Source organism: Chiloscyllium punctatum, chromosome 19, assembly GCF_047496795.1.
Source record: "Chiloscyllium punctatum isolate Juve2018m chromosome 19, sChiPun1.3, whole genome shotgun sequence".
Classification (NCBI taxonomy): Eukaryota; Metazoa; Chordata; class Chondrichthyes; order Orectolobiformes; family Hemiscylliidae; genus Chiloscyllium; species Chiloscyllium punctatum.
This window is the reverse complement of record NC_092757.1, coordinates 22687758-22759846: the sequence shown is the minus strand read 5'-3', so window position 1 is coordinate 22759846 and position 72089 is coordinate 22687758.

Here is a 72089-nt window from a genome sequence, read left to right as displayed (position 1 = left end):
AATCGATTGTGAATTCTCCAATGCTCGGAGTTATTCACAGCACAAGGGAAGGGGATTATTATCGGTGGGCATCAATCAAATCACCGTGGGTATCTCTGCAGGAGATTCTCAGGGTATCTTCTTCAGCCCAGGCATATGCAGTTGGTCAGCGGGAAACCCTTGCAGTGTGGAAGCAGGCCATTCTGCTCATTGAGTTCACAGCGATCCGAATGGGGATATTCACTGAAGACTACACGATGTTCAGAAGTTTTTTTTCAGCCCTCAGCTTCTGAAGCCATCGGTGTCCATGTGCGCCAAGACCTAGACAACATTCAAACTCGTGCTGCTAAAGTCTGGGTAACGTTCATGTAACAGCACTGCCAGACAATGTGCATTTCCCCAGAAAAAGGAAAAGCTCATTCAGTACCTCAATCTGGGTTCACAAGTATTTGGGGAAGTTATCCAGCCCATCAAACGTACTGGGCAAGAAGATGGATACTGCATTCAGTCCCTCCTGCATATGCCATAGGAAGACAAGGGGTCTGCTCGCTGCCATGCATCATTTACACGGGATCAGAAAGAGACCATTTCACATCTGGAGCTAAATGCAAAGGAACAAGAAGTGGTCATTAAGCTTCTCAGGTCACTGACACAGGAAGAGGAAGGTGTCAAAGATGCTCCAATATCACAAACAAATGGTGCATTGGCTGCACAGATGGACTGCTCTAACTTGTTCCACATTGGTTCATTACTCATAGTACGTATGTGTTACTTTAACATAGTTTTCTGACAGTGAGAAAGAAGACAACATTTTTACTCATTCACCAAAGTGTTGTCCATTCCAAGAAGTTAGACTCATGGTCTCTATGTCGGCCAGAAGCTGGTGGGGAATGGCCAACTGTTTCAGAATGAAGGCATTGTAGCTGCTGACAATGTAACATTCTGTGCGGGGTCACACAACAACTGTACATTGAAGTTAATTCAGAGTCTGTACTTCTCTGTCAATAGACATGGGGCTCTGCATAGGCATGGAAACTACCAGGAAAGAAGCATCCAATGAGAAGGATGGAATCTTCACCCTATTCAGTTGCTTTAAACATAATGAGTGTCCAACGATAAACATCAAGTTTCAAGTTATTATTCTCTCACAGTCGTACATATTAAACACAAGTTTCTTAACTTATTCCTCATGGTAACATCATGCCAGGGTTTAGTCTGGTGAAACCCCTTTGGACTGAATCGCTGACAAGATCATTACTTATAAAGCAGATTCAGCATGTACACAATATCCCAAATAGTGTATCAACAAAACACTACCATTCAGAAAGATACATTTACTCTGGTACTTTAATCATTTTGTAGGAAGCGCTACCTGTCATTTGCTTCCTGCTGCGTAAAAAATTCTTTCACTGATTTATGACCAGGCGCATTCAATAATAGCACTTAACAACCTCTTACTATTTCATGAACGTAAATGTGAATGAGGTTATTTGTTGTTCCCGTCTGAAACATTTTCTGTCTTGTGAAGAGCTATTGCCCAAACACTGACCCTTCTGATAACACAAAACCTTCACTCCAGATAAAAATACTACTCCCTTCATTCTCTCATTATCCAACGTTTAATACATTCGGTGTATGCCACCCCTACCTACCCATGGACTCTAAAATTCTTTACTCATCTGTATTCAACCATGTCAAACGTCTGCAGAAAATTCAAAAACTCCTCTCCCATTGTCGATGTCACAACAGACAACCTCCACAAAATCCAACAGGTTTATCAAAGATCAAAGATGATTTCCCGTTCCAGAATCTCGGTCGAATCTTCCAAATCAGGTAATTATTTTCCAAGTGTCTAGTTATCACATTCCTCATAAAAGGTTCCAATGTTTTTCTCACAGCTTACATCAAGCTAACCATTGTTTAGTTTGCTGTTTGCTCTCTCCGTCCTGTTTTAAATATTTAGGTTTACAATAGCTGCTTTCCAGTCTGCAGGATCCTTTCCAGAATCTAACCAGCTTTGAAGAATAATCTGTAGTTCTTTCACTAGCTCTACTGCCACCTCCTCAATACTCTGGGATGTAGCTCATCAGATGCAGCAATATACCAACCTTCAATTCAATGCGATTTTCAAAGATAAACCTTTTATTAATTCAAATTTCCTGTTGTTCTTCATTTTCATCAGTCTCTATGTTCCCTTGTATTTCTATAAGTTTGTTTCTGTACCTTCCTAAGTGTGATGGGCTCAATATATTGCTCTCAGCAGACAGGTGGCTTTTGTCAGCCAGTGAATACATCGGAGGACTGTACTTCGGTGATGATGGATATATTACTCACGCCTGCCTAGAAAGTTCTAGAATTAATTCAGTGACTGGTCACTGGTGTGAGGCTAATTGGTACACTGAACAAGGGGACACAGTTCAGTGAACACATCAAATTTGAAACAAACTGGTTTCATACCTTACACCTTGTCCAGCTTAGAAAAGTGTCCCGGGAAATCCCAGGGACGATAGTGCACTGTCCAACTCCTTCTTATTTATTGAGCTTCCCTTCTATGGAGCCTAATCTCCATTTGTCTGCCAAGAACCCAGACACTCTGTAAATGCACTGTATAGAGTCGGGTCACCAGACCCAGCAGCTGACAATACAAACCCGAGATAATCATCCATAGAAACTCCACTGATTTTCCAATGACAGAGGCAAGTCAATTCCACACACAGAACGTGCAACCGCTCAGTGTTGAAAACTATTTCCACTGCTGAGTTTCTCTTCTTGGCTGAGATAGGCGTTGCACCTCTGCACAGTCCATAGTAACAGTTTCTCTCCTCAAAGACGCAGTTGACAATGTGACATTATGTTTCTCTGTGTCTCAACAACTATAAGGGCAGCACCAGTATTGCTAATGGATTTGATCATAACACTCCGAGAAGAGAGATAGAGGGAACCTAACTCACTTTAAACACGGACATATCTAAACGGACGTGATATTCAGGAATATGGGAAATGAGGAAATGTGAGGATAACTTGACATTTTGTGTTCCTTTCAGTTCATCATCAGCAATCCCTTTGCTCACTTTTCATTTCTTTTCCTCTCTTTTTTCGCCATTTCTGCATCCATTTTAATCAAAACTGCCCCCCCACCTCTCTCTCCAACCCAACCATCCCTGTTTCCAGGATAAAAAATATTATTTCCCAGTTTGCTTTCAGTTGTGAAGCAGGGTCAGCGGACTTAAACTGTTATCTGCATTGCTCCTGACAGAGACTGCCATAAATGCTGAAATTCTCCTACACTTTCAGACGGTGGAGATTTTTTTTTCGATCTCTAGCACCCACCGTTCCTTGGTCTATTTCACCTTTAATGCTGTTGTTTCACGGGATGCAGCATCATGGGCAAAGGCAGCATTTATTGCCCAACACGAATTGTCCTTGACCACGCCGCCATTTGTCAAGAAAAAGTGGAGCCAACAATTTTGTTTTTGGTCTGAAGTCACATTGAGTTCAGACTGGACAATAACGTTAAGTTTCTTCACCAAAGACAATCCGTGAAATAATAAGAATCAATCCTGATGGTTTCTGGTTTCCATGATTGAAATTAGGTTTCAGTCCAATTTTGTCATTCGAATTTAATCTCTGACATCGGCTGTGGTAGAATTTTAAACACTGACTTGGAGTCACAACCCATGCCTATCAATTATTCGTCTAGTTACATTATCACTCTGATACAGAGTCCTCATTCCCTAGACGGTATTCCCTAGTACCTGCCAGAGAGAGATAGCGGGGAAATCAATTAAACTACCAATAAAAAGGATTTGGGTAAAACAGTGAAAGGGAGATTGAGAGACAATTTCATGTAATGCGATAGGTTTCAGAATGCTGAAATGAAGACAGTTCGACAGCATTCTGCAACATGAGCTAGTATACCCATGAATGGTAGGTGAAGGGTATATTGGGGTCAGTACAGATGATGGAGAGTTTTGGATGAGCATTTGCTTTACAACCTTGTAACTGGGTGTGGGGTCAGCAGAGTCTTCGACTTATTCGTCTGAATCTAACAATAAATAATGTTTGAGTGTGACAAAGGGATTATCTGTACGAGGCTGAGCTAGTTTCCTGGTGCTCTCTTATCGAACTCACCTCATTAACTACTCACTCAATGTTATATTGTTCCTCTCGTTCAATGTCAGCCCGATTCTTCAACCCATCATGGCTGGAGGTTCTCACCATCGGACTGCTGCCCCTGATACTCAGTGAGCAATGGCATTACTGCCATCTTTCAATGGTCAATGTTCACACTATTGAACTTTCTCAGTTTGGAGCGACACTGCACAGTTGACCACGATCATAGCAGATAAAGGGAACTAACACGACGATTTTTCATCTCTCTATCTCTCTTTCTCTCTGTCTGTCTCTCTGTCTCTCTCTCTCTGTCTCTCTCTCTGTCTCTCTCTCTCTCTCTCTCTCTCTCTCTCTCTCTCTCTCTCTCTCTCTCTCTCTCTCTCTCCATATGCACCTATTCTATATCTAATCATAATTAGAAGTTCTGGCCATTTCACTTTGTCTCACTTTATTGTATCCAGCCAAACGCTGCTTCTAAACACTTGCCCAGTTATGAAATACAATTTCAAGAATAGAACGTTTTATCCTCAGTTGTTGTCTTGACCATTACCTGAATTGTGCCACTTTCCTTGTAATGAACGTTTCTTTTGCCATTTGTCTGTGTCTGATGCTGTGTGTAGCAGTTACACTGTCTCCCACTCAGTTGGCTGGACGGCTGGTTTGTGATGCAGAGGGATGCCAGCAGCGCAGGTTCAATTCCTCACACTGACACAGGTTACTATGAAGGGGGCCATCTCTCAACAATGCGCAATCTAGCATGATCAATCCACTCTAAGCTGCACATCTTTGTACTCTGGTGGGTAACTGGAGCATTTGGGGGAACCCACATAGATACATGAAGAATGTTCAATCTCCGCATAGAGGGTCACCTGAGGTTGGAATTGAACCAAGCTCTTTGGTGATGTGAGGCTGCAGTGCGAAACACATATCCATCATATTCCTCAGGTAGTTCTATTAATTACTTGTAGCTAACTAATGAAATCTAACTGACTTAGTCTGATAACTGAACCTGACCCAGTCTTAGATCTTTATCATCAGCCATATCTGGTTTCTTTTCAAATGTGTTGTGAGGAATGAAGGAGTGGGACTAGAGAAGGAAACAGTCAGACCCTCCAACCTGTCAGAACCGGAGTGAAGAGAAATTCACAAAGTGGGAATTCATTCAAATGGGAATTCTTTTTCCCCGAAGTTTGGGATGGCTGAATCTTTATATTATATCAAGGCTGACTTTGTCTGTATTTCTATAGATCGGTGAATCAGGGATAATGGTGCAATGAGAGAGAAGTGCAGCTGGGAACACAATGAGATGAGACATGACCTTACTGACTGGTGGAGTAGTGCCAAAGGGCCGAATGGCCTACTAGTGTCCCTCAGCCCTTTGTTCTGATTTTCCATTCAGCCTTTCGCTCCTGCTGCACAGGAGCCTATCAAGGCCACTCCGATGGTTGGGTGTAGTTTGGAAAATATAATTGGAAAATCCAGGTTGGTTCAGGATGTGACCCCGACCCAATACCTCTTTCCAGGCGTCCCTTCTCTCTAACATCTGCTCCAGATGTAGGTCATGTTAGAGACCCAGGTTCGCTGTGAATACAGCCCCCATATCCCACACAAAGTCAACTCCGAAAAATCATCTGCACTCCCTGAATGCAAAATTTTACATCACGACTTCCAGGATAATAACCAGTTACTTACCAAAAACATTAATAAGAACGTAATAAATAGGAACAGGGGCCGGCTATTCGGCCCCTCAAACTTGCACTGTCATTCAATAAGAACATGGCTGATCTACTCCAGTGGTCAACTCCACTTCCCTGCTAACCCCTGACATCCCTCAACTCGCTGATATGTCAAAAGCCAATCCACACCCTCTGTAAATACAATTAGTAACCCAGTCACCACAACTCTCTGGGTTAGGGAATTCCAGCCATTCAATATCTTCTGAAAGAAGACATTCTTTGCACTTCAGTTTGAAATCGATATTCCTGATACTGTGTCTATGTCCCGGAGTGAGACACTCTGCACATGCGTGGAACCACATTCTCAACATTTACTTTGTCAAGCCTCCTCTTTATTTTGTCCGTTTCAGTAATGCCACCCTCATTCATTTCAACCACAATGAATACTGGCCGCAGTATTTTTGATGTATTCAATAAATCAGCATTTTCATCCCAGGAACCAGTCTAATGAACCAACATTTCTGCATCAGCATACTGACGTTTTGTTTCATGCAGATGAACACTCCAATCCGTTGTACTTCTCTTTTATTGGAAGTCCTCTCCGTTCAATAACAGCCTGCCTTTTGGTTCTCAGTGTCATCCACAAACTCGGATGTACATTGCACTCAGCCCCCGCCGTCAGACTATCAGTATAGATTGTAAGCAGCTCTTGCCAACGGACTGATATTTGTGGTACTCCAGTAGGAACATTTTTTTCATAAAGATCGACGATTCCTGACTCTCCGATTTCTAAGTGTTTACCAATTGTCATCCCATGCTAATGAATTATCCATCATACTATGAGCTTCTATCCTGTGTTAAAACCTTTTTATATTGTGATAACTTGTGGAAAATCTCTGGAAAGCCTCATGTCTACCAGTCCCCCTTTGTCAAGGCCACTTGATACATTCTCAAGGAACTCCAGAAAAAAACTTTGCATAATTTTACAGACAAAATATAGTTTACCTTTAACAAGACTATGCTGACTCTGTGTGATATTTTTCTGTATGCCCTGCAGTTCCATCTTTAAGAACAGACTCTCACAGATTCCCAGCAATAATGTTGAGGCTAAATGGTTCCTGCTTTCAGTCTCGCTCCTTTCTTGAAGACAGGCGCCACATTGAAGGGTCTCCAGTTTCACTGGAACACCAGTGCGTTATGGAATATTTCACAATTAGCCACCAGCCACTCTGTGACCACTTATTTCAAAACCAGCTATGAATTACTTATGATCTGTTTACCCTTGGTCTTATCTGTTTAAAGAAATGCGTTGTTCCTTTTGTTAGATACAGCTCAAGAACTTACCTCCTATTATTATTTTGTTTACATCATTGAAATATTTACAGCACCTTCACCTGTGAGGAACGATGTAAAATACTGGTGTAAATTACCTGTATGTGCCCTATTGCCAGTTCCCCAGTCACACCCTCTAAATGTCCTCAATTAAACTTTCCTGACTTTCTTTCTACCAAATATCACACACACGTCATGAACTGTTCTTATATAAATGGAAAAGCTCATGCTGCTTGTTTTTATATTTCTTGCCAATTTGTTTACATCACATCTTTTCTTTCCTTTTCTTTGCTTTCTATATTCATAAAGTCATATCACTAACAAACACAGTCTTTGGTACAACTTGTCCATGCCAGCCAGGTTTACCATCTGCTTGCATTTGGCCCATATGCCTCTGAACGGTTCACATTCATATGTTTGTCCATATGTCTTTCAAATGCTGGAGCTATACTTGCATCTGCCAGTCTTCCTCTGGCAGCTCATTCCATAAACATCACCCTCTGTAAAAAGAATTCTCTCTTCCTCCATTTTAAATCTTCCCTCTTAAAGCTATGCACTCGATGATTTAATTTTCCTATCCTGTTAAAAGATCTTTGCTTTTCATCTTACCCATTCCTCCCATGGTTTTATAAATTTCTACAATGTCACCCCTCAACCTCCTAAACCCCATCAGATACTAACTTCAAGAACATGCATTTAAAAAGAAGCACTGCAAATTTGAAACAATATTAAAAGCGACTGGTAAACAGTACTCAGTTCAAACTTCATTCTGTTATTTGTTTTGTCTTTATGTTCCAATACGAAGGCAGCATGAAAATTTTACTCGTTCCAATAAGACGTCAAGCACCTGTGTTCCTTTGTCTGATGGCGGTGATGATCTCTACAGTGAAAATGTATCTGTTGCCAGATCTATATAATACCACATGCTATATATTCTCCCTCCTGGCCTCCCTATGAGCTTGTGTGGTTGTGTCTTCTTTATCTTTCTCAATAGAGAAAACCCATTTCCCCGAGTCACATCTTAATTTTAATTCATTTTATATCATCTTCTGGTTCACCACTGCTAAAAGCCTGTTTGTCTGTTCTCACACCCTCTTTTCCCTGTCACCTACCCCCCTCCCCCTCACCCTTCCCCCCACCTCTGCCAAGGGACTAAAATGCCTATTTTCCCATCGTGTTCAGTTCTGACGAAATGTTACACTGGACTTGAAACGCTAACTCTTTTTCTCGATCTCTGCAAATGCTGCCAGACCTGCAGAGTTTCTCTAGAAATGAATAGGTGGAGAACAAATTTTCAATTAAACAAATAACTATGGATACTGGAAACAAAAACATAAATATTTCTGGAGAAACTGGGAAAGGACATGGGGTGCGAAAGTTGAAATCTCCTTTCATGCCACAAGATGCAGCCAAACCTGCGTAGTTTCTCCTGCAATTTCTGTTTTTGAACAAGTTCCAAAGACGTACGTCAAATCTGCTCAAATGCCCTGTCCAGCACGGAGCGGGGTACATTGGGAAGTGAACGAGAATGCAAAGTGCACACGTTCATTGGCTTTGAAACGACATAAGGCTGGCATCACTGCCACGACACACCTCTTAATCATCGTCAGGGAGAAAATCAGAGGACAAAACATTCACCTCAAACACAGAAAATGGTATTACTGGAAAGAAAATGATTCAGATGAATATGTTAAGTATCTGAGTTTTGTTACAAATTGGAGGTATGGCATCAGGGAGAGGCCCTCAGCAGAATGAAAACATGAAACTGGATGTGTTCGCACATCAGAAGCTAGGTTAGGTCACTGAGGTTTGAATGGGTCTCGGTGTGAAATGGGGGAAAGTCAGTAGAATTGAATTGCAGATATTGCAGCTCACACTGAGTTATCATGTGATGCTGTAGATCTCAGCAGCAGAATTGCATTCAATCACAATCCAGAACTTTTTCCCCAGGATAATCCATCACTGTACCATTATCATCAAGCCATGTGATGGTCCAGTGACGAGTGTAGGTGAACACCAGCAACAGCTCTCCTTCAAGATCCTCCCCTGCACACTTGCAGCAATGCGCTGGCACCTAACCTCTCTCCAGTCAGCCCTGCCTCAGCTGAGGGCCACACTCTCTCAGAGTTGCAAAGGACCCACTCTGTACTACATCCTCAGGAGAATTCATACTCTCAACAAACAGTATTTCAATTCCATTTCAAACATTAAAAACTGTAAGTACAACAAACCTTTATCCACCCACCTCCATAACCAGCGCTCCTCAAACATTCCAGAAGATTCCCCTGGCCTCGGAAGCTATTCCACCATTCGCCAAGCGGCTGATGCAGCGAACACACACGCTGATTGATGATGTCACTTCCGCCCCCATCATGGCCACTCCCACAACCACTTCTACCCCTCAAAATTCCTCATGCATCGCACCTGACATCACTTCTGCCCTTCACATCATCGCTGATGCCACATGCTCAGTGACTTCCACCACCCCTACTGCCGTGGTCACCACGACTTCCGCCCCCACCAGCGCCACTCAACTGCATTCTGCTGACATGCACCCCACAGACCCCACTGTCACTATCCCCACCCCCAGAACACCAAGGGGAACACTACTCCTGCTCATGACTCCACCTCCATTCGCCCAACATCACACCCCCTCCAGTTACAGGTTCTGCCCCCACTCCCAGCTCTACACCCACACCAGATCCCAGCTCCCAGCCCTGCCGAGTTTTCACTATCCCCCCAGACCTCCCCCTCACTGAGGATGAACGATCAGTCCTCAGCAAAAGACTCACCTTCATCCCCCTCCATCCACGCATCAATGAATTTAATACACGACGTGACATCGAACAATTCTTCCGTCGCCTCCGCCTCCGAGCTTAATTTCACAATCGGAACTCCCGCCACCTTCCGAGGACCCCTTCGCCCACCTCCAACACACTGCATCCACCTGGACACCCCGTGCTGGCCTATTTCCTGCCCTCGAACTCTTCATTTCCAACTGCCGCCGGGACATTAACTGCCTCAACCTGTCTACCTCCCTCCCCAACTCCAACCTCTCAACCTCACAATGCGCAGCCCTCCAATCCCTCTGCTCCAATCCCAACCTCACCGTCAAGCCAGCGGATAAAGGGCGCACAGTGGTCGTCTGACGCACTGACCTCGACACCGCTGAAGCCAAACGTCAACTCGAGGACACCTCTTCCTACTGCCCTCTCGACCATGACCCCACCCCCCATCACCAAACCATCATCTCCCAGACCATACAGAACCTCATCACCTCAGGAGATCTCCCACCCACAGCTTCCAACCTCATAGTCCGGGAACCCCGCACTGCCCAGTTCTACCTCCTTCCCAAGATCCACAAGCTTGATCACCCTGGTTGACCCATTGTCTCAGCATGCTCCTGCCCCATTGAACTCATCTCTACCTACTTCGACACTGTCCTAGCCCCCGAGCCCAGGAACTCCCCACATACATTCGAGACACCACCCACGCCTTCCACCTCCTCCAAGACTTACTTTTTCCTTGCCCCCAACGCCTCATCTTCACCAGGGATATCCAATGCATCTACACCTCCATCCGCCATGACCAGTGACTCCAAGCCCTCAGTTTTTTCCTCTCCAGACGTCCCCAACAGTACCCTTCCACCGACACTCTCATTCGTTTGGCCGAACTGGTCCTCAGCCTTAACAATTTCTCCCTTGAATTCGCCCACTTCCTCCAGACCAAAGGGGTAGCCATGGGCACACGTATGGGCCCCAGCTATGCCTGTCTCTTTGTTGGCTACGTAGAGCAGTTGATCTTCCGTAATTACACCGGCACCACTCCCCACCTCTTTCTCCGCTACATTGATGACTGCATTGGCGCCACCTCGTGCTCCCGCGAGGAGGTTGAGCAATTCATCAACTTCACCAACACATTCCACCCTGACCATAAATTTACCTGGACCATCTCTGACACCTCCCTCCCATTCCCGGACCTCACCATCTCCATTAATGACGACCGACATGACACTGACATTTTTTTACAAACCCACAGACTCCCACAGCTACCTGGATTACACCTCTTGCCACCGAACCTCTTGCCAAAATGTCATCCCGTATTCCCAATTCCTCCGCCTCCGCCGGATCTGCTCCCAGGAGAACCAGTTCCACCACAGAACACACCAGATGGCCTCCTTCTTTAGAGACCGCAATTTCCCTTCCCACGTGGTTAAAGATGCCCTCCAACACATCTCGTCTACACCCCACACCTCCGCTCTCAGACCCCACTCCTCCAACCGTAACAAGGACAGAACGCCCCTGGTGCACACCTTCCACCCTACCAACCTTCGCATAAACCAAATCATCCGCCGACATTTCTGCCACCTCCAAACAGACCCCACTACCTGGGATATATTTCCCTCCCCACCCCTTTCCACCTTACTCAAAGACCGTTCCCTCCGCGACTACCTGGTCAGGTCCACGTCCCCAAACAATCCACCCTCCAATCCTGGCACTTTCCCCTGCCACGGCAGGAACGGTAAAACCTGCGCCCACACCTCCTCCCTCACCTCTATCCAAGGCCCTAAACGAGTCTTCCACATCCATCAAAGTTTTACTTGCACATCCACTAATATCATTTATTGTATCCGTTGCTCCTGATGCGGTCTCCTCTACATTGGGGAGACTGGGCGCCTCCTAGCAGAACGCTTTAGGGAACTTCTCCGGGACACCCGCACCAATCAACCACACCTTCCATTTCAATTCCCCCTCCCACTCTGCCGAGGACATGAAGGTCCTGGGACTCCTTCACCGCCGCTCCCTCACCACCAGATGTCTAGAAGAAGAACGCCTCATCTTCTGCCTCGGAATACTTCAACCCCCAGGCATCAATGTGGACTTTAACAATTTCCTCATTTCCCCTTCTCCCACTTCACCCTAGTTCTAAACTTGCAGCTCAGTAACTGTCCCCATGACTTGTCCAGACTTGTCCTACCTGCCTATCTTCTTTTCCACCTATCCACTCCACCCTCTCCTCTTTGACCTATCACCTTCATCCCCTCCCCCACTCACCCATTGTACTCAATGCTACTTTCTCCCCACGTCCACCCTCCTCTAGCTTATCTCTCCACACTTCAGGCTCACTGCCTTTATCTCTGACGAAGGGCTTTTGCCCGAAACATCGATTTCGAAGCTACTTGGATGCTGCCTGAACTGCTGTGCTCTTCCAGCACCACTTATCCAGAATGCCAGAGTCAGAACCATGTGTATCTAAACCTGTTGACACCCCATTAAAGCTACTGCACTTGACTGGTTACATTCCAAAAAGCAGAACTACCATCTGATGGAGAATGGGGAAGTCAGCCCCAAGACTAACAGATAAGATTGAAGGTCTGCATTCTTCCCTCATTCAGTCATCACTGTCGATGGACTCTTATACAACTTACTGGAGGAGAGGACTCCACAAATATCCCCATCCTAAATAACATAACAGACTGAACATCAGTGTAACAGACAAGAATGTGGTATCTTCACCATCCTCACCCTCCTCATGAAGCTCACAGTTTCACAGATGCCAGTCTTCAACCAATTTGATTCGCTGCATGTGACATGAAGAAACAACAAAGGCAATGGGCCCTGACCCCATTCCTGTAATAGGACTGAAGACTTGTGTTGCACAACAAGCCTTGTCCATGGGGAAGCTGTTTCATTCCAGTTCCAACGCTGACATCTCCCTAGCAAGGTGGAAAATTACTTAACTATATCCATTGAGTCATAGAGTCATTGAGATGTACAGCATGGAAACAGACCCTTCGGTCAAACCTGTCCATGCCAGCCAGATATCCCAACCCAATCTAGTCCCACCTGACATCACCCGGTCCATATCCCTCCAAACCCTTCCTATTCATATACCCATCCAAATGCCTCTTAAATTTGCAACTGTACCAGCCTCCACCACATCATCTGGCAGCACATTCCATACACGTACCATCCTCTGCATTAAAAAGTTGCCCTTCAGGACTCTTTTATATCTTTGCCCTCCACCCTTCAGGTTCTCGGGCTGTATTCCTGATGAAGGGCTTTTGCCCGAAATGTCGGTTTTACTTGTCCTCGGATGCTGCGTAAACTGCTGTGTTTTTCCAACTGGATGAGGGAAGAATGCAGGGATTCAATCTTATCTGTTAGTCTTGGGATGACTTCCTGCTTCTCCACCAGATGGTGGTTCTGCTTTTTGGAATGTAACCAGTCAAGTGCAGTAGCTTTAATGGCACTCTAATCTAGACTCAGGTTTCCAGCATCTGCAGTCCGTGTTTTTAACCTCTCACCCTAAGCTTATGCCCTCCAGTTCTGGACTCCCCGAACACAGGGAAAATACTTTGTCCATTTATCCTATCCGTGCCCCTCATAATTTTGTGAACCTCTATAAGGTCTGCACTCACCCTCTGACACTCCAGGGAAAACAGCCCAAGCCTGTTCAGCCTCAACCTATAGCTCAAATCCTCCAACCCTGGCAGCATCCTTGTGAATCTTTCCTGAACCCTTTCAAGTTTCACAACATCTTTCCGATAGGAAGGAGACCAGAATTGCACGCAATATTCCAACAGTGGCCTAACCAATGTCCTGTACAGCCGCATACTCAGTCCCATAACAGGCGAATGACTACAGTCTGATCATTTACTACACCCTCAGTGTCGTTGCGATAGTCACATTGTCAAGCATCACAGAAATAACCTGCTCAGTGTGGTTTCCAATAGGTCCCCAAGTGGAGATGGTGCTATTGTAGAAATGTCACTGGATTACTAATCCAGACCAGACTAATGGTCTGGCAGCTGGTGGAGGTTAATAATAATTAATGAAATATCAAGATGTAAAATCTGCCGTCAGTAACAGTGACCTTGAAGCCAATGTCGATTGCAAGCACTAATTTGCTTCCCCGATGTACTTTCAAGAAGTGAATCTCCCGTGCTTTTCTGGTCTGGGCTAAAAGTGACTCCAGACACACAGACATGTGATAAACTCTTCAATGGTCTCGGAAACACCAGGCACTCCAGTATATCAAACTGCTCCGAGGTCTTAAAGGCTAAACCCGGACAGAACACCCAGCACCAGTCTCGGCATTGGAAAAGGGAATTGGAAACACAGTTCCGTCACCATGCAGAGATCATGTGGGCTAACGTTTGAGGGCTTGTGACAACATTTACAGAGCTTTCCCACAGACTGAACAGAAACATCGTGAAACGCAGAGGTCTTTAAACACATTGAACCTTCTCCATTCTAATTCATCGAGAAAACCTCCTCAATGCAGTTTTCCCCACGCAAGGTTCATATCCCTCAGTATGTCTAAACATTGGGACATATAAAATAAAAATTAGTGTAGTCCCTTCGGGCCCATCAATTTTGCTCTTCCATTGAATATACAGGCAGTTCTCCAATAATGTGTGCTTATTAAACACGATTTAGCTGCAACACGATTCATGAATTGTGCACCTTTCTTTATAAAGTGAGCTCCTGTTCACTGTTACATGATTCAATCCTCGGCACCAGCTGAACAGCAAAACCCACCCTCAGGGTCCTCTGTCTGAAATATGCACCCTCAATGTGTTCAGCTAAACCAGGAATGTAATCCACTCTGTACGTCTTGAAACTGAACCTGAAACTGGGAATTGTTAGCGAGGTTTGAGAAGATTTGTAGCTCAGGTTGAGATTATGGATGTATGAACCTTCCAACTCAGCGAGCAAACCTACATCCAGAACTGGGAATTGTAGTCGACATTTATAAGGAACTTTCTTGTAAACCAGGGGAAGAATCTTGGGGAGAAATCTTGGGACGGCAGAGAGGCTCAGTGGTTAGCACCAGAGACCCGGGTTCAAATTCCACATTGGGTTAACTTATGCGTGGAGTTTGCACATTCTCCCTGTGTCTGCATGGGTTTCCTCCAGGTGCTCCAGTTTCCTCCCACAGTCCAAAAATGTGCTGGTCAGGTGAATTGGCCATGCTAAATTGGCCATTGTGTGAGGTGTGTTAGTCAGGGGTAAATATAGGATTGGGGAATGGGTCTGGGTGGGTTACTCTTCGGAGGATGATTTGGACTTGTTTTATTGAAGGGCATCTTTCCTTAATGTCGGGAATCTACTGTCACTGGAATCCCGCAGTAACGTCATGTTCGTCAGTCCGTTCGCGTGCTTTCTGGTGAAGAGCTTGGTGAAAGATAGAGTGCTGTATTCAGTAACTGTAGTGTGAAAGTGGTACATCTCCAGCACTATTACATTACAATATATGGTTTAAAGATTTGCATAGACTGTGCTGTTGTTTGTGTTAGGCTGACTAATTTTTATATTTTTATTTTTCCGAACATTATTGGGTCTTCGCCCCTTACCCTCTTTTTCCCACAGCCCAATTATGTATATTGCACCGCTTTCTATAATAGTGTTCCACAGGAACACAGCTGCCGCGTTACCAGAGAACAGCCTGTAATGATCGCTGATCCTCTATCTCCACACCATATTCCTGTTCTCTTCTCATCCTCTTCGTGTCTAACAATCATTATTTATATTCAGTGCCTTGTCTTCCACAGCCTCATCTTGGAGAGAGTTTCGATGTTCACCAGTCTCTGAGTATAGACATTTATTCTCATCTCAATGCAAAGTGGCTTGCCTGTACCTAATATGGTGGGCCCCTGTTTTAGACGTCCCAGACAGGGGAATAATCATCCCTGCTTCCATACAGTCTCCCCATCAGAGTTTTATATATTTCACTCATTTTCCTATAGCTCATGGAATACAGGTCCAGTCACCCCAAACTCTGCTCCCACAAGAAGCTTGTCATCTCAGAGATCAGTCTGGTCATCCTTCACTGCCCACCTTCAATATCATATTTTTCCTTTGTTAGGTAAGAACACTAAAATTGCACATAATACTGCACAATTTTCGAGATGGGGTCTCACCAAGGCCTTGTACAGCCACAGTAAGACGCCCTTACTCCTGCACTCAAATCCCCCTGAGATGATGGTCAACGCACCAATTATCTACTTAACTGCTTTCACCGTCCATAATCAAACAATCACAGAAGCATATAATCTGTACTGTCAGAAAAAAAAGTATGATCTACATTAGTCCTACTTTCTTACATGAGATCTGTAACCATAAATGTTATGATACTTCAAGCACGTTTTAATGGTTGTGCAATTACCCATCACGATTAAAATCTCAAGAAGTTTAATCCTGACTCCAATACCCTCTGCGTGAGAAACAATCCTCATATCTTCTTTAAACCTCAATCCCTTCACTTTAGAATTGTGCTCCCTTGTTCTTGTCCGTTTGACTAAAAGAAGCAGCTGCTGTCTCGCCACCCTGTCCATGCCCCTCGTAATCTTATCTTTCTGAATCAAGTCCCCCTCTGCATTCTTTGCTACAGTGTAACCAACCCGAGCTTATCCAGCCTCTCTCCATAGCTGATATGCTCCATCCCAGGGAACATCCTGGTGAATCTCATCTACACTCCTTCCAGTGTAATCACATCCTTCCTGTAATGAGGTTCCCAGAACTACACACACTATTCCACCTGTGGTCGAATCAAAACTTTGCATAACTCTTATAATCTATGTCTCAATGATTAAAGGCTATGCCGACACTCGCATGTGACTTCTGAACTAACCTATTACACTACCTAGTGACATTCGGGGATGAGTGGAGAAGCGCCCCTGAGATTCCTAGTGACCTGCCATTCATTGAGCACTCCCCTGTCTGGTTCCATCTTCCAAAGTGCATCACCTCTTAGTTGAAAGTGGGGAATGAATATGCTGGAGATCAGAGCTGGAAAATGTGTTGCTGGAAAGGTGCCGAAGGTCAGGAAGCACCACGGAGCAGGAGAACGGACGTTTCGGGCATAAGCCCTTCTTTCGGAAGACGGACTTATGCCCGAAACGTCGATTCCCCTCCTCCTTGGATGCTGCCTGACCTGCTGCGCTTTTCCAACAATACATTTTTCAGCTCATCTCATAGTTATCAGGGTTACAATCCATCTGCCATTGCTCTGCCCATCTGATCATTCCGTCTGTATCTTGCTGTAACATAAAACCTTTCTCCTCACTGCCAACCCCCCGGAAAATCTCTGTGCTCAGCAGTTGGTACAGAGAGTACTGGTAGAAAGCTGTTGGTGTGATTGGAGACCAGTCTCCCCTGGCGTGTCACAGGGACCAGTACTGTTTCCCTTATTATTTGTGTTATTAAGAAATGATTAGATTAGATTACGTACAGTGTGGAAACAGGCCCTTTGGCCCAACAAGTCCACACCGACCCGCCAAAGCGTAACCCACCCATTCCTGTACATTTACCCCTTTACCTAACAGTACGAGCAATTTAGCATGGTCAATTCACCTGACATGCACATCTTTGGACTGTGGGAGGAAACCGGAGCACCCGGAGGAAACCCACGCAGACACGGGGAGAATGTGCAAACTCCACACAGTCAGTCGTCTGAGTCGGGAATTGAACCCGGATCTCTGGCGCTACCCACTGTGCCACCGTGCCACCCACAAATGATGTAGATGCGAATGTGGAGGTGGTGGGGGGTGCGGGGGTGAGGAGGTGGTGGTGGTGAGAGTGTGTTACAGAAGCTGGAATCTGAAGCTGAAACCAACACATGCTGGGGACCACAGTGATCACAGTGACTCAGACATCATCCATGGAGAGAGAACACAGAGCTCTTCATCGTCTATATTCTGATTCCCTCCAAACAAAGGCAAACTTAATTTTACCTTCTCCCTTTTGCAAATATTCCTCCCAATACAATTTACTTTATTGTTGTAGGGCTACCTTACTGTATGAATTCTTTAAAAATCCTCCTGATATCCAACTATACCATATTCACTTGTTCTCCATTGTTTACATGACAAGGGACATCTTCAAGAAAAGTTTTTTTTAAATGATGCCTTCCCTTTCAGTAATCTAGCATCATTTTCTAGACGGTTGCTATAACATTCCAAGTGTCCAATATCACATTCTTTACAATAAACTCCGACAGATTCCCCACTATGAACAATAAGTTAATTGGTCTGTAGTTCACCATTCATCCACTTTGTCACTTTGTAAATCCTTAGAATGCATTTATAATCTTCCAAATCGAATACGTAAAAATACAGTGATTCCCAATGCAATTATTATGTCCATTTCTGCTTTCTCAGAAATTCTGGTATGAAGTACATTTGGTCCAGTTATGTTTTCAAAACTGTACCTTGTCATGGATATAACTGATTTTAGTCTTTAGTCACACACGTCCCACGGTCACTTGGTATTTCTGTGAGATTTTCTAGACCTTCCTCCGTGAAGACAGATATAAAGTAACTGTTTAGTTGCCCTATAAGTTTTCTGTTGTCCACAATAAATTATCCTGTCCACGCATTCACTGTTCCACATTTGACCTTGCTTTCATTTTCCTTTCAAATATTCTGAGGCTTTTCGTCAGTCCTTTTGTTTCTGGTTATTTGTATTTCTGTTCTCTTTATAATTTACTTATCAGTCTTCTTTTGTTGCAGCCACAATTTCAATGAATCCACAATATATGACCGTTCTCTAATGCACTTGCTTCGATCTAATGCAATTCCTAACTTCTTTTGTTCACCATCGTTGAGTCACCTTTCACTTTTGCGATTTATGACTTGGAACAATATATGTATATTGTAGACCTTAGAGTGCTTCTGTAAATAACAGATATACCCTGTCTTTCATTAAGTCACATTAATGTACTTTTCAAATTCACTAAAGCCAAGTTTATTCTCGCATCTTAATGGCTTGCACGACTCAGGATTATGCCCGTAATATAAGAAAAATAAATGCTTGTATTCAGACGTCATGTAAAATTCAATATATAAAGATCACTCTTCCCCAAAGCTCCTCTATAGCAAAGTCTTCGATTTGCTCTTCTGATGACACAACACCAACTCCAAAATTGTCTGATCAACAGCTTGGTGCTCAACATACTACTAAAGCAATCCATCTCAGACATGCTCATGAAATCCGTTTTTCCGGCATTAACATTCGTTTTGGTAAACACTGGTTTGATTTAACTTGAAGCTGTCCATTATTACTGCAATACTCACTAACCTCTATGTCTAATTTCCTGTTTTATAACATACACAACCTTTGTATTGCAGCTTTCACTTTGACACATAACTCTCATGAAAGTTTGCTTATCCTTGCTGTTTATAAGATCCACCTTATCAGATTCTGGGGAATCTGAGTGACATGGGCTCTGGCGAGGTTAATGGAAGGTTCACGTGAGATGTTTGGCAAGGCATATCTCATCATTTAAATTATCTCACCACATCTTACACGTTCTTCTCAAGCGTCATTGTGAGATTTTCTCCGGATCTCCCACTATGCTGGTGGAGTACAGAAGGACAATGATCTTTCAGCAATGCTGTTTATTCCCTAGAGAGCTGAGACTGCTCTAACCTGGGTGGTAACCTTACAGCAGGCTGGTAAAGCATTGCTGCTGCTGTACAGCATCTTAGTTAGATCACATCTGGAGTAGTGCATACAGATTTAATCTCCTCACTGAGGTAAGGATGCTGGAATGAACTCAAAGATTGTTCCATCAGCTGATGTATGCAACGAAGGTGTTAATCATAAAATCCCTGCAGTGCGGAAGCAGGTCATTTGACCCATTGACTCCACACTGATACTACGAAGACCATCCCATCCAATCGCCCCTACCCACCCCATCCAATCTTGTAACCTGGCATTTTCCATGACTGATGCACATGGCCTCCATATCCCCTAACATTGTGGGTAATTTAGCTTGGCGAATGCACCTAATCTGCACACCAAGGGATGATGTGGGTAAACTGGAAACTGTAATTGAACTTGGATCTCTGGTGCAGTGTGGCAGCAGTGCTTACCCCTGAGCTACCCAGTGTGGAAAACACAACTTGCCCGCATAGTTCAGCCCTTCAGAAATGACATTTGAGCATGGAGATTCCATAAGTCCCTATACCTGTCATTGAGTGACAGGAGGTGGACATTGAGATCTTGAGCGGCTTGGTCAGGAACAGGAGCAGGACATGCAAGTCCACTGAGACTACAATGTAAGAATGCCAGGAGGACATTCAGCCCAGCGAGTGTGTAAAGCAGGAACAGTATATGTCCAATCAGCCATTCATGCCTCTTACGCAGCAATTGGAGCAGATCATTTACAGCCTTGTGCCTGTTACACAGGAATTGTGAAGGGAAACATAGAGGTTATAGAAAGGGAAGTACTTCAAATTACCAGCTTCACTGGGGAATGAAAAGTAGTAAGAAAACGTTTGGGATTGAAGACAAATTGTTAGAATCGGTTATGAAAGAATTAATAACAATAGATTTCCAAAGTCAAGGCACAATCCAGCACAGTCAACAAAGTTTTATTAAGGATAAATCATGTTTGAAAGATTTGACTAATTTTATTTAAATAAAACGTAACAAGCAAGGTGGATAATGGGGATCTGATAGATGTATTATACCTGGATTTCCAGACATCAGTGCATAACGTGCGTCGCAAAAGACTAATATGCAAGACAAGAACACATGGGGTTAGGAACAATTTAATTGCTAGGGGAGAGGATTAGCCAACTAGTAAAAACCATGATATGGAGCCGCTGGTTTTGGACCGGGTTGGACAAGATCAAAAATCAAACGACACCAGGTTAGAGTCCAAAGGGTTTATTTGTAAACACAAGGTTTTATTGCACTGCTCCTTCATCAGGTGAAAGAGAGAGGAAGACCTTAAACACAGAAGTTTTAAGAAAAGATCAAAGAGTTGTACAACTTATGCACATGAATTGTACACATCTAAGATGGCACTTAAATACTTTATCGGTTAGAATGGAGGTGCAAGTTTGATTGATTAATATGCAAATCGCAGAATTTATTTCAAATCACTACCTGGAGATACCTTCAGGTAAATGAAGTAATACGTGTGGTCAGACGATACATTCTAAGCGTGAGACCTTGTTTGGACACTCTCTGTGTCTTCATCTGGAGTCAGACTGGCTTTATTTACAAAGTAGGAGTTTGGAAAATATCACATTGACTGACTGTCTACAAATTGTACGCATTTGGAACAAAATAAAATGCATCGGCAAATATAAATTGGCAAATGCAAATTTACACCGCAGATTATATGTGCATACCTTGTGTGAGTGTGCATATGTGTGAGAGAGGGGGCCAGTCTGTGTGAAGGGGAGATACAGACACTGTATATGTGAGAGAGAGTGAGGTGGAGTGTGTGTGTCAGTGCAGGAGGGACGGAGAGTGAGCCTGTGTATGCATGCGTGTGTGACAGAGTGGAGTGCGTGCGTGGAATGTGAGAGAGGCGGAGTGTGAGTGTCTGTGTGTGTAGCAGATCGGGAGAGTGGTGCATCAGTGTATGTAACGGGGAGAGGGAGAGGGTGTGCTTGTCCGGGCGAAAACGCAGACAGATACAGCAGATCCATTTCACCACACACACTCACTCCGTGGTTTCAAAGCTTCCCGTCTCTGCAGCCTCTGCTCAATTTGTTGTTCGTGTTACAGGCCCAGATGCAATGGAATGCATCTGCGAAAATTAACAAATAGTGAAATTCACAACTAATCCTGGAGGAACTGTAGGGCAAAGTTCACAGCACAGAAGCAGGTAAGTTACTTGTTGTTTTAAGTCTGTCCAAGAGAAAGGCTGCAGTAGTCAGTATAGTGGACTTTTTCTTGTTTATATATTTTGGAGATAAGTTTCTTGACTAAACTTAAAATATAAGCCATAGCTATTAATGTCATCTGAGTCAGTGTTTGTAGAAGAATAAGACGGTATTATTTTCTGGGTCTGTAGATTGTGAAGGAGCAAAAATGTCCTTCGCAGTGACATGTACTTCTTGTCAGATGTGGGAGTTTAAAGAGAGTTTATGGGTCACTGTGAATTCTGTCTGCCATCAATGCTGTTGGATGCGAATCTTATCAGATCAAGTGGATCGGTTGGAGAGACAGGTGGAAGCGATGAGGAATTTGCAACAGCAACAGTATATGGTGGATGGCCGTTATAGGAGGGGGGGAAATCTCAGATACTGTCACATAGATGGGTTATCTCCAGGAAGGCTGAGAGAGGGCGGCAACTAGGGCAGGTGTCTTTTGTGGATATACCCATTTCAAACAGATAATGCAGTTTTGGAAGTGTAGCGGGTGATGGATTCTCAGGGAAAGTAGCACGAACAGTCAAATTTCTGGTATGGAGACTGGCTCTAATGCAACGAGGGGTACGACGGCTTACAAGAGATCAATTGTGTTCGGGGATTCTGTAGTCAGAGGTACAGACAGACGATTCTGTGTCCAACACGGAAAAAACAGAATTGTGTGTTATTTCCCTGGTGCCAGGATCAAGGATGTCTCCGAGAGGGTGCAGAATGTTCTCACGGGTGAGAGGGGCCAGCAGGAGGTTACTGTCCACAGTAGAACCAAGGACATTGTAAGGGTAAGGTTTAGACTCTGAAGGGAGATTACAGAGAGTTAGGCAGTAATTTAAAAAGGAGGTCCGCAAGGGTGTAACATCTGGATTACTCCCAGTGCTACGGGCTAGTAAGGGCAGGAATAGGAGGATAGAGCAGATGAATGCATGACTGAGGAGCTGGTAAATGGGAGAAGGATTCATATTTTTGCATAATTGGAAGCTCTTTTGGGGTAGAAGCGACCTAGACAAGAAGGACGGATTGCACCTAAATTGGAAGGGGACGAACATACTGACAGGGAAATTTGTCAGCACTGCTTGGGAGGATTTAAACTAGTAAGTGGGGTGAAACCAGGGAGATAGTGAGGAAAGAGATTGATCTGAGACGGGTACAGCTGAGAATAGAAGTGAGTCAAACAGTCAGGGCAGGCAGGAACAATGTAGGACTAATAAATTAAACTGCATTGATTTCAATGCAAGGGGCCTAACAGGGAAGGCAGATGAACTCAGGGCACGGTTAGGAACATGGTACTAGCATGTCATAGCAATTTCGGACACATAGCTCAGGGATGGGCCGGACTGGCAGCTTAATGTTCCAGATAAAAATGCGACAGGAAGGATAGAATGGGAGGCAAGAGGAGGAGGGAGAGTGGCATTTGTGATAAGGGATAGCATTACAGCTGTGCTGAGGGGGGATATTCCCGGAAATACATGCAAGGAAGATATTTGGGTGAAACTAAGAAATAAGAAAGGGACGATCACCTTATTGGGATTGTATTATAGACCCCCCAATAGTCAGAGGGAAATTGAGAAACAAACTTGTAAGGAGATCTCAGCTATCTGTAAGAATAATAGGGTAGTTATGGTTGGGGTGTTTAACTTTCCAAACATCGACTGGGACTGCTATAATGTTAAAGGTTTAGATGGAGAAGAATTTCTTAAGTGTGTGCCAAACAATTTTCTGATCCAGTATGTGTATGTCCCTAATACAGAAGGTGCAAAACTTGACCTACTCTTGGGAAATAAGGAGGGCAGATGACTGAGTTGTCAGTGCGGGAGCACTTTGTGCCAGCGAACCTAATTTCATTCGTTTTAAAATACCGATGGAAAAGGATAGACCAGATCGAAAAGTTGATGTTCTAAATTGGAGAAAGGCCAGTTTTGACGGTATGAGGCAAGAACTTTCGAAAGTTGATTGGAGGCAGATGTTTGCAGGTAAAGGGATGGCTGCAAAATGGGAAGCCTTCAGAAATGAGATAATAAGAATCCAGAGAAAGTATATTGCTGTCAGGGTAAAAGGGAAAGCTGGTAGGTATAGAGAATGCTGGATGACGAAAGAATTTGAGGGTTTGTTTAAGAAAAGGAAAAGCATGTCAGGTATAGAAAGGGTAAATCGAGTGAATCCTTGTTAAAGTATAAATGAAGTTGGAGTATACTTAAGAGGGAAATCAGGAGGACAAAACGGGGACATGAGATAGCTTTGGCAAAATGAATTAAAGAGAATCCAAAGGGTTTTTACAAATATAGTAAGGACAAAAAGGTAACTAGGGAAAGAACAGTGCCCCACAAAAATCAGCAAGGCGGCCTTTGTGTGGAGCCACAGAAAATGGGGGAGATATGCAATGAATATTTTGCATCAGTATTTACTGTGGAAAAGAATATGGAAGATGTAGACTGTAGATGGTGACAGCTTGCAAAATGTCCAGATTACGGAGGAGGAAGTGCTGAATGTCTTGAAATGGTTAAAAGTTGATAAATCCCCAGGACCTAATCAGGTGTACCCGAGAAGTCTGTGAGAAGCTGGAGGAGTGATTTCCGGGCCTCTTGCTGAGATATTTGTATCATTGATAGTCACAGGTGAGATGCTGGAAGACTGGAGGTTGTCAAAAGTGTTTCTACTGTTTAAGAATAGCACTACATACAAGCCAGGGAACTATAGACTGGTGAGTCTGACTTCGGTGGTGGGCAAGTTGTTGGAGGGAATCCTGAGGGACAGGATGTACATGTATTTGGAAAGTCAAGGACTGATACGAGATCGTCAACATGGCTTTGTGTCTGGGAAATCATGTCTCACAAACTTGACTGAGTTTTTTTGAAGAAGTAAGAAAAAAGATTGATGAGGGCAGAGCAGTAGAGGTGATCTATATGAATTTCAATAAGGCGTTCGACAAGGTTCCCCATGGGAGACTGATTAGTAAGGATAAATCTCATGGAATACAGGGAGAACTAACCATTTGGATACAGAACTGGCTCAAAGGTAGAATTCAGAGGGTGGTGGTAGAGGGTTGTTTTTCAGACTGGAGGCCTGTGACCAGTGGAGTGCCACAAGGATTGATGCTGGGCCCGCTACTTGTTGTCATTTACATAAATGATTTGGATGCGAGCATAAGAAGTACAGTTATTAAGTTTGCATATGACATCAAAATTGGAGGTGTAGTTACAGTGAAGAGAGTTACCTCAGATTAAAACAGGATCTGGATCAAATGGACCAATGGGCTGAGAAGTGGCAGATGGAGTTTAATTCAGATAAATGCGAGGTGCTGCATTTTGGGAAAGCAAATCTTAGCAGGACTTCTACATTTAGTGGCAAGGTCCTAGGGTGTGTTGCTGAACAAGGAGACGTTGGAGTGCAGGTTCATAGCTCCTTGAAAATGGAGACGCAGGTAGATAGGATAGTGAATAAGGCATTTGGTATGCTTTCCTTTATTGGTCAGAGTATTGAGTACAGGAGTTGGGAGGTCATCTTGCGACTGTACAGGACAATGGTTAGGCCACTGATGGAACATTGCGTGCAATTGTGGTCTCCTTCCTATTGGAACGATTTTGCGAAACTTGAAAAAGAAGATTTACAAGGATGTTGCCAGGGTTGGAAGATTTGAGCTACAAGGAGAGGCTGAATAGTCTGAGACCATTTTCCCTGGAGCATCAGAGGCTGAGGGGTGACCTTATAGAGGTTTGCAAAATTATGAGGGACATGGATAAGATAAATATACAAAGCTTTATCCTTGTGGAGTCCAAAACTGGAGGGGATAGGTTTAGTGTGAGAGGGGAAATATATAAAACAGACCTAAGGGGCAGCCCTTTCACGCAGAGGGTGGTACGTGTATGGAATGAGCTGCCAGAGGATGTGGTGGAGGCAGAATAGAAAGGGTTTAGAGGGATATGGGCCAGGTGCTGGCAGATGGGACTAGATTGGGTTGCGATATCTGATCGGCATGGACGGGCTGGACAGAATGGTCTGTTTCGATGTTGTACATCTCTATGAGTCTATGACTCCTTAACTACAGGCCACATGCTCCATGCAGAGTTGTGTCATCAAATCCTCAGGTCTCCCTGAATTTCTCAGGCAGCTCACAGCACATCCTCCAGCAAACCATCCCCAGCCCCCTCACTAACTTTTCAATAACAGGAGTCAGTCCCAAGCCCCTCAGCTTCAAGTTAGATGCCTGGTACATTACAATTATACACAAAGGTCTTCCTCGTGTTACTGCCCACACAATCAACTGAGAGAGACAAACAGAAGCATTCCATTGGCAGGTGTATACCACGTTTTAAACACGTGTGTCAAAGCTTCTGGAACACTCCTGTCCATGGAGCACCACATGGGACACATCGAGAAGTGAACAACAGCCTGACACACAACATTTCAATCTTTCTGATGTTCACAATGCCAGTACTCGATGCACAAGTGAGTCAAAATCTAAAGCCAGGGAAAGATACTGAAAAAAAATCCTAAATAATTTATCAAGTGATAATTTGCCGAAAATAAGAATGAGGAGATGGTGGGACTGGAATAACTGGATAAGTGAGACAATGGTGAGTCCAATCACAAGAAAGCAAACATTGAATAGAGACATTGACAAATCCATTGCTTCAAATTCTGAATCTGCCTCACAGAACCAGCCCAAACACCATAAACGTGGGTAAGGTAACAGCTAAGATGGAGAGCTCTGCAGGCCGTGCTAGTGGATTACTCCATAAACCGGACTATCTGCACAGCATGGGGAGCATTGCAAACTTTTGCCAGGATATTGCAACCCTCTACGACCAACCTCTGTCGCCAGCCTTTGAGTCAATTTTGTTTCCAAATGGCTAGTTCTCCATGTATTTCATATGAACCAATCTTGTTAAGCAGATGACCATGTACAATGTTATTCAACGTCTTGCTGATTAGATTAGATTACTTACAGTGTGGAAACAGGCCCTTCAGCCCAACAAGTCCACACCGCCCCGCCGAAGCGTAACCCACCCATACCCCTACATCTACATCTACCCCTTACCTAACACTACGGGCAATTTAGCACGGCCAATTCACCTGACCTGCAGATCTTTGGACTGTGGGAGGTAACCGGAGCAAACTCCACACAGTCAGTCGCCTGAGGCGGGAATTGAACCCGGGTCTCCGGCGCTGTGAGGCAGCAGTGCTAACCACTGTGCCACCGTGCCGCCCACTGATGTTCATATTGACAAAATACACCACTCTACCTCAATTATTCTTCTTAGTCACTTCTTAAAAAATTCTGTCAAGTCAGTGAGACAAAATATTGCTTGCACTGTCATGTTGACTACCCCAATCAGTCGTTACCTTTCAAAATGCGTGAAAATCCTATGCCTCATAATCCCATCCAACAACTTACCTACCACCGACTCACTGGTTTTTCCTTATTACCCTTAAATCATTTACGTATTGGCACCACGTTTGCCAACCTACAGTCTTCTGGCACTTGACCTGTGGCTATTGATGATAACAAGGGGCCCAGCAATCACTTCCCTACCTTTCCACAGAGTATAGCGTACATCTAATAAATCCAAGATATGTTCCTTCCTTTGCATGTTTTAAGACCTCTAGCATCTCCTCTGTAATATAGACACTTTCCAAGAGCTAGTACACGTCCCCTTTTTATGCTCCCAATTTCTCTCTTACGTATGCTCTTGTTGCCTTCAGACTCTTCTCGCCATTCACTTTAAATCAGGAATTACCAGGCTAATGATGACCATTCCGATTGTCGGATAAATCCACCTGGTTCACTGACACCGTTTAAGGAAACAAACTACCATCTTTACCTGGTCTGGCCTACATGAGACTCCAGACCCACAGCAATGTGGTTGACTATTAACTGCCCTCTGGGCACTTACTTATGGGTAATAGTTGCTTGCCTAGGCAAGGACGCCCTCATTCCGTGAATGAATTAAGAAACAAAATCTCAATTCCTGCTGTCTACACCTGACATATCCTTCCTCCTTATCAGTGACCAGAGCTTCAACTTCACCAATCCTCCAGCATTCCTTACACGCACCAGACTTGCTCTTCATCCTAACCGGGACATAATGTCTCTGTCGTCCTGACGTCTAATTTTTGAAGGCTGCCCTCTTCTCAACTGACCCCCTTCTCTGCGAATATCTGCCCCAATCGACTTTGGAAAATTCTTGTTAATATCATCAAAATTGGCTCTTCAACAATTTACAACTTTAAGTTTTTAACGTGGTTCATCCTTTTCCATCTCTATTTTGAAACTAATAGAATTATAATGAATAACCATCAAGTGCTCCCCCACTGATACCTCAACCACATCCTCGCCACTGCCTTAATTCCCAAGGGTAAGGTGACGTTTAGCTACTTCCCTGTGATGGAGAGCATTGTCAAGCAGCTGTAACCTTGTAACTGGGAATGGAGTCAGCAGAGACTTCAACTCATTGGTTTGAATCTAACAATAATTTGTCTCAGTGACATTTTCATTGAGTGTGACAGAGGGATTGTTTGCACGAGACTGAGCTAGATTCTTGGTGCTTTCTTATCGAACTCAAATCATTAACTACCCACTCAACTCCATGGTGTTCCTCACATTCAATACCAGCCCGATTCCCCCAACCATCATGGCTGGAGGTACTCACCATTGCCCGGATGCCCCTGGATATTCCGTGATCCCTGAAAATGGTGCCACCTTAAAAATGCCAATGGGCACATGGTTGAGCTTTCTCCGTTGGGAGCTGCCCTGCACAGTTTACCCCGAGCATGGCAGATAAGGAGCAATCACACCACGGTTTATCGACAGGGGCACGGAGGTCCTGGTGGATGGGCTAGTACACAAGAGGATTATTCTCTTCCCAGAGGGGGCCACACCACCATGCCCACCAAGCATGATCTGAGCTCACCACCCAGCTCAGTGCAGTATCTGCGGTCTGAAGAAATGTCCAGCAATACAGAACAAGCATCAATAACCTTCAACGCTCCGTCAGGATAAGTGCTATCGTGTTCCCTCTGGTGAATCACACTCGTTGTATATCTGTTATTGCACCGACACACGAACAAGACTCCTGCTCCACCACTCTGCTGCAAGCAGCACCTTTTTCTCTCTCTCCTTCCCCTCCACTATCTCTCCCTCATTAAATAACACTGCTTGGATACAACACTATGGACTGACTCCCTCTGGACACATCACTATCTCCCACCACCTCCCCCCCCCCCCCCCCACAATAGCACGAACAGCAGGTACTCCCAGTCCCTTTTTCCATTTCTCGCATTCCAAGAGAAACATCCTGGAATAGAATGGAAAGGGACAAGGCGTGTGGTCGAGTGCCCGATGTCCATCTCTCCCCACCACCCGTACCTGTGTGTCTGTATTTGACTCTGTGAGTATCTATATGTAAATGCAGGTCTGACCGTCTCTGTAGTTCTGAAAATAAAACAATCTCTCCCTCAACTGGCCTCCCGACCCAACTGCAGTGACAGCGGCAGAGAGTGACATTCCTCGAGGATTCAGTCTGGGAGGGAGAGAGAGGGAGAGAGCTCATAGCACGATCCAGACTGACAGCACCATGAATACATACACACACGCACACACAAGCAGGTGCGCACACGCAATGCTGGTAGATGGAATGTTGCAAATATACTTGGGCCTGTCAGAATGGAAATGCTCATCTCTGAATGAACTATTTTGTCAAGAGATGGGATGAATTGATTTCTCATTCTGTGATTTGAAATGCTTAAAACTTGTGTGAGAAATTATTGAAAAGTCCCGAAAAAAGCCCAGCTGTGTTGCTTATGAGGCAGGAACAACCTTGCTCAGTATCAGCCTAAACTGCTCTATGCTTCGATAGATACTATTGAAAAATCAAACGGCCGTGCAATTTGAGAGATACACAGTAAAGGATTTGTTATCTTCTGAGAGAGTAAAATATCTGCCATTGATGCAGTGGTGTGGGAAAGCCAGCAGAGGGAAATATAATATGAATGTAATCCCCAAACTCAGAGGCGAGCACTGCTGCCTCTCAGCACCAGGCACCCGGGCTCGTGTCCACCCTCAGGCGACTGTTTGTATGGAGTTTCACATTCTCGCCGTGTTTGCGACGTTTTCCACCGGATTCGCCTGGTTCCTCCCACAGTCCAAAGGTGTGGATATTATGTGAATTGGCCATGCTAAATTGCCCATCGTGCCCAGGGATGTGTAGGTTCGGGGCATTAGTCATGAGTAAACAGAGGATAGTATTTGAATGGGTCTGGGTGGGTTACTCTTAGTGTTAGTGTTAGCGTGGATGTGTTGGGTCGAAGGGCCTGTTTCCACACTGTAGGAATTCTCTGAACTCTGTGAACAACTGGAACAGACAGAGAGAGGGGAAGAGGGAGATCTTGATCCCAATTTCAAGCTATTTACTTCAAAAACAACTTTGCACAGAGATACAGACAGAGGCACACACAAACTGAGATACTGACACTAACACACATAACATATGCACATAGAGATGCGCACACAGTTATGGAAGTTTACACTCAATCTCACGAACATAACAACACATACAGGCACACACTGTCCTTAATAAGAATTTTATATATATATATATATATATATATGTTTTTATTAATAAGTTATCAATGGTCAGTTGGAGAAGGTAGGAGAATGGGTTTCAGAAATATTTTAGACGCCATCAAATGTCATTGAAGACAAGATGGGCCGAATTGTCTAATTCTGCTTCAGGGTTCTTTGCTCATATGATCATGTGGTGACCGGTATTGTCTTTCTACGACGTCAGTGGAGGCTGAATTTGGTTAGTGCTTGATTTAAGAGAGTTAATGGGAATGTGGACAGGTTTGATTGGCTGAATGGTCGATATATGTTCGTAATTGTCGACTCCTTCTATATCAAAAGAGTGGCGACTAGTTTGAGGGGAACACATTTGAGAATAAGGACTTCCCCATTTCTGACTGAGATAGGGATGTTCCTTTCTCTTTAGGGTTGTATGGTCTGTGGTGTTGTCATGCCGAAGTAGCAAGGTTCAGTTCCATAGATCTTTGATAAACAAGAGAATCCATATTTATTACGAACTGACAGGAAGAGGATGTCTAGTTACAATCAGATCAACAATGCACATTCTGAATGGTGCAGCAGGCGCCAGGGGCTGAATGACCAGCTGCTGCACCTAACACATATGCTGTTCTCTTAACTGCTCAATAATGTTACAGAGGTAAAGAAAGATCCCATTGAGCCAGCCAACATCGTTATAATGAGACAGACGGAGACCATTCTGCCCTCTAAGGATTTTCATAAAAATAGATTGAAGTCCTTCATCCCGCTAAGTGCATTGCACAGTGTAGGATGAGGCCATCCTAACTTTCTAGCTTGCTGCCGAGCAACATGGGAAAGCTGGTAAACTATCAAGGAATAAACATGCAGGATAAATGTTTATATTCAGGTTGTAAAGTTGTATCTTGGTGGAATGCCACAGGGATCAGTTTGATATTATCAACAATTTACTATCGATACCAATGGAATGGATGATGTGACTGATCGGTTGGAGCTCAATTATTTCATTTACCAAGATAGTCATTTAACAGCATATGGAGACTCTGCAATGGGATACCGACAGGGGCAGTTCGTGAGTAAAGCTTTGGCAGAAAACAGTATATCAAGGGCTAAGGGAAGTCAGTGCTCAGATTAGATAAAATAACAGTAACCTAATTAAATGGAGAGAACATCACAGAACGCATTGGTACAGAGGGATGTGTGTGTCTCGGTACATGAGCCATATAAACCTAGTCAGCAGATTCAGCAAGGGATAGGGAAGTGTATTGAATGTTGCTGTTTCATGCAAAGACTATCGGGTATAATCATCGGGATGTTTTACTGCATCTATACATGGCAATGCTGAGACTACATCGAATGCATTGTAAGTAGTAATGAAACCTGAAAATGAAAGAAAAGATATGCAATTGTTTTAGAAACTTTTCACAGATGCTTCACTTTACTCCTTGCTAGAAAGAAGGCCTGATAGAATCAGAGTGTCATACAGCACGGAAACAGACCCTTCAGTCCAGCTCATTTGCACCAACCAGATATTCCAAACTGGTGTAAAACTATTTGCCAACATTAGGCCCATAACTTTCTAAACCCTTCTTATCCATATACCCATCTACTGCCTCTTAAATGGTGTAATTGTACCAGCTTCCAGCACTTTCGCTGACAGTTCGCTCCATACACACACTACCCTCTGTGTGAAAAAATTACCACTCAGGTATCTTTTTTAATTTTCCCCTCTCACTTTAAATCTTGCCCGCTGGTTTGGACTCCTCCAGCCTTGCAAAATAAACTTGGCTGATCCCGATCCATGCCCCTCATGGCCTCCACAAGGTCAGAGTACTTCAGGCCTGAGAATGAGAGCTGTTCATATTGAACCATATAAGACACTGAGGAGAGTGTATTTGGGTGAAGCTGAGGGATGAGAGATTAAAACTAAGGATTTAATTTTAGAAAACAATATACTCATTTTAACACAGGTACGATGAAGACTTTAATATATTGTGCAAAAGTTATGCAGACGCATATAAATATACCTCCTAATTATAAATTACTAATCATTCCTAAATGGAGCAGGTAACAGGGATGGAGTCATTCAATCAGGAGAATGTTCAATCAGACCTTACCTAGTCCAGGTTGGTGTTTGGGTCACATTATTGCATGTTTCAGATCAGGGAGGGAGCAAATGCGACCTGTCGTAAAAGCAATCGGCTATCACTCCATCTCTACTTGTACTTATCTACAGCAACATATGAGAGCTGAAAAACAATCAGCCATCTTTAGCACTCTTTGAGGGTTCCTGTTGAGGATTCATTGGAATCTCTCCACTGCCTGCAGCAAAGGGAATTCAGCCAAATCCAACTATTCCAGGAGAAGCCCCAGTGCTATCAGCTTCTGTGAGGCAGAATAACTTCAGAGGCAGAATAACAATTGAAACAATGTCAATTTTGCTTTTGTCATGAAATTAACTATTATTTGGACAAAGCTCTTTTGAATTAATATTCTGCAGAGTTTCATTTTTTTCTGTTTGCTTTCAGAAGTGTGTGTGTGCTTGTGTCCTTGTGTGCATAATTCTGTGTCTCAAATTTATAGAATAATAAATGTTGATGGACATATTGTCAACGTTCACACTCTATGTCATTTATGAATCCATTATATTTTGACTTACTTTGCTTTGGTTTTAGATTAGATATTTTAATAAATTTAAGAAACCTGTTTGTCTATCATAACACTGAACTTTACCCAGTCTGAGATGGATATCATTTACCATATCACACAATTAGTTACACTGATAATTTGTCGTGACGTCTGTAGGAGAGGGAATAGAAAAAGAGGCAATGACTCTCTAACCTCGGTATGACCAGGGATAAGGAGAAATGCTCAAATGGACATTTGAGTGGGAATTTCTCCTATCCACAGGTTTGTGGTTTGCATTTATTCAAATGTGTGTTAGTTAAATATTTGACGGGAAAGTGACATAAGGATAATGAACTGCAGGTAGGAATGTGGGGCTGAGACCACAGTCTGATCAGCCACAACCTCCATGCCTGGTAGAGCAGGGACCGACTCCTGCTCCTCAGTCCTACTTTGCCCCATTACATTGAGCCCCTCAATCGGCTACTCACGAGCAGTTAGAGATCACGTACTCCGACTACCTGATTCACAGAAACCAAGGAGACCATTCAGCCCATGAATACAGTCAAATAAATTTGGTGTGGAAAACATCTTGGGAAAAGAGTGGGTGTTACTGTGAAACAGTCCCCGCCTCTCTCTTCACAGAAGTTCCTCTGTCTCTATTTATTAGTCCTGTTGTTGACGCAGATTCACAGTGATTACAGCCACCATACTGTACCCAGATATTGCCCAGAAAATCCTTTGGTCTCTTTGATTACAGCATCCCTTCACCGAACATCAAAGAAAATAACAACGATGAAACTTCTAAAAACACACTGCAAGAACATAAAAAACAGGAATAGGTTATTCACCTCCTACAGCCTGCCTTTCGCTTCAATAGGATCATGGCTGATCTGCTGTCGGCCCCACCTCCTGCAGTGCCTGCCGTGTCAAACATCCATCCATCCCTGTCTTCCAACTATCTCAATGATCTATCTCCCCAACCTCTCTGGGATAGAGAAGTCCCGATGGTCACTCCCCTCTGTGAGAAGGAAACACACCGCACACATACATTGTGACCATTTGGCATCAATAAAATATATGAACACCAAGTATGAGTGACTGGCCCAGATAACAAGGCTGTATTTGACTGATGATGGTATCAAGGAACCTGAAGTAAATGTATCATAATGGAGATTAGGAGGACTCTCCCTACTGTTTTATTTTGAGTGGTTGAAACAGCGAAGGTCAGGCGAACCGAGAAGGCTACAGCTAAGGTAAGAGAGATGTTTAAAATTGCTTACCGGTAGTGGCCAGCAATGTTTTTCCTCCAAATTAGGAGCGGGGGCAGCGGCGGAAGTGACACGACCAGAGTGGCTGCCGGGAAGGAAAGTAAGTGACCATATATATTAGCAAGGCCATGTGGCCCAGAAGGGAAGGAGGCAGAATAGAAAAGTGCTGGTGGTAGGAGACTCGATTGTTAGGAGAATTGACAGGATCGGTATTCCCGGAAGGTATGTTGCCTTCCTGGTGCTAGGGTCCGGAACGTCTCCGATCGAATGTATACGATTCTGAAAGGGGAGGGCGAATAGCCAGACATCGTGTTACATATTGGCACCAATGATAGCGCCAGGAAAAGGATTGAGGATAAAAAAGGTGATTTCAGGGAGTTAGGGTGGAAGCTGCAGAGCAGTACGAACAGAGTAGTGTTCTCAGGTTTACTACCGCTGCACGAAAACAGGGGAGCGGGCACAGTTTAACACATGGCTGCGCAGCTGGTGTAGGAGGGAGGGCTTCAGATATGTAGATAATTGGGTTGCCTTCTAGTGAAGGTGGGACCTGTACATGAAGGACGGGTTGCAACTGAACTGGAAGGAGACTAATGTCCTGGGTAGATGGTTTGCTCGAGTGGTTCAGGAGGGTTTAAATTGTATGACAGGAGTTTGGGAACCTGAGCTATATACCGGTGGTGGGAGTTGATGGAGGTGAGTCAATAGCAAGAGGTAGCGCAGCCAGTGGGACGGAATTTCCTGGGAAAGAACCAAGGGATCAGTTAAAGTGTATTTGCTTTAATGCAAGGAGTATGAGGAATAAAAGGAATGAGCTTAGAGCATGGATCAGTACCTGGTATATGATGCTGTGGCCATTACAGAGACGTGGGTATCTCAAGGGCAGGAATGGTTGCTGGATGTTCCACGATTTAGAACATTTTTTAAAAAATAGGGTTTGATGAAAAGTGGAAGGGATGTAGAATTGTTAATCAGAGAGTGTATCACAGCTACAGAGGTTACCATTGTCATGGAGGATCTGCCTACTGAGTTAGTATGGTTGGAAATTAGGAACAGTAAGGGAGCAGTCAACTCATTTGGGGTTGACTACAGGACCCCAATGGCAACAGGGAGATTGAAGAAAGCAGAGTTCGGCAGATTTTGGAAAAGTGTGAATGGAGTAGCGTTGTCGTAATGGGTGACTTTAACTTTCGTAATATTGACTGGAAGCTCCTTTGAGCAGATGGTTTGGAAGGATCTGTTTTTGTAAGGTGTTTTCAGGAGGGTTTCCGACGTCAGGACGTGACAGACCGACAACGGGAGAGGTCATTTGGACTTGGTGCTGCGCAATGAGCCGGGACAGTTGTCAGATCTTGCAGTGGAAGAGCATTTTGGTGGTTGTGACCACACCTGCCTCACATTCTACATACCGGGGAGAAGGAGAGAAGCAGGCACAATGGGATGATATTTAATTGGGGAAAAGGAAACTATGATACTATCAGACGTGAATTGCGAAGCATGGACTGGGAGCAATTGTTCCATGGAAATGGCACTATAGACATGTGGAATCTGTTTAAGGTACAGATGTTGCGAGTGATGCGTAAATGTGTTCCTCTGAGACAGGCAAGAAGGGGTAAGATAAAGGAACCTTGGATGACGAGAGCGGAGGAGCTTCTCGTCAAATGAAAGAAGGCAGCTTACGTAAGGTGGAGGAAGCAAGGGTCTTGCTCAGCTCCACTGGTTTACAGGCAGGCGAGGAAGGAACTCAAAAATGGTCTGAGAAGAGCCAGTAGGGGGCACGAGAAATGCTTGGCAGAAAGGATTAGGGAGAATCCAATGGCATTTTAAACGTAAGCGAGGAATAAGAGAATGATCAAAGAAAGAGTAGGTCCGATCAGGGATAGGATAAGGAACTTGTGTATAGAGTCTGAGGAGGTAGGGGAAGTCCTAAATTCGTTTTTTGCAGTTTTCTTTACTAAAGAAAATGACCTTATAGTAAATTAAACCATTGAGGAGCAGGTAAGCATGCTGGAACGGCTAGAGATTGAGGAAGCTGATGTGCTGAACATTCTGACAAATATTACGATGGAAAAGTCTCTAGGGCCAGACCAGATTTGTCCTCGCCAGCTTTGGGAAGTGAGAACTGTGATTGTTTCGCCATTTGCAAAGATATTTGAATCCTTGTTCTCCACCAGAGTTGTACCTGAGGACTGGAGGGCGACAAATGTAATTCCACAGTCAAGAAAGGACATAGGGAAATCCCCGGTAATTACAGACCAGTCAGTCTCACATCTGTCGTCTGCAAGCTGTAAAAAAGGATTCTGAGGGATAGGATTTATGACCATCTGGAACAGCATGGCTTCAGTAAATGCAGTCAACACGGCTTTGTGAGCGGCAGGTCATGCCTCACAATTCTTATTGAGTTCTTTGAAGATGTTATTAGACAAGTAGATGATGGTCGAGCAGTAGATGTGGCGTATATGGACTTCAGCATGGCATTTGATACGATTCCCCATGGTAGGCTCGTTCAGAAGGTCGGGAGGAATGGGATACAGGGAAATTTAGCTGTGTGGATACAGCATCGGCCGTTAGATAGAAGACAGTGAGTGGTAGTGGAAGGAGTGTTCTGCCTGGAAGTCTGTGGTGATTGGTGTTCCACAGGACTCTGTTGTTGGGACACTACATTTTAAAATTTTTATTCATGACTTGGAAGAGGAGATTGGAGGATGGGTTAGCAAATTTGCAGACGACACAAAGGTTGGAGATTCCGATGACAGTATAGAGAACTGTTGTAGGCTGCAGTGTGACATTGAGAGGATGCAGAGATTGGCGGAGAGGTGGCAGATGGAGTTCAACCTGGATAATTGCGAAGTGATGCATTTTGGAAGGTCGAACTTGAAAGTTGAGTACAGGATTAAAGACAGGAATCTTGGCAGTGGGGAGAAACAGCGGGATCTTGCTGTGCAGGTACATCGATCCCTTAAAATTGCCACACAAGTGGACAGGGTTGTTAAGAAATCATATGGTGTTTTGGCTTTCATTAACAGGGGGATTGAGTTTTAAGAGCCGTGAGGTCTTGTTGCAGCTCCATAAAACTTTCTTTCGACTACACTTGGAATACTGTGTCCAGTTCTGTCGCCCTATTATAGGAAAGATGTGGATGTTTTGGAGAAGATTCAGAGGAGGTTTCCCATGATGTCTTGAATAGAGGGCTTTTCTTATGAAGAGAGGTTGACTGAGCTCGGACTTTTTTCATTGGATAAAAGAAGGAGGAGAGGGGACCTAATTAAATGAGAGGCATAGATAGAGTTGTTAGCGAGAGACTTTTTCCCAGGGCAGAAATTGTTAACATGAGGGTTCATAGTTTTAAGCTGTTTGGCGGAAAGTATAGAGGGGATGTCAGAGGCGGGTTCTTTATGCATGGAATGCGTTGCCCGCAGCAGTTGTGGAAGCGAAGTCATTGGGGATATTTAAGAGACAGCTGGACATGCATATGGTCACAGACATTTGAGGGTTCGTACATTAGGTTTACCTTACATGACGATCAATGGTCGGCACAACATCGTGGGCTGAAGGTCCTGTTCTGTGCTGTACTGTACTATGTTCTATAGTTGGAGTGATTCAACACAAAGAAGATGGCTGTGGTTGTTGGACATCCACCACCTCAGTCCCGGAACATGTCTGCAGGAGATCCACAGCACAAGCATCCTCAGTTGCTCCTCAGCGTCTTTCTCCCCATCATAAGCTCAGAAATGGGGAACGTCAATGAAGATCACACAATGTTCAGAATAACATGCCCCCCCCCCCCTCAGCTCCTGTAGCAGTCTGTGTCCATGTGCAGCAAGAGCTGGCAGCATTCAGGCTTATACTGTTATAATGTCAGTAACATTCATGCAACTGTACTGCTGGGCTCTGTGCATTACCACATTAAAGGGAAGAGTTCATTCAGCATGTCAAGCTCACCTCACAGGAATGCGAGGAGGTCATTCAGCCCATCAACACTATTGGCTAAAAGTCGGGATAGCCCATTCAATCTCTCCTGCCTGTTACACAGGAAGAGAAGGAGCCCAGTCAAACACATTGAGCTGTTAAAGAGGAACCAAGTATTGCCCAATCAGGCCCTTGAGCTTCTCCCATGACACCAGGAGGCAGCGATTGAGGCCCTCAAGTCCCTTGTACAGAAATATGAGGATGTTATCATCGCCCCAATATGACAAACCAATGAAGCAGAGACTGCACGGATAGACTGCTCCATGTTGTTCCTCCTGGCTCCATTGCTAATTGTACACAATTGATACATCAACGTGGTTTGCTGACAGTGAAGAGGGAAGACAATGCTTCATGTGAAGTCTCAAAGAAGAATCTTGCATCTCTGAGAAGGTAGACATGTGTTCTCTATGGAGGGCAGAAACTATTGCGAATGACTATCTCTTTCAGAATTAAGGCATTGTAGCTGCTGTCAGATTTGTGATCAATGTGACGCTCAGTGCAGGGTCATACACCAACTGCACATTGAGGTGGTGAGAATGCAGTCAGAGCCTGAAGCTCTCTCTCAACCAACATGAAAGCTCCACAGAGCTACATAAACTACCAAGAAGCACGTATCATGGGGAAAATGCAATTTCTCATGCCATCAAAGTCTTTCAATGGAAAGAATGTGTGCTCGTCCATGATCTTCATGTTTCAATGCAGCCAACTCTTATTCTCTCACCATGGAAAAAATTAAACATCCATTTTATTCGCACTCTCTTCACGTTACCATCATCCCAAAGATTATTGTGATAAAATATCTTTGCACTGCCTCCGTGACAAGGATGTATAAAGAAGAGAGTGTCTGTCCACAATTGCCCAAATGCTGTCTAAACAAAACTCCAGAACTCCTCCAAAAGATTCATTTTGTAATGAAGACTGTCATTTCATTTCCTGTCCTGATTAATGGATGTCCTGCATGAATCCTGTTCATGATTTATAACCCAGGACATCTAGGTCCTTTTTGCCAAAAGCAGTTCCCAACCTCTCTCCTTCTAATAAATACAACATGTAAAGGACTGTATGTGTCGTTCATATTCAAATCACTTCTTTGTGTTACAAATACCGGTATTCGAAGCACTGATGCATGTGATACCCAATCAATCATGGCCTTCTATCCATGGCCTTCTATCCACGCTTGTCTCTGTGTTCACTCGATCATCCAATCCTCAATCCATGTAGGACACCTCCCCCTTACCCAACCTCTTTCACTCACCTGTGTACATCCGTGTCAACCTTCTTCTGCAAATCCAAATACACCGTTCACCCTAGTTTTCACTCGTCCATAAACTCCAGTACGTTTTTCATAGATAGTTTTCCTGTCCTGAATCTAGGCTGTTCAATCATATCTTTGTTCTCCAATGATCTATATTTAAAAAATTGCTCATAGTAGCCTCACTAATGACATAAACCTATCCCCCAGTTGGTTTACTGTTTTCACCCTCCGACCTATTGTATATATGTATGGTCGTAATAGCTGCTTTCCAGTCTGCAGGATCCTTTACAGAATCTAAAGAGCTTTGACCACCCTCATATAATTAAGGAAACGGCAGGAGAGAAGGACGCTATTGACCCATCCTGTCTGCACCAGCTCCGAAAAGAGTTCACCAGCAATCTCAATCCTCCAACCCTATCGTTGTCGCCCTCTAAATCCATCACTCCTCTGTTCCAGCAGCTTAGCAACCTTCAACACAATGAATTTTTCTTGTACTTCAACTTTACTAATTCTAAATAACCTGAAGTTCCTTGCTTTCGCAGTCACCATGTTCTCTAATATTTCCAAAAAGATTTTCTGTTGCTTCTTCCGTTTGGACAGAACAAATGTATTCACCTCACCTGACAGAGATGGCTTCTGTCACCTCGTGAATATGTGAGATGATGGGACTCTGGCATAATGGATATGGCCCCATTCCTGCCTGGCAAGTTCCTGAATCAAAATTGTTGATTGGCATTGTGAGTGCAGTCCTCTCCCTGGTGTGAGACTGCAGAGCTCTGTAACCTCTTCATTGTTGAAATAAACTGGCTTCGCTCTTTGCACTTGGGAAAGGTATACCATTGGGAAATAGTTGTAGAAATCGCAGAAAGGATAGTGCAGTGCCCTGCTCCTCCCTACGCAGTCTCCGCAGACCCAGATCACTGTAAAATATACCCCCATACCTTGCACAGAGTAGGCACACCAGGCCCTCTAGTCTCCCTGAATGAATGCAGCAGCTGACAACACAAATTCTAGAAAACCAACCAGAGATTCTACAGTGACTTTCCAATGTCAGGAGCAAGTCAATACTTACATATATGGCACACCAACTCAGTGTTTAAAATGCCTATCTTTCCTCTGTTTCTATTCCTGTCTGATAAACTGTAACATTTCAGTGCAGTCCCTGAAACGTGAATATTTCTGCTCTCCATGGAAGTAGTTGACAATGTAACTGCACAATTTTCTGTACTTCAGTCACAATAGCAACAACACCGCTATTGATGGTGGAGATGCTGGGGAGGTGATGGTTTAACGGCATTTTCACTAGACTATAAATTCTGAGATCTCCACAAATATTTCCCAGTGGTATACCTTTCCCAGGTGATGACCCAAACCCGGACTTCAATCTAGCCACAGCAGATGGTGGAATTTGAATTCAATAAAATATTTGGAATTAACAATCTAATGAAATATTGATGGTTGTCAAAATTAAGAACATCTGACTCACTAGTGTCCTCAGGGAAGGGAATTTGCTATGTTTACTGCTCTAGGATACATGTGATTTCAGACTGTCAGCAGTGGTAGACTCTCAAATGCTCTTTGCAAAGGCCAAGTCTGATATTCAGTTATACACTACAAGGTCTCAAAGAAGTGAAACCAGACAGACCTGAGCACGGCCAGTCTACAAGACGTCGAAATGCAGTGGTTCAGAGATGCAGTTCTCCAGCACTTTCTGAAATCAACTCGGAAAGAGAAATAAATGCTAGCCCAGCCAACAACACCCATGTCCCATTAATAAAGAAAAGAAGATGACCACACCCAGCATAGAGAGATAGAGGGGACAGAACTCCCTTGAAACAGGGACTTGGATATATATCAACATGGGCATCATACTCAGGAATATGGAAAAAGTTGGAAAGTAAGTGAAAATGATCTCCCAGTTTATTTCCATACCAGCTGATTATCCACAGTTCCTTTGTTTATTTTTTTCTGTCTCTATTTCTCCATGTATTCAACTCAATCCACCAACACATATTACACTATTTCCCAGCTGCTTTCCTGACTAATGCATGGTGAGTGGAATCAGTTTTTCTCTCGACAGAGGCTGCCAAAACTACTCCGTTTCCCCACCACTCTGTTTCCTTTTGGTTCAGAACCCCAGTATCTTTCTTTGTTTGACTTAACCTTTATTTTTGTTATTGTATGGGACATTGGCCCATCAAGTCCACATTGACCATCTGCAGACCATTCCCATGGCTAACCAGACTCCTACTCTGTCCCTGCGTCTCCCATAGCTAACACACCTCGGTGCACATGATGGGTAATTTCGCATTGTCTATCTACTGAACCTGTGTACACTATGGAAGCTGAACCTGACAGAGGTGTATAAGAGCATGAGAGGTATGAGCAGAGTGAACAGACAGCAGCTGTTCCCCTGAATCAAAGGATCAAAAACAAGGACGAGCATGCTTGAAATGAAAGACAAGACATGAAGAGAGGATTTGTGGAATCTGTTTAGAACCCAGACGATGGTTTGTGTCTAGAATGCATTGCCTGAGAGCGTGGTTAAGGAGGGAAACCTCACAAACTGTATAAAACACTTGTATCAGCATTGGATGGTGCAGACTCAATGGGCCTTGTGTTTAATACATGATTTCATGTGGTGGCAGCAATGAAAGCTCTGATATATTCTGAAGCAGCAACCAATGAGACTTGTTGGTTTGTTCCATCGAGCTGTGCTCAGTAAGTGGCAAGATTACAAACCAGCATCATCCCCTGGAGTATCAGCACTTACTCAACCTAGGACAGCCCATACATCTCTGAAAATATCCATGTTAATTCACATGCTTAGTACAAGAATCGTCCAACGACAGCAACAGCATTATTTCAGCTGTTTGACACCATTATTTTAAGGACACCAATAATATAGAAATAGATTTCGCTTCATTATTATATAGACTTCTCGTGTAAGGTTGTTATTTCTCTGAAGAACAATAAATTCCTTCTCATATATTCGTCTTGACAAAGAGTTCGTTTTCCTGCGAGCTATACATCACAATATGGCAGCTTGTGTAACAGTCCATCCACTAGCAGTAATATTTACTCCCAGCTAAACCGGCACATAAGATGCACAGCTGGCAGTCCCTCTCAACAGCCACTTGGATGGACCAACACCAACTGGACTGGAACTTCTCAAGGGCAATTAATGCTGCTCTAGCTCCATTAAAATCCCAAACGAACTAAAAAGACAATTCGATTTTCTGATAACTATTAAACAATGTGGACATCTTATCTATCGAATGAGTTTGTCGCTATCGGTGAAGTTATGTGATCTATTTCTGTGAAACCATTTCGTGCATATATTGAAAGAACATAAACTCAGGTCACAGATACAAGGTAACACTGCATTTAAACACAAAATTCCAGGGAATAGTAGGCTATAGATCTACAGGTAACTGTGAATAATGTAGTTTGGTGTTTTCTGGCTGGCATAGATGTATTGGGCTGAATGGCCTGTTTGTATGCTATATGAGTCTACCACTTTAATTGTTGGAAACAGAGAATGAAATTCATTATTTCCATAGTTTGTAAGCATCAAATAGTGAGGAATACGATCTCCAAGGGGACACAGGATTTGAAGCTGTAAAATTCTACCTTCGCTATCAAAGTGTTAAGAACCCCGTTTCTCTCTTCGTAACATACCTGTTAGTGTTCGTGCACCACAAGATCCCCTGGGGTCTGTCACCATATTCTGAACAGAAATTGAACACAGGCAACAGAATACTAGATTAGTGGTGCTGGAAGAGCGCAGCAGTTCAGGCAGCATCCAACGAGCAGCGAAATCAACGTTGATTTCGCTGCTCGTTGGATGCTGCCTGAACTGCTGTGCTCTTCCAGCACCACTAATCCAGTATTTGATTTTAAGCATCTGCAGTCATTGTTTTTACCTCACAGGCAACAGAATGCTGGCCTTGGGAATGAAACGCACCTCACAAGAACAACTGAAAGAAATCTGCTGTATTAAAGATATCCATTCGACCCAATCTGATCTCCAAAGCAGTTTCAAGCGTGGTTTTCCCTTTGTCCTATGCTCCTGACGTCTCTACAACATCATGAACCTTTTCTGAGTGCTTTTGTGTGCCGTTTAAAAGTCACATATGGAAAGCTGTGCCCAAGAATCTGAAAGGAAAAGTCTTCATGTTCATCACAATCGTGTCATAATTTTATCAGTATCGAAAGATAACAGAAATGTAGAAACTAGCATCAGGAGTATGGAATCAAAACAGCTCCGCCATGCAAAAAGGTCGTGGATGATCTGATTGTGACCTCAAATCACACATTCCTCCTTTGCACTTACAGTGTTAGTGCGTCACTCTTCGTCAAGAATCTGCCTGCCTCTGCCTTAGGAATATTCAATGTCTTATCCTCCATCGCTCTCTGGGAAGAGAATTGTCCAAAGACACAACACTCTGTGAGGATGACACCAAATCACCATCTTCTTAACAGAGATGTTTTTCAGTTTTATAGTCCATCCGCTCACAGTAATCCCTCACACAAGCTGAAATATTGTTTTAAAATTCAACTTAAAAAGACTACTTGGAATATTCTGAGGCTAAACAAGATCACATGTTGTTCACCTAAACCCCAGCAGATCCAGAGCCAGCCATTTCAAGATTTCCTTCTGAAATAAACACTCCTCCCAGGAGTCAGCTGAGTGAATCTTCTCTGGATTGCATTTCATATCATTGTGGTCATCACTGTCTCGATGTGGTTACACCGCTATATTGTAAATCTGTACAAAATTGTCCCTACTTTTAAATGTATTCTGATTCAGAAAGTTTCAGCATTTCTCTTACCTCCCTAAAAGTTTGATGTATACGTAAAGTTTTTATTTTGTAATCCAGGAGCCTGGTTGCTCTGTGCCTAAAGCCAATCGCTCGTTTGAAATAATACACTACATTTCCATTCAACCAGCCAATATCTTTTCGCACAGACACATTTTCCTACTATGTTCCATGCACCAATATTTAGCTGTTCACTTGACCCAACTTAATCCCCTCATAGACTCATGTCCTCTTCATACCTTCCTTCTTGAACAGTTTCAAGTTTGTATTCTTCCGTACTACAGATAGAATATTTGGCCAAAGAAATTCACTGTGGCCATAATGCGAAGTAATTGACAATGAAATAATATTACTCCATGTCGAAACTATAAATTTGAGACAATGCTGAAGTGTTTTGCGGTCGCATCACTCAGTTCCATTACTTAAAATAGAGTCTGATGGTGTGGAATGCGTGTGGGTAAAATTGAGGAACCGTGAAGGTTAAAAACCGTAGTTGGAGTTATATATTGGGCTTAAAATCGTAGTCAGAAGCTGGGGCGCATGATAGACGAGGATATAGATTACTACATGAAGGAAAAGCAAATTTACAGTGCCTGGGGGGATTTCAATAGATAGGTGGACTGGGAAAATCAGTTGTCCTGGTTTGCAAGGAAAGGAATTTGTGGAATGTCTATGAGATGGCTTTTTGGAGCAGCTTATGGTGAAGGCAATGAGGGAACAGGCAATACTGGATTTAGAGCTGTGCAGTGAGGCAGACTTGATAAGGAAGCATAAGGTGAAGGAACCTTCGGAGGCAGTGATCATAATATGATTGAATTTACTCTTCAATTTGAGAGGGAGAAAGTAGAATCGGAGTTAACAGTAGAGCTAAATAAAGACACATTCAAAGACACAAGGGAGGAGCTGGATAGAATTGACTGGGAGAGGAGCCGAGCAGGAAAGACAGTGGAATAATAATGGCGCAAGTTTCTCAGAGCAACTTAGGAGTCACAGCAGAGATTTATCCCAAGGTAAAAGATGCATTGTACAGCAAGGATGAGGCAACCATGGATGACTGGGACAGTCATGGCTAGGGTAAAAGAAAAATACAAAGTACATAACATAACAAATAGCAGTGCGAAACCAGAAGATTTGGAAGCTTGAAAGATGAACAATGGCAACAAAATAAGGAATAAATACGGAGCAGATTAAATATGATGTTAAGCTATCCAGTGATATTAAGGACAACTGTAACAGTTTCTTTAGACATATAAAGGGAAAAAGAGAAGCAGAAGTGCACACTGGGGCGCTGGAAAATGATGCTGGAGAGATAGTCATGTGGAGCAAGTAATAGATGAGAAACTGAATAACTATTAAGAGAGTGGGCAAAGAAGTGGCAGATGGAGTACAACTTGGGAAAGTGCGAGGTGATGCACATTAGTAAGAAGAAGACAGGCATGGACTACTTTATCAGAGGAGAGAAAAATCAGAAGTCTGAAGTGCAAAGAGAGTTGCGAGTTCCAGCCCAGGATTGTCTCTAGATAAACTTACAGGCTGAGTCAGCAATTAGGAAGGTGTTGTTTCTGGTGCACAGTGTGTCTAAAATCCTATATTCAGCAAAAGAACTGAGTTAACGCTTTCAAACAATATTTGTTTATTTAACATAATTAATATCAGAACAATAAAATGTATTGTAACGCAATGATAAATGCTACAAATTATCTTATGCTTTAATTTAACTTTGGATGGTCACAAACCACCCCCCTAGAAGTTGACTGGGCTCGACTTGGTGATGTCTTCTTGTTCTTCTGATGATCTTGGAGTTGTCTTCTCTTTCCGTGGATATTCTCGAGTTAGTGCACTGTGTGGGGCTTTGTGGTGATTTTATCCTTCGAAGTCGTCCCGCCTTTTTAGGAAGGTAAGGAGGATCTGTCTATGGAATGATCAGGTTAATTTACCCTGAACAAATCAGACTCAATCATGGGTTGGCAACATTCAAGGGCAACATTCCATTGTCCCATTCAGGTCCAACTTCAGGTGAGTATTAAATGGTCTGGAGCTGTCAAATGTGTTTGCAAACCACCTGTGGGTAGCTGCAGTCTGTCTGGATTCTGCAGCACGTGGATTATCACAGAGACTTTAGTTAAGGCTGGGATCCATTTCCCAGTATGCATTAATCATTGTTCATTTTTGTAACTCCGTGGTTAATTTATTACTGCCCATCGTAAGATTATTCTTTCAGGTGGCCCGCCCGGTCAGGAAGGCAAATGTAGTGATGGCATTTATTTTGAGAGGACTTGAATATTAAAGCAGGGATGGATTTCTTAGGCTCGATAAGACTCTGGTCAGACCACATTGGAGTATTTTGTACCGTTTTGTGCCCCATAGCTAAGGAAGGATGGAAGGAAGCACCGTCCCTGAAGCGTGTTCAGAGGAGCTTCACAAGAATGGTCCTCGGAATTAAAAGCTTAAAATATGAGGTCTCTGTGTCTATACTCGCTGGAGTTTATAAGGATGAAGAGGGATCTAATTGAAGCATACAGAATACTGGTTTTTGGTGAGAGTAGATGTTGGGAAGATGCTTCTCTGTTAGGAAAGAAAAGACTCAACGACATAGCCTGACAGTCAAGAGAAGATATTTAAAACGGAGATAAGGAGAAATGCCTTCAGTCTGAGAGTGGCGAATCTATGGTAGAATGGCAGTTTCCTTCCCTAAAGGACATCAGTGAACCAGTTGAGTTTTCTTGGCAATCGATTCATAACCACCATCCGCCCCTTGATTCCATATTTGAAGTCACGCTCCACCATTTGCGGTGGCAGCTTTTGAACCCATATCACCAGAACATTATCTGGGTTAATCACATAAGAATTTCAGTAATAACACCACGAGGCCACTGACTTGTCCAATCCTACACAGTGTGACTAACATGGGCAGTATGACATGCCCTGTGATTTGCCTTCATGTTATCTTTGACTTCCTTATCAAGATATGAATGATTTTTCTCCATTATGCAATTCCACTTTGGTCTTTAGTATCTCCCTAATTATTTGCCAAATTTCTTCAGCTGTTCTGCCTTTGACTGTTCTTTTCTCTACCCCCACATCCCCCCCCCCCCCCACCCCCTCTCCCCCAAGTCCGCCCAGGCCAAATCCTTCCTTTGGTCACTATAATTATTATTTTCTACGACTAAAACTCTCATGTATGACTCAGTTTTCACTCTTTCAAACTGAATGCGAAACTCCAGCAAGTTGTGGTTACACCTTCCAAGGCAAAGCTCACCCACCAATCCTTCCTTGTTACATAATATCAAATTTAAATTAGGCCATTCTCTGGTTGGTTCCATGCCATCCTGCTCTCAGAAATAATCTCTCATACACTCCATGAATCTTTATTCGACAGTATCATTGTCGAGATGATGAATTGAGTCAATTTGTATATTCAAACCACTCATTGTTACTGTTGTTCCCTTGTTACAAGCCCTTCCCTTTTTTAATCTCAAAAGTACTTAGGGGGTACAGTGGCTGAAAATTATTCTTCCCAAGGGTTTTCTTCCCATGCTTTGTATTTACACTGAGACGGATTTCAAATATGTTTTGGCACAAAACACTTTGAAAAGGTCGGAGTACCCCTCACATGAACAAGTGCTTATTTTCTTTTCTCTAACCACATTTCACAATAAATATCGAGGAATTAAGAGGGCTAAAAGTGGTCATGAGATATCTGTATCAAACAGGGTTGAGGAGAATGCCAGAAACATTGTTTTCATATATAAGGAGCAAGAGGGTAACGAGAGAACTGTTTGGCCCACACAAGAAAGTCATGCATGGAATCAGAGAAAATGGGTGAGATTCTTAACGAGTACTTTGCATCTGTATTCGCCAAGGAGAGGGACATGACGGATGTTGAGGTTAAGGATGGATCTTTGAGTACTCTGGGTCAAGTCGACATGAAGAGGGAGGAGTTTTTGGATATTCTAAAAGGTATTAATGTAGACAAGCCCCCAGGGCTGGATGGGATCTACCACGCATTACTAAGCGAATTGAGAGAAGAAATAAGTGGGGCTTTAACTTATATCTTTGCAGGATCCTTGAACATTAGTGAGGTCCTGGAAGACTGGAGAATTGCTAATGTTGTCCCCTTGCTTAAGAAGGGTAGCGGGGATAATCCAGGTCATTATAGACCGGCGAGCCTGACATCAGTGGTGGGAAGCTGCTGGAGAAGCTACTGAGGGACGTGAGTAAGGTGGTTTTTTCTCAGTTCCCCATAGTAGGCTGATGGAGTAGATGAAGTCGCATGGCTTTCAAGGTGTTCTAACTAGATGGATAGAGAACTGGCTGGGCAACAGGAGACAGAGAGTAGTAGTAGAAGGGGATTTCTCAAAATCGTGACCTATGACCAGTGTTGTGCAACAGCAATCCGTGCTGGGACGACTGTTGCTTGTGATATATATCAATAATTTGGCAGAAGGTATTGGTTGCCTGATGAGCAAGCTTGCAGATGGCACCAAGATTGGTGGAGTAGCAGATAGTGAAGAGGACTGTCAAAGAATATAGATAGATTGGATAAATTGGCACAGATATAGCAGATGGAGTTCAATCTGTGCAAATGCGAGGTGATGCATTTTGGAGGATCCAATTCTAGAGCTAAATATACATTAAAAGGAAAAGTCTTGGGGAAAATTGACTTACAGAGGATCTGGGTGTTCAGTTTCATTGTTTCCTGAAGGTGGCAATGCCGGTCAAAAGCTTATGGCATGTTTTCCTTGATTGGAACATTTGTTGAGTACAAGCATTGGCAGGTCATGTTACGGTTGTATAGGACTTTGGTTTGGCTTCATTTGGAATACTGCATATAGTTCTGGTCACCTCATTACCAAAAGGATGTAGATGCTTGAATCGAGTGCAGAGTAGGTTCACCAGGGTGTAGCCTGGGAAGGAGGTTGCTGGTGATAGAAAGAGGTTGGGTGGATTAGGATTATTTTAATTATAAAGACAAAGGTGGGGGGCGCTGATTGAGGTAAACAAATCAATAGATATATAGACAGGGTGGATAACAAGAAGCTTTTCCCCCAGATTGTGAACTCATGACCCCTGATAATTGAGTTCCAAAGTGTGACAGGAAAGGTTTAGAGCCTGAGGGAAGTTCGTTACACATAGTGTGGTGGCAGCCTGGAACGTGTTGCTAGCAGAGGTGGTGGGGCAGGAACAATAGTGCTACCTAAGATGTATCTGACAGATACATGAATGGGTAGGGAGCAGAGGGATACAGATCCTTAGAAGATAGGTGGCAGGTTTACAAAATAGGGGATCTGGATCAGCGCTGGCTTGGAGGGTCGAAGGGTCTGTTCCTGTGTTGGAATGTTCTTTGTTCTTTATCATTCATTCTAAAAATTGCAAGTTTTCAACTTATTGTATGCTACAATTTAATAATATAAATCATTTATTTATTTGACAGTGCATGTCAAATTATTGTCATTGCTAAATTACAGTCGCAGAGTCATAGAGATGTACAACATGGCAACAGACCCTTCCATCCAACTTATCCACGCCGACCAGATATCTCAACCAAATCTAGTGTCACCTGCCAGCACTCAGCCCATATCACTCTAAACACTTTCTATTCATATACCCACCTAGACGCTATCTAAATGTTGCAATTGTACCAACCGTCACCACTTCCTCTGGCAGTTCATTCCATACAAGTACCACCCTGTGTGTGAAAACGTTGCCCCTTACATCACTTTTATATTTTTCATTCTCAACCTAAACCTATACCCTCTAGTTCTGGACTCCCCCACACCAGCAAAAATACCTCGTCTACTTCCCCATTCATGCCCCTCATGATGTTATAAACCTCTATAAGGTCACCCCCTCAGCCTCCGACGTTCCAGGGAAAATATCCCTAGACTATTCAAACCCTCCAATCTTGGCAAAATCGTTGTAAATCTTTTCAGAACCTTTTCAAGTTTCACAACATCCTACCGATAGGAAGGAGACCAGAATTGCACACAATATTCCAAAAGTGGCTTAATAAATGTCCTGGACAGCCGCAACACGACCTTCCAACCATTGTACTCAGTGCTCTGACCAATTACGAAAAGCGTACGAAATGCCTTCTTCAAAGTCTTATCTATCTGTGACTCTACTTTCAAGGAACAATGAACCTGCACTCCAAGTTCTCTTTGTTCAGCAACACTCCCTTGGACCTCACCATTAAGAGTTTAACTCCTGCTAAGATTTGCTTTCCCAAAATGCAGCATCTCACATTTAGCTAAATTAAACTCCAACTACCACTCCTCAGCGAATTGGCCCATCTGTTCAAAATTCCGTTATAATCTGAGGTCACCTTCTTCGCTGTCCACTACAGCTTCAATTTGGGTGTCATCAGCAAATTTACTAACGAACTTCTTATACTCACATGCAATGACTATGACTGACTAAAAGTTGAGGGCCCAGCACCGACCCTTGTGACACTCCACTGGTCACATGCCACCAATCTGAAAAACAACTCTCCACCACCACCCTCTGTCTTATACTTTTAGCCAGTTCTGTATCCAAATGTCTACTTCTCCCTGTATTCCATAAGATGCTAACCATTCTCCCATGGGGAACCTTATCGAATGCCTTACTGAAGTCCATATCGATCACGTACACTGCTCTGCCCTCATCATTCCACTTTGTTACATCAAAAAACCTCAGTCAAGTTTGTGAGACATGATTTCCCACGCACAAAGCCATTTTGACTCTCTCCAATCCATCCTTGCCTTTCCATGTAAATGTACAACCTGCCCCTCAGGATTCGCTCCAATAACTTGCCCTCCACTGACGTCAGGCTCACTGCTCTATAGTTCCCTGGCTTGTCCTTACCACCTTTCTTAAACAGTAGCACCACTTTCACCAACCTCCAGTCTTCTGGACGTCACCTCTGACTATCAATGTTACAAGTAACTCAGTAAGAGGCCTAGCAATCACTTCCCCAGCTTCCCACAGAGTTGTAGAGTAAACCGGATCGATGAGGTCATGGGGACTTATCCACTTTTATGCGTTTCAAGAAATCAGCACTTCCTCCTCTGTAATAAGGACACTTTTCAAGATGTCACCATCTATTTCTCTGTATATCTACATCTCCCATGTCTTTCTCCTGAGTAAACCCTGATACAAAATACTCATTTAGTATCTCCTCCATCTCCTGCGGCTCCACACAAAGGCACCTTGCTGATCTCGGAGGGTTTTATTCTCTCCCTATTAACCCTTTTGTCCTCAATGTATTTGTAAATTCCTTTTGGATTCTTCGTAACTCTATTTGCCTAAGCTATCTCATGTCACCTGTTTGCCTTCCTGATTTCCCTCTTCAGTATACGTCTACTGCCTTTATACACTTCTAGGGATTCACTTGATCTGTCCTGCCTATGCCTGACATATGCTTCCTTCTCTTTCTTAACAAGACCCTCAATTTCTTTAGTTATACAGCACTATCTATACCTACCAGCCTCTCCTTTCACCCTAACAAGAATACACTGTCTCAGGACTCTCGTTATCTCATTTCTGAACGCTTTCCATTTTCCAGCCATCCCTTTCTCCGCGAACATCTGCCGCCATCAGCTTGTGGAAGTTCTTGCCTAACAACGTCAAAATTGCCCTTTCTCCAATTTAGAACTTCAACTTTAAGTTCTGATCTATCATTTTCCATTGTTATTTTAAAACTAATAGAATTGTTGGTAAATAACTAAAGCTCACACGTTTCAGTGAGAAATTAAATCGATTGATCAAATTTAAATGTGTAAAAATGATAAGTCGATTTGATTGTTCAATCATTTGCTCACTCTGAATATGCAGTCAGTCAGAGGTCAACCACTTTGCAAATGAAAGAGCGACAATGCATGTATTTGAATACTGAGATTCAATGTGTAATTGTGATCAGCAAAATAGTCAGACAACATGTTCTTTTACGATACAAAACAAAATCTGCATTCTTTACTTTTGCATCATAAAAGATTGTTTGGTGTTTAAAATTTAATTCCAAAAATGTAGAATCAACTTAATTGTTTTCAGAGGTGGTGCAGTTATTGTTCAGTTGAATAATTATAGCATTTATTTTATTATTGTACAATTCACAAACATGGCAAACTCCTGATCATAGTTCAGGTCAGTAAACCCATCACTTTGCATCATGACCGAGATTAAAAGTGGATTCCAAAAGGCCTGAATTCGGGTACAGTGCTACTGGACCTTATAACTGCATGTGGCACTGAGTGAGACACTGGCCTGCTTCTGAATCTGTCCAGAGAATTTCCAACGTAGGTCAGGGCAGTCAATCAAACATTCCCTCGCAGAGATCCATTCGTAACGCATTTTGGACAGAAGGAAACTAGCCAACAGGCTATCACTGCTCTCAGTGTAGGTACAAATGCTTTCCAAATTAGATACCAATGTCTGACCAGAAACCAGATGTTACAATTTCATCTTGAGTAAGAGCCTGCCCCATGGAGCATATGTATGGACATGGAGTGTCAGAGTCACACCACACAATTTAGTTCCGGTGATGACATCTGGCTTGTCACCCAGATTCCATACATCTGCCCCCTGGACCAGATACTGGGTGAAAACATTCACAATTGACAGTCTTCTGAAGCATCTTGTGTCTCACAGTGAACCGTCTGAAACTAGATCCAATAAATGATCCTTCACATTCACCAGTATCAAAATAAAATTGTACATGTTTGTGGATGGTCAGATACTAATTCATAGGCCACCCAGCAGAATGTATCTGAAGAAACCAGAAGCAAACAGCAAGCCAAGAATCATTATAATAACTGAACTTATTGGAGATTTTCTGGTCTAGGTAACCACGCATGTTGTGCTGACACTCAGGTGAATATAACAATGCACACCATAACTGGAAGTCTTGGTCTAACGCCCCTCCCCAGCTACTGATCTCACACACCTCACTCCTTGGAGCACCTCACTCCCTCGCACACCTCACTCCCTCAAACATTCACCAACTGATGTGAATCCATAAACTGAGTGAAACTTGGCACATAGAACAGTACAGCACATAAGAGCCCTTCAGCCCTCAATGTTCTCCTGGACTTTTATCCTACTCTAAGTTCAGACTAACCTGCATAACATTCAATGTACTAACTTCCATGTGCCTATCCAAGAGTCTTCTTAACTATCCCTAATGTATCTGACTCTACTACCACTGCTGGCGGTGCATTCCGCCCACCCACCACTCTCTGAATAAAGAACCTACCTCTGACATCTCATCGAAACCTTCCTCCAGTCACCTTAAAGTTATGCCCTTGGTGATAGCCATTTCTGCCATGGGAAAACGCTCTGGCTATCCACTCTGTCTATGTCTCTCAACATTTTGTCCACATCTATCAAGTCACCTCTCGTCTTTCTGCACTCCAGTGAGAAAATCCCTCACTCCCTCAACCTTTCTTCCTAAGAAATGTCCTCCTGTGAAGGGCTTTTGCGAAAATATCGACTCTCCTGTACCTCAGATGCGGCCTGACCTGTTTTGCTTTATCACCGCCACACGTTGACGTATGTAAAATAATTGTCCACAAGAATATGTCAGGGGCTATGAATCCTGCAGAAATACCTCACTTCATAATCTCCAAAAGCCTTTCCCCTATCGATAAGACACATGTTGAATATGGGTGTGATGAAATACCCTCCATTTTCTTGGGTGAGTGCAGCATCACCCCTCCATCCACTGACGATCAGTAGCAGTAATGCCTGCCATCTACACGGTGCTCTGCAGAAATTTACCAAGGCTCCTTACAACGTTCCTCTGAAGTCCGACCATCAAGAAGGACAAGGGAAGCAGATACATGGGACCCCCACCATGTTCGCGTTCTGTTCCAATCCACCCACTATCCTGATTGGAAGTGTATTGCTGTTCCTTCAGTATCACTGTTTCAAGGTCCCTCCCGAATGGTAATGGACGTCTAACGACAACACTTGGATTGCAGTTGTTCAGTGCAGAAGCTCACCACCACCTTCTCAAGAGTAACAAAGGACTGACAATAAATACGGGCCCAATCATATTCTATGAATAAATTAAAATGAAAAATATTGTCCTAACATGCCCAATGCTGGACACTGTGATTTGGGTTTTGTGAGCTCAGGTTGGTTGCGTTCAGTCGGTACCTTGCTTGTTGTGAACAGCTGAAGGGATAACCCATCAGTCTCTCAGAGGCATGGACTACATACCGAGCATCACACAGACATTGACATTCACACCCCACACTATCTGAGCTCTGAGAAAGACATAAGGAATTCAAAATGTACTCATATCTGACTAACATGTTTAAACACACGGTGAAATTGTTACCACAAATATATTTATGATTGAATATTACCAGGGAGAAAGTGAGCATCGCAGATGCTGAAGATCAAAGTTAAAAAAATGTGGTTCTGAAAAAGCACAGCCGTTCAGGCAGCATATGGGAAGCAGGAGAGTTGATTATTTGTTCACAATATGAATACAAAGGAAAATAATTGCATATTTTCAAAGTTCTTGCACTTAACAATAATGTGGCCTTGGGTGTGGGAATGAGATTCGTCCTTTCAATGTTCCTTATTGTGAGTTGGGCACTGTTTTCATCATCTTGTTGTTATAAAAGTGAACGGGATAAATGGGTGGATTTTGTGCACATAGGACAATCTAAAAGTTGGAAAGGATGTCGGACCTTCAGTAAAGAGACTTTGATGTTAATGGTTAGAACAATGCTGCAAACTTGTAAACAGTAATTTCCAGCTTAAGTCATAAACAAGGATGTTGGGCTGGGATCATACTGTCCATCAATGGAGCTGCACAATTCAGTTTGGATGCTGACACTGTGGAGCTAACATACACTGAATATCGATTATGAGGTATTCAATGTAAGATGTCATGTGCTGGAGGAGCCCATCACCTTTATACACCTTCATTCAGGATCGAGTGCAATGTGCAGAATTACAGAGTTTAGGAGGCACACAGAAGAGATATACTGGCAAGACATGGTTGTTTACGGGTCATTGTTACAAATGTTGAACTGCGTCTGGACCAGCGCCATGTGCTAGTCCATTGAACAGTCTGCCCCACACACATCTCCCCGTTGTTAAGGTGTATCTCTAACCAATCTATTGTGTGGGATTGTGTGAGCAACTTCCCAGCTCCAGTTTCGAAAATCTCTGGACAGATTTTGGAGATGGCCAGTCTTTTGGAGGTCGTGGTGAGGGCCAGTAACACTGTGTCTGAATTCAGGCTTTTTCTCAAAGTCATTTTCAACAGCTTTGCTGCCTGCAAGACGGTGTGTTCACTGATCTGAACACATTGGCTGTTTACTACAGTCACTGAACTGTAGTAGTTAGGTATGCTCTGGTAAATCAATTATTTTTCACTTCAATTGTTTTCAACTGAAAAGCAATGATGTCTGGTTTATTTTAAAATATGTAAGAAATAAAGTGATATTAACTTAACTATACAAAATGCAAAATTGACCTTTTGCATATTTCCCACAGACTAATCAAACAACAATCAGATATTGTCTGGAAAGCAAATTATGTGAACAGGACTATATCCCAGGCAACATCACCATCCTCTCTGTTAGGTTCTGCCCCACTGAAAGGACACATCCAGGCAGAATAGAGCAGCTCCTTGGCATATAGTTCATAAAGGGCAGCATAGTGGCTCAGTGGTTAGCACTGCTGCCACAAAGTACCCCTGATACAGGTTCGATTCCAGCCTTGGGCAACTGCTTGTGTGGAGCTTACACAATGTCCCCGTGTCTTCGGAGGGTTAGTGTGGACTGGTTGGGCCGAAAGGTCTTTTCCCACACTGTCGGGAATCTATTCTAATCATAGTGCTCAGCATTGATGCTGGATCCTCTGGCTGCTAGACTGCGCTGCAGCAGGTTACGGGTGAATCTATAAACGGAAACACACAATTGACCACATCATCACTGATCTGCCTGCTGCAGATGCACCACTCCATTTCACATATCGGTAAGAATCGTCACTGCATAGTCCTGAGGGGGACTATGTTCGCATTTTGCAGACCCTCCACACAATGATATGTACCAAATGGTACAAACTTTAAACAGATTAAGCAACTAATGACGATGCATCCATGAGGTACAATGACCCATCGGAGGCGGCAGCCGCATCATATTCTCAACAACTCAGACAGTCTGCAACTTCCTGGAACGGCATACCTACCATTGTACAGTAACCATCACGGAACGGCAAGCCACCCACTGTAAAGTAACCATCACGGCCAGAGGTACCTCCCACTGTACAGTAACCATCAAGGACTGACATACCTCCCACAGTACAGTAACCATCAAGGACTGACATACCTCCCACAGTACAGTAACCATCACACCCCGACATACCACTCACTGTAGAGTAACCATCACGGTCCGACATACCTCCCTCTGCACATTGACCATTATGGCCCGACATACATCCCACTGTACAGTAACAATCACACCACGACATTCCTCCCACTGTAGAGTAACCATCACGGTCTGACATACCTCCCACAGTACAGTAACCATCACACCCCGACATACCACTCACTGTAGAGTAACCATCACGGTCCGACATACCTCCCTCTGCACATTGACCATTATGGCCCGACATACATCCCACTGTACAGTAACAATCACACCACGACATTCCTCCAACTGTAGAGTAACCATCACGGTCTGACATACCTCCCACAGTACAGTAACCATCACACCCCGACATACCACTCACTGTAGAGTAACCATCACGGTCCGACATACCTCCCACTGCACATTGACCATTATGGCCCGACATACATCCCACTGTACAGTAACAATCACACCACGACATTCCTCCCACTGTAGAGTAACCATCACGGTCCGACATACCTCCCACTGTACAGTAACCATCAGTGTTCTACATACCTCCCACTGTACATTAACCGTCACGGCCTGACATACCTCCCACTGTCCAGTAACCATCACGGCCCTATATACCTCCCACTGTAGACTCACCATCACGGCCCGACATAACTCCCACTGTACGGTAACCATCACGGCCCGACATACCTCCAAGTGTGCAGTCACCGTCACGGCCCGAGACCTCCCACTGTACAGTAACCATCACGGCCCGACATACCTCCCACTGTACAGTAACCATCACGGCGCTATATACCTCCCACTGTAGACTCACCATCACGGCCCGACATAACTCCCACTGTCCAGTAACCATCACAGCCCGACATACCTCCCACTGTACAATAACCGTCACAGCCCGACATACCTCCCACTCTACAGTAACTATCACGGTCCGACGTACCTCCCACTGTACAGTAACCATCAGGGCCCGACCTACCTCCCACTGTACAATAACCATCACAGCACGACATACCTCGCACTGTACAATAACCATCACAGCCTGACATACCTCCCATTATATATTAACTATCACACTACGACATACCTCACACTGTACAATAACCGTCATGGCCCAACACACCTCCCACTGTACAGTAACCACCACAGCCCGATATACTTCCAACCGTACAGTAAACATCACCATCCGACATACCTCCCACTGTACAGTAACCGTCACGGTTCGACATATCTCCCACTGTACAGTAACCATCACAGTCCGACATACCTCCCACTGTACAGTAAATATCATGAGCTCAGTGCTTTGCCCTGCTGCCTCAAAGCACCAAAGCCGGAGGTTCAATTCGGGCGGGGTTTACTGTCTGTGTGGAGTTTGCACATTGCCTCCGTGTCTGCCTAGGTCTCCTCCGGGTGCTCCGGTTTCCTCTCATAGTCCAAAGATGTTCATACGGGTGAATTGGCCATGCGAAATTGCCCATAGTGTTCGGTGCATTGGTCAGGGTTAAATATAGGGCAGGGGAAGGGGTCTGGGTGTGTTATTCTTCTGAGCGTTGGTATGGACTGGTTGGTCAAAGTTTGGGAGAAGATTTGTAGCTCGGGTGCTCGTTGCGGTTCTGTTCGCCGAGTTGGGAATTTGTCTTGCAAACGTTTCGTCCCCTGTCTAGGTGACATCCTCAGTGATTGGGAGCCTCCTGTGAAGCGCTTCTGTGATGTTTCCTCCGGCATTTATAGTGGCCTGTCTCTGCCCTTCCGGTTGTCAGTTCCAGCTGTCTGCTGTAGTAGCCGGTATATTGGGTCAAGGTCGATGTATTTTTTGACAGAGTCTGTGGATGAGTGCCATGCCTCTAGGAATTCCCTGGCACTTCTCTGTTTGGTTTGCCCTATAATGGTAGTGTTGTCCCAGTCGAATTCAGGTTGCTTGTCTTCTGCGTGTGTGGCTACTAAGGATAGCTGGTCGTGTCGTTTCGTGGCAAGTTGGTGTTCATGGATACGGATCGTGGGCTGTCTTCTTGTTTGTCCTATGTAGTGTTTTGTGCAGTCCTTGCATGGGATTTTGTACACTACATTGGTTTTGCTCATGTTGGGTATCGGGTCCTTCGTTCTGGTGAGTTTTTGTCTGAGAGTGGCTGCTGGTTTGTGTGCTGTTATTAGTCCTAGTGGTCGCAGTAGTCTGGCTGTCAGTTCTGAAATGCTCCTGATGTATGGTAGTGTGGCTAGTCCTTTGGGTTGCGGCATGTCATCGTTCCGTTGTCTTTCTCTTAAGCATCTGTTGATGAAATTGCGAGGGTATCCATTTTTGGCGAATACCTTGTATAGGTGTTCCTCTTCCTCTTTTTGCAGTCCTGATGTGCTGCAGTGTGTTGTGGCCCTTTTGAATCGTGTCTTGATGGAAATTCGTTTGTGTGTGTTGGGGTGGTTGATTTCATAGTTTAGGACTTGGTATGTGTGTGTGGCTTTCCTGTAAACCTTTGTGGTGAATTCTCCGTACGGTGTTCTCTTTACCATCACGTCGAGGAATGGGAGTTGGTTGTCCTTGTCTTCCTCTCTAGTGAATCGGATTCCTGTGAGTGTGGCGTTGATGTTCTGGTGTGTGTTCTCTATTTCTGTGTTTTTAATTATTACAAAGGTGTCATCCACATGTCTGACCCAGCGTTTGGGTTGAATTTGTGGTATGACTGTTTGTTCTAACTTTTGCATTACTGCTTCTGCTATGAGTCCAGAGATGGGTGAGCCCATTTGTGTTCCGTTGATTTGTTTGTATATCTGGTTGTTGAATGTGAAGTGTGTTGTGAGGCACAAGTCCAGTAGTTTCAGTATGCCGTCTTTGTTGATAGGTTCAACGTCTTGTTGTCTATTATGTCTGTCCAGTAGGTTGGCTATTGTGTCTCTGGCTAGGGTTTTGTCGATTGAGGTGAACATTGCCATTACATCGAATGAGACCATAGTTTCTTCCTTGCCTATGTGTATATTTCTGATGATGTCCAAGAATTCCTGTGTCGATTGTATAGGTTGTCTGGATCCGCTGATCAGGTGTTTCAGTTTCTGCTGTAGTTCTTTGGCCAGTTTGTGTGATGGCGTCCCTGGTAGTGACACTATGGGTATGAGTGCGATGTCTGGTTTGTGCACTTTGGGTAGTCCATAGAATCTGGGGGTGTTGTTGCTTTCACGTTTCATTCTTTGTAGGTCAGACCTGATTATCTGTCCTTTTTTTTGTAGATTCCTCAGTGTGTTGTTTATCCTATTGGTGAGCTGTGGGCTGGGGTCAACTTCCCTCTTTTGGTAGGTGGTGGTATCTGCAAGTAGTTCTTGTGCTTTTTGCATGTACTCTGCTTTGCCCAGGATGACCGTCATTCTGCCTTTGTCTGCTGGTAGTATGATTATGTTCTTATCGCTTCTTAGTGATTTTAGTGCTTCCATCTCCTTGGTGTTGAGGTTATGTGTTTGTCTTTTTCTTGTTATCAGAGGTACGACACTTTGTCTCACTGTTTGTTGCGTCTCTTCCGTCAGTCCATTGTTCCTGAGTGTGCATTCTAGTGCTGCTAGGAAGTCTGCTGTCTTGGCGTCCCTGTGGTTGTAGTTGAGTCCCTTGGCCACTATTGTTCTTTCCGTGTCTGTGAGCTGTCTGGGGAGAGGTTTTTAACCCAGGTTTGGGTTGTGGTGTCCTCTTCTTTTTGTGTTAGATTGGCCATTTTTTTCATTTAGTGCCGTTTTTTTGCGGTGTGTTGTCCTGTTTTGTCCTATGGTGATGGCCTGTTCTATGGTCCGGGTCCATTCCTGATTGGTGGTTTTTGAAAGAAATGATTTTTGGCGCGCAATTTCTTATCTTTTTTTGTGAAGTCTGTTGTGAGCGTCTGTAATCATTACCGGGATCATCCTGAATCCGTTCTGCCTGGCTGTGTCACTGGCTTGTGGATAGTTGACTGGTGGTCTGTGTCTGACACATGGTGGAAGGATTCTATTCTTTCGGCATTCATGCAGGAACCGGACTTGTTTGTATGTGGCGCTTAGGCGCTTAGGCGGTTGGCACAGGATTCCCATTTCCTGGCTTGTCTTAGCGTCTGTCGCCCGTACGTGTTCAAAGTTTGGGAGAAGATTTGTAGCTCGGGTGCTCGCTGTTGTGGTTCTGTTCGCCAAGCAGGGAATTTGTCTTGCAAACGTTTCGCCCCTGTCTAGGTGACATCCACAGTGCTTGGGTGCCTCATGTGAAGCGCTTCTGTGATGTTTCTTCCGGCATTTATAGTGGCCTGTGTCTGCCGCTTCCGGTTGTCAGTTCCAGCTGTCCACTGTAGTGGCCGGTATATTGGGTCCAGGTCGATGTGTTTGTTGATAGAGTCTGTAGATGAGTGCCATGCCTCTAGGAATTCCCTGGCTGTTCTCTGTATGGTTTGGCCTATAATGCTCTCTCCTGGGCAGTTTCAGATTGACAATCTAAGAATGTAATGACTTTTTACTAATGGCACCTGGAACAGGGCGGTTGGTGCATTCTGGAATATCCAGGAAGTGGGCAGTTGTATTGACGAAGGGGAAAATCATCGTGTTCGTGTCAGTTGAGAAGATAACCACGTGTGCAGGGAGGGTAGTTAATGAGGCAGATTGGGGATGGTATCATGAGCAAATGCACTTCACCATGTGGAGAGAAACCCTCCATAAAATCTGACTAAAATCAGACTTGACCAAGTCATATGATGGTTTAGGCCTCTGTCTGTCTGAATAGGGATTGCAGTATGAAATATTGGGAGCAATAAACGTACAGCAGAGAATTACAAAGGAGATTCACATCCTTAAAAAGGGGTAACACAATGTTCCACACTGTTAAAAGGAACCGGGGAAAATCCTTACAGTTACCTACATTATCCAATCCTCCCTGGATGCAGGGATGGGGCTGAAGGCCTGGAGAACGGCTAACACTGCAGCTTTTTTTTCATGTGGCGCAAGGGACTGACTGAATAGGTCGCAGCTGCAATTCTGAGACAGTGGATAAACGTTCACTGAGGAAGTCCCAGGGACTCGAGGACAGTCGGTCTGGAATTGTTCAAGGAAGATCATGTGTAAATCATCTTACTGTCGGTTTGAGGCAGTAACTTGTAACTGCATGTGACTTACTTTGATTTAACGAGAGATCTCATAGCAGGCTGTTCAAAAACAGAAACTATAGGATCCAGGTGAATGGAGCAAACAGCTCAGAGAAATGCAAGGCGAGGCATTTGGGGACATCAACAACAGAGAGGAATACACAGTAAACAAGAGCATAGTCTGTGTGGGCAGATATATGAAGGCAGCTGGACTTATCAATAATCTTGTTAATGGAGCAAATGACATCATTTCCTCTATCAGCCAAAGTGCAGAATTTCAGAACAGGAAGCTTTTGCTGGAAATGCCTGGTGGCTATGTGCAGTTCTGGTCACCCCATCACATGGAAGGATGGAATGGGACTGGAGAGAGTACAGAGGAGATTCGTTACTCTGCGACAGTGGAAGTGCAGTTCTGAGGAAAGATAGGAATGGAGGATGCAGAGAGGAGATTTGATTGGGGTGCACATGCTGTCAGGGGCCTGGGTACAGAGGGAAATAACATCTTGTTCCTGTTTGTAAACTGCTTTACCAGTGGTGAATATTTAATACAATTGGCTGAAATATCAGAAAAGTGGTGAGGAAAGTTGTTATTTCACGCAGAGTATGATTGGGGTCTGGGAGGCACACATGGAAGCGGAGTAGAGGCAGAAACTCTCAAACCATTTTAAAAAGGTGTCCGGATATGCAGCTGAAGTCCTATAGTATCCGGGGAGATAGAACTAGGACTTTAAAGATCGTTACATCTTGTCGAATGCAGACAGTGGACAGAGTGATATTGTCTATACTGCTATTTTCTGAAGTTTTCAAAGGTTACCCAATAACTTATAGGATCAATATGCAGGGATGAGGGGTGAGGGCAGGGAGGAGCAGTGTGTAAATTGATTAGCAACACAATAATGCTGATCCCATCTTTTATACAGAATTCTACTTCACTTGTTGGCCTATTTATCCTTTCTTTAGAAATGGGGAAAATCTTTAATTACCCAGTTCCCCGTCATGGTCACAATGCAGGCCCATCTCCATAATCCCAGCTACATCTGACCTGGTTCACACTATATAAAGCTATCATTTCACTGGCCTCGTTGAAAGGTTCCCAGCTTCATTCTTGCCCCATTGAAGGCTGCTCCTAGGCAACTAATGTTTCTCACTCTCAATTATTGCACATCATGTTCTACCATCATCCTGAAAGTTACAATAAAATGATTGCTGTGCCCCAAAACATTCCCCTACTGAAACTGGATACACTAACCCCACCTATTTCCCAAGTATCAGGTCCAACAGTACATACTCTCTTGGGCTGGACCATACTCCTGAAGTGAGCTCTTCTCCATGTAATCCAGGGATACAGGCCCCTCATGACCCTTCACCACCAGTCACCCAGTCAATATCTGGATAAATTAATTTCTCAGTATAACTAATCTGTACTATTGTCATCTCTGTCAAATAACCCTGCATATTTATTCACTCCACCCCTTCCAATGGTTGCTCGCTGACAGACTGTACCTCAAAGCTTAATTGTACACTTTTTGTTCTGTAGCTCCAGCCAAATTCATTCTGTCTTTGGTTGGATCCGCTTTCTCTTAGACCCCTTTACTAACGCTAATCTCAACCGATACTTCTACCTTCATCCTTTAGCTTCCCTTCTATCATTTTGGAATCCTTTATACCCAGCAATATTTAACACCCAGTCCTGAAATCCTCGAGCCAGCTCTCGGTGATCAGTACATCAGATTTCCACATACTAATCTGCATTTGGAACTCCCCAGATTTTGAGTATTCATATCCATGCAGAGTACCTCAGATTAAGGCTTTCTTTCTCACTCCATCTTCCACTGTTAAACTTGTTGTTGTAAATTTATCCCAACTGCATCTCCCATTATTTTGAGAATCTTGTTAGTTCCTTAACTAATGCATTTTGGAGCCGAATCACATGCCAAGTTATTTTCAATTCCTCCCAAATACCTCGTAAGGTGTTCAGTCCCAGCTCTGTCATGTTAGCCCATCAAGCTTGCACAGTTGCTGCCTTCCCCAGAACCAGTCCCAACCTCCCTAGAATCTGAAGCCCTTCCTGCTGCACTATCGTTCCAGTCACACTCTCATCTACCAAAAATTCCGAGTTCTGTTCTCACTTGGAAATGGCACTGAGAGTATTCCAGGGATTGCTACATTTGAGGTCCCAGTTGCTAACAATCCACCGAGCTCCCGAAATTCTGACTCCCAGACCACTTCAGCCTTCCTACCCAGGTCATTCCTCCCAACATTGGCATGATCTTTGACTGTTCTCTGTCCCCCAGACGAATGTTCTGCAGACACCGTGACATTCGTAACTCCACTATCCTGGAATTACAGACACACTGACACCTTCTTCACTTTCCTGACTCCCCTGTGACCTTTGCTCCTCTTTCCTTCTCACTCCCATCCTATATGGTCAGGCTGCTTGTGGTACCACAGACATGGCTCCGACTGCACTCCCTGAGCAGCCCGCACCTTCCTCAGCTTCTGAACTGGGAAAATGTATTGGGAGGGAGACACCAGGATATTCTTGTATTCCTTGACTGTTTCTCTTCAATTGCCTCGTCCCCCATTCCCTTCATTCTTCCAAGCCGTCATGTCTGCAGGGTATCGGCTCTGTGTGTGTGTGGTCCCCCTAACTCTCAGCATCACAGATGTCCCATAGAGTCTGTTGTCACTGTCTGAGCTGCAAGACCCAGTGTCCATCTTGGACACGAGCAGGGGCTATGACTTCCCAATGTAACAGAACACATTTTCCATCTGACAAATATGTCTTTCCATGTCGTAAAATGCAACATTTCTAGAGTAAAGTTAACATCAGGGAAATCACAATACGGTTAAGTCCCTTATTCCACTGTTGCTTACAGAGGTTTATTTATTATATTGGCTCAGAAGTTCACTTCTCCCTCTTATTTCTGAGTTCAAATCTAATTTCAGAAGTTCAAAAAATAAATTGGCTAACTTATAGCAATTACCTGACAGTCACGAATAATGGTGTATTTATCAGACAATGAATTTATAGCCTTTTCTGTGATGGCTCTTGCACTTCTTTCAAACTCAGTGTATGTAGGTCACAAAACCATAAAGTTATCTCCGTGACATCCAGATAGGTGTAATCCTCCAGCTCCCAATCCACTCTGCTTCCTCACTGGGTCACAGTCTCTGTGACTCACAGGGATGTGTAATCCTCCAGCTCCCACTCCAATCTGCTCCCTTAGAGGGTCACCAACTCTGACTCTCAGTAACGTGTAATCGTTCAGCTCCCACTGCACTCTGTTCCCTCACAGTGTCACTCTCTCTGTGACTCCCAGATACGTGTAATCCTCCCGGTCCCACTCCACTCTGCTCCCTCGCCTGATCACCGTCTCTGTGACTCCCAGGTATTACTAGGCCTCGATCCCCAGTGCTGATTTATACCCTCTCACTTTGCTGTCTCTGTAACTCCCAGGTGTGAATGAGCCTCATGCTCCTGCTCCAAATTAGTCCCTCACATGGTCACTCTCTCTGTGACTTGGTGCTGATCTCGAGCCTCTTGCTCTGCTGTTTCCCCAACGCCAAGTCCCAGTCAGCCCTGATCCTCGCTGCTGATGCATATTCGTCCGCTCAGTGCTGTTCGCTCTCAGGTTCTCTCCTTTTGTGAGTCCCACGTAATGGTATCCCTCAAGCCTTAGTTGAGTTTTATAACATCCCACTCTGCACTGCTCTACTGCAGAATCGCTATTGTGCCTGGAAGACAGTGGACAAGAGGAGGACTAGATAGAGCAGGGGGTGCTACAGTGATTGAGCGAGCTGTATGGGATGGAACAGGTTATGTGGGGAGCTAGGCAGACCTGCAGCAACTAAAGAAGATTATTGGAAGATATAGTGAGAGTTGCAGACACTGACGAAGGCAAAGGAAATAGAGAGATGGTGACTTGTTCATGACGGAGCTTTGTAGAGTTTAAAGGACCTTTTCTGAGCTGCTTACAGAGATGTGTGGACTTCAACAAGTGCAAATTGACAGCCGGCAAGTGTTGTATGGTACTGGAAACTGTTGAATGTTACGGAGTGAGAAGACCTGCAGTAACCGGGGGAAATATAAACTTTTCGAGCACGAGCTGTGTTCAAGGACCCTCAGGACATGAGGAGGTAAAGAGAATGGGAGCTTACATATGTTGGTATTGTAGGGACTGGAAGTCCTGAGATGGATAAGGAGGATGTAAAGTGCCAATTTAGCATACGTAACCATTGTAATTATAGAGATTTAAGGAAGGGAACCTGCGCTGTCATTGATTACAGATATATGGAGAGTTACAGAAGCTGAAGGGGTTACAAATTTAGAAAGTTAGACGTTTTAGGCGATCAGAATTTAAAAAAGAATAAAGAAATTCAGAGATCCCCTACACAGATGGGAATGGAAGAGGTGAGATATTGTGAGGAACTATAAGAGTTATAAGTCGGGGAGGATGTCAGATATAAAAGGGAGAGCTGCATTCTCTGTATGCCATTACAGACTTGAGGAGTGTTGTAGCGCCTGCTGGAGGGTACACAGATAACAACAGATCAAACGGTTGGTGCAGTGGCTCAGGAAAGCAGATCACCACCACATTCTCAGGGACAACTCCAAATCACCAATAAATGCTGGCTCAGCCAAGAAAGCTCATGTTCATGAATGAATGAAGGAATAAAAGATCTACAAGTAGCACTGAGGAAACACAGGAAGGCTCTTTCAACAGCCCTTCACAAACCCGGAACCACAAAACCCTGGAAGGATAGGAGTTCCAGCTGCACGGGACCACCAGCATTTCCAAAGTGCCCGCTAAGCTACACTCCATCCTCCCAGCACGGTTTCTGCCCCAACACCCAAAGGATTGCAATGGGTCAGGAAGGCATTGGCACCACCACCACATCCAGGGAATGACAGATGGGAAGGTAATGATGGCTGAGCAAGTGATCCCATCAATGACTTGATACAAGGAAAACGCATGGAATATTCATGTTCCCTTTACTTTCTCCATTCAACCGACATTCCCATCTAGTTCTGTGTCAGAAACAAATGTGGAAGCATTAGATTTTGTCCATCCAGCAAAGGCATCGAATCCATATCTGAATAGTTAGAGATCAAGCACTAATGTATTTATTCCCGCTTAGGTTTCTGTCTGTTAGAAAATTCCCAATCCATGCAGGTACATACATTCCAATCCCACATGAACCCATTTTGCTTATCCTCCTCTTCATTGTGACCTTGCTGAAATATTTCTGAAAATCCCAATAAACCATTCTTCCCTTTTTATCTACTCTTCTGTTTACAGCCAAACAAGAAAACAGATTCAGCAGGGTTTGTGAAATGGAATTTTAGTTTCATAATAACTTTTTGCTTGGTGTGGAAAGAGGATTGGCTGATTGGCAGAAGACAGAGAGTCGGTATAAAGGGGTCGTTTTCACGATGTGAACTGGTAACGAGGGGAACTCCGCAGGGGTCAGTGTTGGGACCGCACTTTATAACAGTCTGGATGAAGGATGCGAAGGGGCACGAGAAATAGTTTTCCCAGAAAGATTCCAGGGATGAAATACTTCCCATATTAGGAGCAGGTGAAGTCTCTGGGTCTGTACTTGATAAAGTTTCAGAGGCGGCTGCAGCATGATCTCATTCAAACTTACAGAATACTGAGGGGCCTGGATGGAGTGGACGTGGGGAAGATGTTTCCACTATTATGAGAGTCTAGGGGCCAAGGACACAGCTTCAGTGTGAAGGAACGACCCTTTAGAATGGAGATGTGGAGGAATTTATTCAGCCAAAGGGTGATGGAACAGTGGGACTCACTGCCTTCTGGGGCTGGGGAGGTGAGTAATTCAGTGTATTTAACTCAGAGATAGATAGTTTATTGATGCGTAAGGAGATCAAGGGGTACAGGGAGTGGAGAGAGAATGGGGATCAGAAGCAATTCAGCCAGAATCAAATAGTATGGCATAATTGATGTACCGAATGGTCCAATCCTATTCCTCTATATGATGGTGTTACGGATGGTGCTTATTCCATAGGTTTCTAAGTGTGCAGTTAGCATTTCTGGCACAATGTTTACCATACATTCCAGCACCTTTCTGATTACTACCCTCACCAGTTGGCTTCAGATTGACTACAGAAAGCTCTACCACGGACGAACCTTGGAATCCTTGTGTATAAATCTCAGAAAGGTAGCATACAGGGTCAGCATGTGACAGAGAAGGGAAATGGAATGCTGGCATTGATTCCAAAGGAAATGCGAAATAAAAATAGGGAAGGTTTGTAACAACTGTTGATGACACCAGTCAACCCACACTGAGAATACTGTAAACAGGTTTGGTCCCCTATTTGGAGGGAAAATATTCTTGCATTGGAGGCAGACCAGAGAATGTTCACCAGACTGTTCCTCAAAATGGAGGGATATTGATGAGAAGAGGTGGAGAAGATTGAACTTAAATGAGCCAAATTTATTTACACTGAACATTCTTGTGTTCTTACAGGGTCAGTACTGAGACGTTGTTTCGCTGTTTAGGATCTATAACCGGATATAAAGCAGAAAGCAGGCATTAGAGAAGGTTACAGAGAATAGCTGGGTTGGAGAGATTGGAGGATGTTACAGATGTTCGGGTGGTTTGAGATCACCATTTTTGGTTAGAGATCAAATAGGTTCGTGGGATGAAAGACGTCAAGGTGACTTACAGGGTTATCACTCCTGAAGGAGTTAGAGATAGGGATGAATATAGGGAGTAGACATTACACTGATGGGGTAGTATTTGGAGCTACAGGAGATACAGACACTGGAGGGATGTTGGGACTGGAGATTACACAGATATGGGTAATGGTTGGAGCGACAGGAGTTTTTAGAGAAAGGCAGAATGGACAGGAGATTACACAGATATGAATGTTAGTTAGAGTTCAAAGTTTATGAGAAGATTTGTAGCTCGGGTGCTCATTGTTGTAGTTCTGTTCGCTGAGCTGGGAATTTGTGTTGCAGACGTTTGGTCCCCTGACTAGCTGACATTCTCAGAGCTTGGGAGCCTCCTGTGATGCGCTTCTGTGTTGTTTCCTTCAACAAACACATTGACCTGGACCCAATATCCCGGCCACTGCAGCAGACAGCTAGAACTGACAACCGGAAGCAGCAGAGAAAAACCACTTAAAATGCCGGCGGAAATATAACAGACGCGCTTCACAGGAGGCTCCAAAGCACTGAGGATGGCACCTAGACAGGAGACGAAACGTCTGCAGCACAAACTCCCAGCTCGGTGAACAGTTAATCGGAGTTGCAGAACTTACAGAAATAGGGATGGTTGTCGGGACTGGGAAGTAAACAGACAGGGTTGGTGGTTGGAGCTGCAGGTTTTTATAGAGATCGGGAGGATTGTTGGTTGTGGGGATTACATTGATATGGACAGTTGTTGGAGCTGCAGGAATCAGTGAGATAGGCAGGGTTGATGGGGTGGGATCAGGTCAGAGGCAGGGATAATTGCAGGGATTAGAGGAGCCAGAGATGCTGAGGGTTGTCCGGCTGCAGGAGTGCAGATTGAAAGTAAGGGCTGTGAAGTCAGGTTTGCAGCATTCCCATCAGTTACACAGAGATGTGAAGTGTTGTACTCGAGGAGGTTACAGAAGTCTACAGGGTTGGAATTGTTGGCAGATATGACAAAAATAGTGGGCTGTAGTACTTGAGGAGGGTAATGCGACCAGATGTATTGTGGAGTTGGAGGCTACTACAGGTATTAAACATGCTGCAGGGGATCAATAACCTTACATCGATCAGGAGGATTGGAAGGTTTGGATATAGAGAACGAGAATTGCAGACACTGAAGATTATCACAGAGATGGGGAGTATCATTTGAGTTAGAGTAATTATAACATGAGATGAGCTGTAGGCAATGGAGTCAGGAAAGATACAGGGAGATCTGAAGGGATTACAGGTGCTAAAATGGATAGTGAGACTTCTCAGTGTCAGATGGAGCAGTTTATGCAGACAGGGAGTATTTTGCAGAATGGTGGTATTTACAGAGATTGAGAGAGTTGTATGGAATTGAGGAATGAACAGAGATATGGAAGGCTGTAGTGAGTGAAGACATTTGCTGATGTCGGCCGTTGGGGTTCTGGAGGTTATATCGATGTGGGATGTCTGGAGAGTGTGGCAGAGATTACAGCCAGGAACGGCAATAAGGCCTGAATACACTAACACAGATATGGAGCAAACTGAGGAGGTTCCTGCCACAGGGAGGGTTGTAGGGGAGGGTGACATTTACACAGATCGGGCTGCAAGAAGTGGAGACAGTTATAGAGATGATTCTATGGATGGAGATACGAAAGGAGCTTACACTGACAGGGTGGGTGATAGCGATGGGAGAATGTTACACAGATAGTGAGTCTTCCAGGAACTGGATTGGGAGAGTCACAGGTTGGGAGTATTGCAGTGACCTGAGAGCATTACACAGATGGCGAGGATTGTGGGTCTCCACAATTTCCGAGGGTTTCATGAACAGGTTACACAGACAAGGATGGGTGTTGGTGCTGTTGGAGTTCACAGGCACTGAGAGGTTTGGAACGGTTTAATTGTTAGAGGGATATTTTAGTGTCAGTAATATGGAACGCAGAGGGAGAGTTTAGATTTTATTACATTCCCTATAGTATGGAAACGGCACTTTGGTCCAACCAGTCCACACCAACTCTCCAAAAATTAATCTACCCAGACTCATTTCACTCTGATGGATGTATCCAATGCTGTGGGCAGTTTAGAGTGACCAATTCAACTGACCTGCATATGTTTGGACTGTGGGAGGAAACTGGAGCACCCGGAGGAAACCCATGCAGACACGGGGAGAACGTGCCAACTCATACAGACTGTCACCCAATCCTGGAATCGAACCTGGTCTCTGGCGCTGTGAGGCAGCAGTGCTCACAACTGAATCCCCATGCCACACTAAACTGCAGAGCTATACAAAGAGAGGGTGTTGAGGTGCAGGGAGGAACACACATAGATGGGGAGTGATGTTGCAGCTGGAAAAAGGTCTGGTGGTGTTTATACAGATAAGGAGCTCGGTAGGGATGGGAGATAGTTACAGAGGTCGGTGTGGTGCTCTTGGCCAGGAGGTAGGAATGTGATCAGGCCTACAGACGTTTACGGTGATATCATGTTCGCCTGGGGTTTGGGGAAGGTACATAGGTGGGCATATTGATTCAGAAATAGACATTATTGTACTGTGTGCAAGATGAGGTTATTGAGATTGGGCATGTTATCGAGACTGGAGCAATTTACACATAAGGAGAGACGTCAGCATTGGTGTATGTTTCAAATATACAGCGGGATCCTGGGAGGGGTGGAGGTTACAGAAATATGAACTTTTCTGGTGCTTACTAGCATTCAAGACACTGGCGCAGATGAGTTGGACCGAAAGGGATGTTTCCTTGCTGTATGATTCTAACACACGACCAGGGACAGTGTGAGGGGGGAATATAGAACAGAAAGATCCCAGGGTTTTAATACTATCTCCTTGAAGGAGGCCTGCTTTCCCCTCTGATGTCCTGATGCTCACTAAGACAGCACAGGCCTGGATTGATAGCTGTGAACTTCCTAATTGTTAGAGGAAGGCTCAGAACAGCTGAGATGAAAGTGAACAAGAGGATGGGGTTTGAGCCTGGGACCGTCATGCTCTGTGTTCACATTTCAACACTGTATCTGTGTCATGTCCTCTGGACCAAACTTCGATCCCTTAAATTTACTCTGCTTTTTTACTGTGAGTGATCTTACATCGCTGCAGGATTTATTGAACGCTCCAGATCTCCCTGCACTCTGGCTGACCAATTGCGTTCAATCAGATGATGAATGAAACACCCAGCAATTGGGAAGTTTATTGAGTCAGGAAAGCCCTAAATACATGCAGGTGTCAGAGACAAAGACAGAATGGAAATTAGACTGATGCAGTGAGGGTCACACAGAGAGAATGGCACTGAGTCCCACAGAGATCTGGATAATCCAAGTCTCTATCCCTGGTCTGTGCTGCTGCGACTCCGTGGATTCGAGAATTCTGTTGGCTCAGGATCTGGAATAGCTGCAAAAACTGCAGTCATCGGCATCATTTAAACCCTTATAGTGACAAATAGCACATGGTGAGATACTGAGTGGTAGCCCCAGAGTGCAGGAAGGTATCAGGATCAAACCACGGTCAGGAAGAAGGTGATTTGATTCATGGTGCACTGGGAACAGTCCTCAAGGATGGGGGAGCTATCAGTGGGACAGGCAATGGCCTAGTGTTACTCTCACTAGACTGTTCATCCAGACTTTAATGCCAGTGGCAGGGATACCCATCTGAACTCTCTATATCCTTTCAGGAAGGAAATCTGTGATAGGCAGCTGGTCTGACCTACATATGAGCCCAG